Source organism: Pristis pectinata, chromosome 7 (genome assembly GCF_009764475.1).
Source record: "Pristis pectinata isolate sPriPec2 chromosome 7, sPriPec2.1.pri, whole genome shotgun sequence".
Classification (NCBI taxonomy): domain Eukaryota; kingdom Metazoa; phylum Chordata; class Chondrichthyes; order Rhinopristiformes; family Pristidae; genus Pristis; species Pristis pectinata.
The window spans coordinates 63,945,101-64,017,189 of NC_067411.1; the positions used below are offsets into that span (position 1 = coordinate 63,945,101).

General features: G+C 39.4%; 1 protein-coding gene across 1 annotated transcript; it reads right to left on the reverse strand.

Annotated features, from left to right (window-relative positions):
* Positions 1–4,126: 4,126 nt before the first annotated feature.
* Positions 4,127–52,251, reverse strand: slc1a1 (solute carrier family 1 member 1). The gene is given in 13 exon segments (XM_052019151.1): positions 4,127–4,676; positions 12,888–13,000; positions 13,002–13,023; positions 13,866–14,060; positions 17,024–17,146; positions 19,672–19,779; positions 20,746–20,930; positions 21,646–21,741; positions 23,181–23,223; positions 25,106–25,220; positions 26,897–26,989; positions 29,567–29,707; positions 52,020–52,251. Coding segments are annotated over 13 exon segments (1,572 nt in total). The 5' UTR covers positions 52,111–52,251; the 3' UTR covers positions 4,127–4,429.
* Positions 52,252–72,089: the final 19,838 nt, after the last annotated feature.

The window sequence follows — 72,089 nt, forward strand, 5'->3', positions numbered from 1 at the left end:
AAAGACTTAGGTGGATGGGACCCAGCGTTTGTACTTACTGCTCATATTCCTCACAGTCTGAACCTACTAGCTCATCTTACCAGTTGAGAAGGTTCAGAAACCAAGTGGCAAGGATCTGTGTGACACATGGTCCTCAAGCAAATTAAGTGGGTCACGGGGGCATGCCAGAACAAGCCACACATACACGTGGAAATCTTACACTGCTGGCAAAGCCCCATTCCCATTTCTGCTCTCTCTCCAAACTATCAAGGTTTTAATACTTCTGAATATCCCTGACATTCAGAAACATTTTTTTAAATGAAGTGAAACAGTTTAATGGGAAAAAATAAAGAATCTCCTCAAAACATTTAACAAACACCTAAATAACTGAAAACATGAATGCAAACACAAAACAATAATAACATATTACACAACATTCTTTCAATGCTATTCAAATGAATGGATTGCCAAGACATGCACCAGATCTATGTTGATGCAGGATCTGACAGCAGATCCCCCAGTGTCAATGATGGAGAATCCCAGCAAGCTCCTGTTCCACTGTTGGAGACCATGTGAAATCCAATGGCGCAGTGCAGCCAGGAACTTGTTGGTTGAGATCAGACTTTCCACCATTCACGAGGGTCCACTGAACAGGTCAAATGCTGGCAATGTGTGAAATTGTAAAGTCTGGGCTAATGTTTCAAATGAAAATGTGTCACCTGCTCTTTTTAACTTTTCCATTCCCACCTTTGAAGACCTAAAACATTCTTTCCAGGTGAAGCAGTACTTCTTTCAGTTTAGCTAACTGCATTCTCTGCATAAGATGCAGTTTCCCCTGTAGCAAGGTGACTAAATTCAGACTGAATGAATGCTTTGCTAAATATCCCCATTCAATCAAGAAGCTTTGATTTCCCAGGGAATTTAATTCTTCATACCAATTTACTGCAACCAATCTCTGTGTCTCTCCATGTCCTCCCAGACTTAGGCTCAATAGAAGTTTGAGGAACAGTGTCTCATTTTTGAATTAGCCAATATAGGGACACATTACCAAGCTCTACAATTTCAGATCATATCCACCACCATCTGCAGAATTTCTTGTGCCTCTACTTGTTTTTAGACAGCATTGTTGGTAATGATCCTTCTATTGTCACTTACAGCTCCTTTGCACCTTTATTTTGTTTCTATACTAGTCTTGTCACTAGCCATTTTTGCCAAGTATCATGAATTTTTTGTCATATAATCTTTCCTGCTTTGCAGGACATCAAAGGCACTGAAAAAAAACTGCAGATGCTGGATATCTGAAATAGTAACATAATGTATTGGAAACACTCAACAGTTCAGACAGCATCTGTGGAAAGAGAAACAGTTAATGTTTCAGGTCTAAGACCTGAACAATAACTGTTTCTCTTTCTACAGATGCTGTCTGACCTGCTGAGTGTTTTCAGCATTTTCTGATTTTCTATCACAGACATGCCCTTTTTGATTGCTGCCCACCATCTCACCCCATTCATTTTCCTCCTCTCTCCCTGCATCAGTTTTCAGCCACATGGCTAGCAGCTAAACCTCTACAAAGCAAGATGCGAAAAGAAGCTGACACTTTATGAGCAATGGGACATTCTGAGAAGAGAAATAGAACAATACAAAGGTGGCTGGCAAAGGGTTAATAACAACCATCCCAGAAAAGAAGAGTGTGTTCAGTTTGAACAAACTACATACGAGGATAGTTAATAGCCTGTGAACTTCTCTGAGAATGCTGAGGGAGTTGATAACAGCTTAATTGGAAGAGTGTTTTCCGACTTTGATTGAATGATCACAGGATTATGAATCAGGAACTTTTTGCGAAGTCATCTGTGGCAATTAAACTACAAGTACTGACTGAAACAAAACTTTCATAGGAGAGCAATGAAGTTGTAAAGCAACAGTCTCTCAGTTTCATTATTCTCAGTGGGGGATATTTGGCTTTTCTGTGACTGAAGGTTTCAGAGGTCTAATAAATTGAAAACAGTAAGACACTGAGCATTTGGTTGTAGAAAGATAAGAAACTCTGAATCATCTCCTATAGCGTGCAAGGTCTCAAAAAGAGGGCAAAAGAGCAAATTGCTACTATGGTAACAAGAGATAACTAGAGGTCTAGGTTAAAGCAGTGAAATACCTATGTGGGAAGACTGGGTTATGAGAACAATGTATGGAAACTTTCAGGAGCAATTAATTCCATACTCTTCTATGTTTGATTGGCTTAGCTGAAGTTTGAGGAGGCCCAACTTCTGAAAGATTGGTGTAAAGACATATAAAGAAGTAAAACTGAGTAAACTGTCAGCAACAATCCAAGAACAATTATCAGAGAAACAGGAACCTGAATTCAGAACTCAGAGCAGACTATGACCTAGTGGAGTTGAGTCTGGCCAATTCATCTCCCTTAGAATCCAAGTCGTGAGTTTTGTGATTTAATGTAAAGAGTGGCTAGCTATGACAGTGAGTGAAATGCAAGGTCATTGCGAGCTATAAGAGTTAATTGAATGCCTGTATAGTTTAAGTGATGAGTATTAATAAAGATTGAGTTATACAAAACTTTAGTTTGAGTGTTTACACTGTCTGCCATGTGACTTTATCCCCAATAGAAGCAGAAGGCCAACAAGTATTTGCTGAAACATCTATAATTTTTGCTGAAAAGCCATTGACTTGAAATCTTAACTCCGTTTTTCTGTTAACGCTGTCTGTATATGTTCCGCATTTTCGGTTTTTTACAATAGATGAAGTTGAAGTAATGCATACTTCATTGCTTCTCCTGTCAATTATATACAGTGAAGTCAAGACCAATTTCTTGAAATACTGGAGATCGAAATCAAAATAACATTTGTTTATCAAAGTCTGGTTGAAACTGTCTTTGAGCAGTTGAATCCTAATACAGGATCCAGAATAAATAATAGGCAAACAGTGTTACTCAGAGTAATCTCAATAGGAGATTGTACATCGGGTAATGTTGGCTAAACTACATTAGAAAGATTATGCTGGGAAGGAAATTTATCTTTGGTTACTGGAGCTAATAGTTCCAAGAGTAACAACTGCTGCTAGTATTGATTAGAAAGATTATGCTGGGAAGGAAATTTATCTTTGGTTACTGGAGCTAACTAGTTCCAAGAGTAACAACTGCTGCTAGTATTGGAGATTCAATCCCAATGAAGTCAATGATAACAAATGTTAGAAGATGAGTGTAATCTACAGCCAATACATTCACACGTTTAGAGTTAGCAATGATAGAATAAATTTCTTCTCCCCAACTTTTAACCAACTCAAAGCAGCAGCATGCTGTGGCATTAGTATTTGCCCTGCACTTTATGCTACATGTTCAGCAGTATTCTAAGTTTTGAAAGTTGACAGTACGATCATTGAGTGTAGCCAATATAATCAGGTCACATACAGTAGATATTTTAATTATATGTTGGTACGTCATCTGCCAATGTACAGTTAGAATGTCTGCAAGGTCTAATTCAGAATGGCATTGACATCTGAGCATAATTAGTGTTCTATAAGTGATGTTCTTGCAAATCTACGAAGTGAACTGAATAACACTGAGCTCCTTATTTTACAATGGAGCCAAATACAGTGGGGGTGTATTTCATCAGGCCATCTCCCATTCCGCTGTCATAACATCAGCAGTAGTTCAGTTTATGTATGTATGTAGTTTAAACACACAGAGTTCCCACTAAACTTCCAATACCATACAGTTACATAGCAAGAAATTCTGTGTGGAAGTTCATCACAAGCTAGTGTCATATCATTTTGCAGAACCAATGCAGACAGAGACATTTCGAATTTACCAGCCTCATCCTGGAATTTTCATCCTGGCTCGCACTAACGTCAAGAATTGCATGCTTATATGCCTATATACCCAAGGCTGATTTCAGACAGATTTCACTGCACATGTAATACTGCAATCATTGTTTTCTTAAGCATTGAATGTTGATCTTGTACTCTTCGAGACATCATTTAAAACATAAAAACTACCTGGAACGGTTAATGCAGCTAATTGAGGGTTGAGACAATTATCATTAGCTAATGCACATAGTCATGAATTCTTACCTGAACCAAGAATTACAATCACTCCCCAATATTGATTTTTGAAATCTAATATTTATTTTTATAGAACAAAATTTTTATTTCATGAAATAGTTATTACCCATTCTTAGCTCTATTGGTTCCAACAACAACTGACTTGCAACAGTTACCCTTTGGTATCCCACTCCATGCACTTAGACTGGAGCATTAACATATCTTGATTGCAAGCTGATGGAGAAATAATTTGCAATTGATTATCAGGGTGTTCAATGATCAGTATATATTATATTTTCAAAAGCTTATCTTAATGTATTTGTTGTTGGTGGGATTCAGATTCATTCAGATTCATTCAGATTCACAGCTTTGCCAGTCACAAATTGTCATTCTTATTCAGTCAAAACTGTGACGTTTCTGTGACAGCTACAGAGTCTGATTTATCTATATCAAATGCCCCATTGACATACGCTTCTTTTATCTTCATTTCTTCTTTCTCCGAGGCAGCTGTTTCCAAAGCAAATGGATTCACTATGTCAATGCCACTTGAGAGATCCATCTGTTGCAATTCCTTTCTAGACAGCTTCTCCACAATTCCAGCCCCAAAAGAATCTCCAAGTACATTTACCATTGTTCGAAATCGATCCCTGAGGGCGTGAATGTAAACAGTTATGGATTAAGAGCAGAGTGTCGGCAAGTGTCAGTACACAGCAAGGTAGACTTATTTTCTGGCTATTTCATCTGTAGCAAACTGTAAGCATGAGGTAGTCTGTAGGTGCAAGCTTTTTGAAACACTTTTGCAATAGTCTATGGGAATGTGTTTAAAATATAACTTTTTCTATTTACTTCTTCATCTGTCTCTCACTTTCCAAAGTACTATTTGGCATCCACTGACTGTGAGAAACATTTGACGTTTCTCTACTATATACCCTATGTGCTTACACTTCACCAATTCAGCATCACTAGTTACATTTGTGAGTGGACTTTGTAGCCTAGCAATTCTTCAATACATAAAATGATGTGTTGAAGGGACATGACATTGAGGTCTTATGACAATTTTTATTGAAGCCTCAATGTACTCTGAGGAAGAATGACGTTGTAAATACAAACACACAGGGATTGCTCGTTCTACACAAGGTGTTGTGTGCAAAAGAACTGGCAATCCTTGGTTTTGTGCAAGAACTCGCATACAGATTCTATGATTGGCCCGAAGTTACACACAAAGCAGAACCATCTCTGCAATCTCCTGAAATGGCAGGAGGTGGAAAGTGAAGCCTCTTTGGGGTAGATTTTCCCTTGATTGACTCACAATGGGGTGGAGACAGAGACATGTTTCTAAGTCAATGAAGTCTTTCTGGTTTACATACAGTTGATTATTATTATGAATACAATTACTGTATTATTGTTATGAATACAATTTTCATAACAAGATCCATTAATTTTCTCTTTATTCCATGAAAATAATAAAGGCATAAATTTTACTAACATTCTGGTCAAAAGGCAATTTTGAGCCTACTGATTCAAAATAACTAAGTTCTGTATTTGTACTAATAAAATGTTTGTGTTTTCAGAGGTAGATTGTGAGAAACATACTTGTATTAGTTCATCTCTAGTTGTGGCGCTAAATACACTAAATGGTAGAGGCACACTTCCAAATTTGGTTGCATTGACTGAATTGGGAGAGAGGTGATGGAATTAGCCCACTGAGCTATCAATCACCAGAAGCTCTGCTCAAAATACTTATTGCTTATCACGACACTGGAGACCATTCAGCTCATCAGGTCCATGTCAACTCCCAGCAGAACAATTGTATACAAGCTGTATGAATCTATACCCAACAATTGCATCAGTCCTAATCACACTGTCTTTCTATCCCTGTGCCTGCAACTTATCTTTCACATGCTTATCAACTCCCCTTTGATTATTTTACTATTTAGCTATACTAAGGAGGTAAGTTACAGTAGTCAATTAAACTACCAATTCATCTTGGGGATGTGGAAGGAAACCAGAGCACCCAGCAGAAATCCACACAGTCACATAGAGAATGTGCATACTCCGTGCACACAGCAACCAAGGTCAGGGTCAAACCTAAGTCACTGGAGCTGTGAGGCAGCAGCACCAACTGCTGTGTGACTGCACCTCTCCTTTCATGAGGCTCTCCCATTACTATAACTAAATCCCCAGCTAATTGCAGTGAAGAAGCCAGAGCCTGACTTTCATTCAATTTCCATAACTTGAAGGGCTTGCAATTTTACATGCTGATCCCAGTCATTAAATAATTAAACACTTCAAGATCACCAACTTAGTTTTGCATCTGATAGTTGGTGCAAGTCAAAATTGCCATGTTTCCTGAAAATAACTTCCTTGGAAGTTCTGTTAACCACAATGCCAATGCATGATATATGTCACATGCATATAGGTAAAAACTTAAAATTTTGCATTGTTTTGACACATAGTGATTGGAATTTTTACCTGGTAAGGAGGACCTTTCTTTTATGCATGTCATAGAGTCATAGAGCAATACAGCAGGTATACAGGCCATTTGGCCCAATGTGTCCATGCTGACCATGGTGCCCACCCATCTGGTCCCAATTTCCTGTGTTCAGCCCATATCCCTCTAAGCCCCGCCCCTGCATGTACCTATCCAAGTGCTTCTTAAATGATACCATTATATCTGCCTCAACTACTTCCTCTAGCAGCTCGTTCCATACACTCATCACCCTCTGTGTGAAAAAATTGCCCCTCAGGTCCTTTTTAAATCTTTCCCCTCTCACCTTAAATCTATTCCCCCTAGTTTTAGACTCCCCTCCCCTGGAAAAAGGCTGTTCTCATCAACTTTCTCTATGCCTCTCATAATTTTAAACATTTCTATAAGGTCACCCCTCATTCTCCTCCATTCCAAGGAATAAAAACCTAGCCTGGCCAACCTCTCCCTGTAACTCAGGCCCTCTAGTCCTGGCAACATATTTGTAAATCTTTTCTGCACTCTTTCCAGTTTAACCACATCTTTCCTATAACAGGGTGACGAAACTGTACACAGTACTCCCAGTGTGGCCTCACCAATTGCAACATAATGTCCCAATTCCTATACTCAATGCCCTGACTGATGAAGGCCAGGGTGCTAAATGCCTTTTTCACCACCCTTGTCTACCTGCGATGCCACTTTCAACGAACTATGCAGTTGTACTCCTAGGTCCCTCTGTTCCATTACACTCCCTAGTGCCCTACCATAAGTTCTATGCTGGTTTGACCCTTATTTGTATTGAAATCCATTTGCCACTCCTCAGCCCACTTCCCTAGCTGATCAAGATCCCCCTGTAATCTACGATAACCTTCTTCACTATCAACAACACCTCCTAATTTCATGTCCATCTGTACACTTACTGATCAAGCCTTGTGCATTCACATCCAAATCATTTATATAAATAACAAATAACAAGGATCCCAACACCAACCTTGTGGCACACCACAAGTCATCAGCCTCCATACCAAGAAACAACATTCAACCACCACCCCCTGCTTCCTACCTCCGAGCTGATTTTGAATCCAGCTAATCAGCACTCCCTGGATTCCAAGGGATCTGACCTTGCAGACCAGGCTACCATGTGGTACCCAGTCCAAGGTCTTGCTAAAGTCCAAATAGAGAACATCTATTGAACATTAGGTAGCCCTACCTAAATGCTGGTAGTTCCTGTCCCTCAGAATTCTCTCAAGTAATTTCCCCACTACTGATGTTATGCTGACCAGCCTGTAGTTCTCTGGCTTGTCCTTGTTACTCTTCTTAAACAACGGAACAACATTAGCCACCTTCCAGTCTTCAGGAACTTCACCAGTGGCAAACGATGAAGCAAATGTCTCTGCAATGGCCTCGGCAATTTCTTCCCTAGCCTACCACAAAGTCCAAGGATGCACTTAGTCAGGCCCTGAGGATTTATCCACCTTAATGTGCTGTAAGGCTGCAAATACCTCCTCCCTGGTAATACAAATGTCCTCCAAAAACATCTCCACTTGTTTCCCTTATCTCTTGAGCAACCACAATTTTCTCCTCAGTAAACACCGAGGAGAAATACTCATTAAAAAATCCCACCCACCTCTTGCAGCTCAAGACACAGGCAGCCCTGCTGATCTCTAAGGGGACCTACTCTCTCCTCTAGCCACCCTTATACTGTTAATATATTTATAGAACCTCTTGAGATTTTCCTTAAACTTATCTGCCAGATCGACCTCATACCCTCTCTTTGCCCTCCAGATTTCCCACTTAAGATAATTCTTAATCTTTTCATAGTCTTCAAGGGATTCACTCGTCCCCAATCTCTTAAACTCAATGTATGCTTCCTTCTTTTTCTTGACCAGAGCCTCGATGTTTCTTGTCAACCAAGGTTCCCTAAACTTGCCAGGTTTACCCTTCACCCTAACAGGAACATGCTGCCCCTGGACTCTTGATATCTCACTCTGTGGCACACCACAAAAAAGCCTCTCACTTGCTATTCATTCCTTTCCCTTCAAACAGACTCACCCAATCAACTTCTGCTGGATCCTATCTAATTCCACCACAATTAGCCCTGCTCCAGTTTTGGGACCCCAACCTGTGGACCTGTTCTTTCCTTTTCCATCACTCTCTTAAAACTAATAGAATTATGGTCACTAGAGCCATGTGGTAAAAGAGTGTTGCTGGGCTTTCCAGGTGTGTACAAACCATGCACATACATTTGGAGTAGTGATTAATGCATATGTCACTGTGTGACCTTGGGAAAGGCATTTCTGGATGAAGAAGGTGACAGCAAATCAGCAGAGGAAGAGTTTACTGAAGAATAGCACCCATCTGATTCGGGTGACTGTGAGATTAACTGGCTGTGCTATTATTGTTTTGTCATGCATCAACAATGTTTAACAAAGGATCAGCTGACACAAAGAGCCAAAGTGGAGATCAGAGCACAGTCCCAGGGCAGAGAAGGAAATGCCACAATCTTGAGTCACTGCCCACCTCCCTCAGTGAAGGTCAGCTGAGGAAATGTAGTGCTGGATGCTGAAAGGAGAAAGCCTGTCAAATATAATCCTCATGTCAATGCTGGAGGGGGCTGGGGAGGGGGGGTGGGGGGGGGGGAGGTGGAATCATCACTAAATCTTATTCTTTTGCAGCCAGAAACTCAAACCAATGCTGCAAAAAAAATTACAATGACCTGCTCAGACCAGACAAGGACTGATCTTATTCCCTTTTATTCCTTGTACCATAAGTACCATTTGTTTTTTTTTACACTATACCAGCAACTGATATTAATATTTTCACTCTATGCTCTGATTAAAACATAATCTCTTGGAATCTTATGAAAAGGTGGTTTTCCCTAACAGTATCAAGGGGCTTTTTCCTCCACTTTAACAAGCAGATATCATCATATTCCTTACTTCAACCATTATCCTCCCTGTTGCTTGCACACATTCCACAGGACCAAACCTTCATCGTGTTCTGATTGCAAGAGAAGTATGCATAAATGTGAAATGACTGCAGAGCGCAAGCTGTCCAGGAGTAACTCAGAGTGCTTAAGGGGAAGACCACTGGCTCCAGGGGAGGCTTAATATTTTTGATATGGGGAGTGATTGGGTTGGCTGTCGTCTTTTTTTTTTGTTAGGCAGTCCCTCAGGATCAAGGATGACTGGCTTCCACTCCAGAGGGTTCTGAGGTGGCTAATGAGACCAAGATTGGAAATGCAGGACTGTTCCATAGAAGGAGCAGAAAGATGCTGATGAGGCTACGGGTGGGTAGTTTGTGAGCTGGTGCATGCAGTGTACATATGCCTTCTGTCTGGTCCTGATACATGGCCTTAAGGCTCTCCATTCCATTCTCCCCTTTGAGCGGTCATGGACTAGAGGTTCGCAGGTGTTGTTGGGAGTGATGCATTTCTTCAAGGAAGCTATAAGCACTTTCTTTAATCTTTTTCTCTGCTTGTAATTTCCTTTCATGCCAGACTCAGAATATAATGTCTGTTTTAGGAATCTGGTGTTGGCCTGCCCAATGAGGCAAGTGGGAGTAACTAGGACCTTGATATAGGGGCATTAGCCTGGGGGCGCACAATGACTGTTTACTTGTCCTTCCATTGAGTATGTCGGATTTAGCAGAGACAGCATTGGTGGTACTTTTCCAGCGCCTTGAATGATAGAACATCTATATTAGTGAAGAATTACACTGCGATATGCTTCCTTGTGCTTTTGTTTCCTTTTTTCCAAGAAGTAATGTTTATCAAGTCTTACTTTCATATCAACCAAAGTAACTCGTGAAACAGGAGAAGGATAAGACAAAAGATAACGCTTATGCCAAGGAACAATCAGATATTCTTGTTTCTTTATCATTGACTGTGATAATGATGAGGAGGAGAGACAGGATGATGGGGAGTAGCTACGCAAGAGCTTCTTCCTGTTTTGCTCTTTCAAACCCTTCAACATCACCAAAGCCTCAAGGGTATCTAGTTCAAATGCCTCCACCCAGTTGCAATAAGATACTGTAGATAATAGCAAGAATGTGGCACAAGGTGACCACTGGGTATGAGTCAGCCATGGGAGTTCAAATTGAATGAAAATATGCGATTTTCTCAATGGAGACTGAGAAGATGCCTGTTTCTAGCTTTGGAATGGTAGAACCCAAAACCCTTGAGTACTTGACTGAAAAGCTGAATGTTCTTCGAGCATCACAGCTTTGTGAGGGGGTTGTACATAGTCTCCAAGGGTCTGCTGTGACTGACCAGGTTGATCCTTAAGTCCACAGTTCTTATTTGAGGCAAAACTGGTGAAATATTTTGTGGATGTCAGTAGTCTACTGACACATAGATCTTAACTGGTGTTATTAGGGACAAGCTCAGTATTCGCAGTCAGGAGGAAAGATGGTCATCTCCTTCCCAGGAACTACTCGTAAAATATGAGCAGCCAACATCCCCTCCAATGCCCCCCCCCACACCACCACCGTCCCTTCAATTGACTCCCAGAATATACTTAGAAGTACCAGACTAGAGAAAAGATTGACACATGCAACCATTCATTGAATGCATAGTGTAAAGAAAGAGGAGGCTGGTTTATATTCATTTGTAAAGTACAATGAACACTGGCTTTGAGCTTTATTATTCATAGCAACTGGAGCCACAATATGAAAAAGAATAGTTCTTTGATATCTATGTATTCCTGTAAGTCAAGTTGTAGTTGTTGGCACCATCATGTAGAAGGATATTATAGAAACAAAGGACTGCAGATGCTGGAATCTGGTTGAAAAACACAACGATGCTGGAGGAACTCAGCAGGCCAGGCAGCATCCGTGGAGAAAAGCAGGCAGTCAACGTTTTGGGTCAGGACCCTTCTTCAGGACTGAAGACCGGAAAGGGGAAGCCCAGTATATAGAAGGGAAAAGCAGAGAAGTGATAGGTGGACAAAAGAGGGGAGGCAGGGTGGGCACAAGGTGGTGACAGGTAGATGCAGGTAAGAGATAGTGATAGGCAGGTGCAGGGGTGCTGGGGAGAGCAGATCACTGGGGATGGTTCAAAAGGTAAGGAGAGAAAGGAAAAAAGGGGGGTAGAGAAAAGAGAGAGAGGCTAGGAAAGGGAAGAAGAGAAGAAGGATGGTGGGGGGGTGTTGTGGGGAAGGCGGGTAGAGATTACTTAAAATGGGAGAATTCAATGTTCAATGTAGAAGGATATTGTGTTGGCATATTGTTAAATGGATGATTCCTAAGGAAATTTTCCTCTATTAGGAAGTGGGGAGAAGAAAATAAGGTTCTGGTGTCAAAGCTAGACTATATCATACAGAAAAAAAATGACTTCATTAATGAGATGTGCTCTAATATCCCCTGGATCAGACTTGGCAGATTCTGAATGTAGGCCACTGACATTTTTTTCCACTAATTCCAGGTCCAATTAAGCTAGAGACCTCTTCTTCACCGATGACAAAGTCCAGACTTTTGTAAATAGTGCAACTGTGAAGGACACAGCAATCTCCAAATATGTACCCCATTGTCCGTCCTGGCTCAGAACAATAGCATTCTTTTAAAAACTTGATGGCACTCAATAACCAGTTAAGTTGGGACACTGACCTTGCCACAACACTCTTCCGGTGCTGTTTGAACAACAGCTAATCATTTACCAAGGGGGTAGTTATTGAGTAGTTAATTAACTGTTAATCATTAACCAAGGGAGTAGTTATAATTTTTATAAATGTTCCTGGAGCAATCAGGTACAGGCAAGTTTTGAAGGAATGATACATTCTGACAGCTTCCAGCTTATTTCACATTGACAATCTGGTACTTGCAAGATATTCACTGAGGAACAGGAAGTACTTGATTGTGACTGAGGGACTGTGGTGTGGGATTTACAGAGCAATATCGGCATTGTTTAATGATCCTGGACCCTGGAGGAACCTCGTAAAACTGGATGGTCTTAACTTGCTGCTGCCTTTCTGTGACATCAAAGGTGATGGATTCCCCAGCACTCTGCAAAGTGTGCTGGTCACCAAGGGTGCATGGGGCATAGAATTTGGGCAAAAACCTTTATAATCTGGAATTCAATGTCCCTAGGCATGGTGGAAGCAGAATCAATCAATGCCTTCAAAAGGGAATTGATTAGACACTTGAGAGAATGATTTTGCAGGGAAGGAGTTAGGAGCAGGGGAGATTGCCTACAAGGAGTGGGTATGAACATGATAGGCCTGAATGGCCTGCTTCTGGGCTGTAACAATTTCATTATTCTGACAGTAACAATGATGCTAAAAAACAACATGCATCCAGCTTGTCCAGCACAATTCCCAGCTCTCCTTCCAGAATTATAAATAAAACTGTAACAGTTTTCCTGTGAGAAGAATTTTGTTTTTTGCACACGGACACTTACAGAAGCCAATCCACGGCAATGATCAGCGTGACATCATTAGCAGGTAATCCGACAGCAGTGAGAACAATCACCATGGTAACCATTCCAGCCTGAGGAACTCCAGCTGCTCCTATTGCTAGCTGCTGTTGCTGTAATGCTAGAAATGAGCAGGCACATATATTGAAAGTACAGTTGAAAACACATTGTAAACATGCTTACGGTATTTAATCAACAAAAAAAAACTTCTAAAATCCCTGTACAGGATTTACACACATCTTCAAAGTGGGTAATTATATAGGACTGATGAAGTGTTGAGCCAACTAGACCAGAAGATTCCCAGTTTCAATCAGGTAGGAGAAATATTGTAGCATCACAATTGATTAATTAGGACAAACAAGTTGTCCAATATTCTGGCTTTCCAGTTCTATCCAGAATTTCCCACTACAGAAGTGTGAGTATCAGATTAAGAGAGTGTAGTTTTGTTTTACGTTTGGTAATCTCTTGGTCTGGTGGGTTCATCGACACTCCCATTCAGTCCCATGCAAAGAACGGCCACAACTTTTATTCAATGTGGGTTTGCACTCAAAAATGAATGGCCACTTCATAAGGATGATGGGAGGGGACAAAAATCAGAGGGAAAACCAGAGGAGGAACAAAAATGTCTTTGTTGCTATAATTCCAGAGTACTTTAAATTGCTTGGATTAGTGAAAGGTTTCTTTCATTGAGTAGCCCCAATAAATAAATTGATATGTCTTGGATTCATTAATGTACTCTATTTAAAAATAAACAGCATATCACACATGGGCTTTGAGGAAAGCAGCAAGCTACTTTTGCCTAGTGAACCACTATGTGCAGATCCCAAGACTGAGCTAATTTCTGTGATACACAATAACCCTGTATCTGATCTGGTGACTTTGAGCCATCTCCCAATGTCACCTTAAAAAATTGCAAGAAAAAATCCTTTCCACTTTGATTGAAGCATGAAATAAAGATCACACCTGATGGTAACGATCTGTCCTGCATCCAATGGGTAGTCATTCAGCTGAGCAATAAATATAGCGGCAACTGCTTCATATAGAGCTGTCCCATCCATGTTTATGGTGGCTCCCACTGGCAACACAAATCTGGTGATCCTTTTGTCCACTTTATTCTTTTCCTCAGCACATCGGAAAGTCACTGGCAAAGTTGCCGAGCTAGGTATAAGAATAAATATTATTGAAACAGCAAAATAAAATAAGCATTTTCACCTCTTTACGTGACTCTGGATCTGTGATAATTATATACTTCATAAATTAAATGGATCAAATAAATCCAGTATCTATCAACACTTCTTCCTACCCATCTTTCTTACAACCTTGGAAGGACAAGCGGAAAGTGACACCTACCAACTAAGCATCAGGTACTGATTAGCTCCAGAAACAGACTGTCTAGTAACCTCATCTTATCATTCAGTTGATACTCCAAAGCCTTTCCGCTGGCAACAAGATATAAATCAACTCTTCACTTGTCTGGACGACTGCTGATCCAATGAACTTCAAGAAGATTGACATTATCCAGGAAAAAGTAACCCAAATAATAGGCATTTTTCTTCACTACCTTAAGAAGTTAGTTCCTCCCTCATCAGTAGCAGGGACATTTTACAGGTACTTAAGATTGCTGGTTTACAGAGCAGCACATGCATGTATCCATTAAAGTTGTGGGTAAAATATGTGCACATTCATTGTAACTTCACAAGGTACATATCATAGAACTATTATTGAAGTAGGATGGGAAGTGGATGGGGGAGGGGGGCATATGTTTGGTAACCCTGATGGGTTTACAGTGGTTGTAGAGAAAATCATCTGTGAAATCCTTTACAGCAATTTGCCAAGGCTTTTTCTACAAATCTCTAAAATGTACATAGTAGCATAAGGGGGGAGGATGCTTATGGAAAACACCAATTCCAGGCTCGGTCCAAGTTGCACACTATTCTGACTTAGAAGTACATTGATATTCATTCATTGTCAATGGCTCTGAGTCACCAGATCAGGTACAAAGTTATTGTGTACTGCAGAGGTTAGTTCAGCCTGGGATCTTGACATGGAGGTTCACTAGGCAAATGTAGCTTGCAGCCTTCCCAATGTCTAAAGTTGCACTAGAGTTACATTGGTGAGAACTCAGAAGAGAATCATCCAAAAGACAAGGCTAATGTGTGTAAAGGGAGAATTGGCAGACCTGTGAATATGTATTTACAGTATCAAGGAGTACAGACGTGCACAGGTCTTTGTACAGAGCTTGGAGTCTATCCTTTCCAACATGGAAATAGTAGGCAACTCCAATAGCACAATTGCAGACCTAACTATTATACAGTGTCCAACTGCAAAATACCCTGAAAATGTTAGGCATTGTTACAATGATTTGTAATGTGTTCTTGACACTGACTCAGCTATAATGACTGTTTTGGAAGCTCTCTGGGCCCAAAAGCATAATTTCATCCACGTGGATAGTAAATCCATTTTATAAATATTGTTATTGATTTTAATACTTCTTTTATTTTTAAATGCTTATGGCAGTTCAGTTTCTGCACGTCTTATTGTATGTATTCTAACTGATATTTGGGGGCTTGGATGTTCTTTGTAATATTAGTTAAATATTTTGCTTTTTACTTCCTGTTTTGCTGTCCATGAGAATTCTTCAACATGATTTGTTGATTCTCCATTTTGTTATTAATGTTGTTGGATTTTGGGCAATTCTTCGAACTGATGTCTGAGGATATCCAGTGTTAGAAAAAGGGAAATCTACATCACATTGTGCTATGTTGTTAACAGCAGCCTGTTCTTTTTAATTTTATGCTGAGGGTTCTTAGGGAGTCATGGTATGAGATATTTCTGTGCTATTCACAAGTCTACAGTGCAATTGTCCTCTATCTTAGCAAAGCATTTTGACATCTAACAAAACAATATTTGATGCTCACAGTTGTTATATTACCATAAGCTGAGATGAAATGGCATTACATTTTTTACACACCACAAGAATCACTAAATTTTCAGAAGTGGCTTTCCTCCAGCAAATCTGCTGCTTAATGCTGATCTCAACATGCAGGTTGTAATGGGTGCAGTTGTTTTAGAGAGATTGTGATCTGTCTTGTGGAACAATGTGTGGCAAATGATAATATACTGGAGGTATTTTCAGCTCTAGTGCAAGTGGAACCTGATGTACAGATGCAAATGGACATCATGATCTTAACTACCACAAATTAGTTTGTTATTGAGTCTGGCAGAGCACCTGGCGCCAAGATGTTCTCAATAAATCAGTGAGGAGAATTTCTCACTGAGTGAACGTGGCCCTCTTCCAGTGGGCTGTTGTGCTCTGTGCACTCATTTTGTCCAACATACAGTATATGACAGACAAAGCCACGAAAGCACCCATTAGAGGGAACAACGAATTTTACAGGTTTCAAGTTAACACAAAACCCTTTAGTTTGTTGCACAGCACTCATACAGACCGTAGCATCTCTAAAGAAGCCTAAGAACATCAATGACCAATTGACTAGAAAGTAGGAAACAATCAGCATGTTACTACAAATATTTAATGATCCCTTTAAATAATAGGACGTGGGAGTGCTGTAGTCCTGTTGAATATTTGATATCTCAGTGCTTCAAGCATGGTAACCCTTTTGAATTCCAATTTGACATCGTGACCAGCCCATTCTTCTTATTTCCAACAATCCATTAGCTACACAAGCTCAAATGCTCTTCCCATTATATTGGCTAATACCCTTCCCATTATATGGCTGGCACAATATATACTACAACTGAGAGTATCCTATACAAATTTAGAAGTTAATCAACTGTCACGCCCAAACAATGTCAACATGCAACTGAAGCTTTAAGGCTAACATGTCATCAAGCTCTCTGTGTTTTGAATTTCAATTAGATTGAATGGGAAGACCTAACATTACATTTAGGTTAGTGAGGGAAAATATATTACTTCTGTCCAGTCACTATTAATTTCTAGTCAAGTGTTTTGAATTGGTTGCAATGGATAGACCTCAAATTACATTTAGGTTTTTGAAAAATAGATATATTACTTCTGTCCAGGCATTATAAATTGCTATTCATGAAGTATTCATACTGCTTAGATTATTGCAATCAGTTATCAAAATCTGCCCAGTTACCTGGATGAAATCATCACCGAAGTCAGTAACGCCTCAGCCATCCCACCAATGAATGTGAAGGGGTTTTTCCGTACCACAATAAAGTAGATCATAGGCAGGATGATAATACCATGGATGGCTAATCTATAAAATAACAATGTATATTTATGGACATATACCTTTCATAGCCATCTTTTTAATAGATTAAATACTCAACAAAAAAAATATTGGAATTTAGAAGAATTATGCATGTTGAATAGGTAGCGAAATGATACATCCTTCCAAAGGGATGGAGGGGAAAAAACAAGAGTGACCTAGACTACCGGCACTTGTTTCACAATAAGAGCAGCACAAGCTATTAGAATGTTTCCCATCTGTTGGAGCTGTCAGGACAGTTTGACTGAAGCAAGAAAGAGAAAGAGAACCCCAGGAAATATTATGATTTCTTCAAGATATACGGCTTAGAGATCATCTTGGCTATCACACTATTTTTGGTCACTACATAATTGACTTTTATCAACAACCTGATTTCTAAATGTATTTGGATATTTGGTGCACAAGTTGCAGACTTACAGAATTGGTTTTGGACATCAGCATGGACACTGCAGGCCTGGGCAATGATGGCAGAAAACATGCAAAGTCTGTTTTATTGCCTAAAGTTTCTATGTCAAAACAGATATTAACTAGTGTTAGTTAGAGGGAGAGCTGACCTTACCTGGTCTGCTGCCATGCACAGTGTTTGTTTCTCTCACACACCCGCCCCGCTAACAAACAAACATATGAACTAACGTTTTAGGAACAGGAGTAGCCAGTCAATCTCACAAGTCTGCTCCATCATTTAATAAGATCATGTCCTGACTGCAACCTCAACTCAACATTTGTGCCTACCTGTGGTAACTTTTCACCCATTTGCTAATCAAGTTTCTATCTACCTCAAAAATACTTAAGCGTTCTATTGTTGATACCCTGAGATCTGTTCTATTGTGCCACCTACCTTGTGCCTTGTGCATCTTAGGGACATCAATGCAGCAGCTCTTTAAGACATTTTTTAGGCTCCTTGAAATCTATAGCCCTTTCTATTGATGACTAAGCCCTCTGATCTAATATTCCCAATAAACAAGCACATTGTCCATTGTGAATTTTACAGAAATATATATTTATCAGAACAACCATTCCAATTTTTTTTCATTATGATATTGCTATAATTTTCTTAAAATCCATTGCTATGGTTACTATCCCAAACCTTGCAAATCTAAATGACTTAAATATTGTATTTGGATTACTATTTTTCAAATTAGCTTATATCAAGCAAGCAGCAATAATGTTTATTTACATTGCCGCTCTATTGTAATGAAAGGTGCTAAACAGGGGAATTATCAAAGCAGAAGTTAACAAAATTTGATATTTAGCTACAGAAAGAGATGGAACAGATGACCAAGGCTTGGTCAAAGAAATACATCTAAAGAGCATTTTAGGGAAATAGTGAGAGGTGAAGAGGTGTTGTGGACTGAATTTGGAATGTCAGAGATTAGGGCCAGGGTAGCTAAATCCCTGGTACACAGAGGTGAACTACTTAAAATCAAGAATAAAAATAGAAGATACTGGAGATATTCAGTAACTCAGGCAGCAGCTGTAGAGAGATGAGCAGAATTGACTTGTCATCAGAACTGAAAAAGAGAGAAAAGTTTTTTTTAAGTTGCAGAGAGGAGAGAATGGAGAGAAAAAATGGAATGTCTGTAATAGGATGGAGATCAAGAATGTCCAGGTGACATGAATACTGTTGGTGGCACCTAAGAGAGGATGACGAATTCATGTTAATCATAGCTCATCCTCCTGGAGTTGTGTAAATGCAAAGAATGAAGCGAGGGCAGTAGAGGGAAGAACTGCTGAAGTTGGAAGATGCAAAGCACAGCTGTTGCTGGAACCTGAAATTAAAGAGAATTGTGCAAATATTCATCAGATTCCCCAGCTCACATTAATAGCATAAATGGATTAAGATGAGACATACAACTGAGAAGGACTTTGGGACATTTTTCTGTATTAGATGTACCTTATAAATTGAGTTTGTTGTTGCAGTCATTATTTAACTCCTTTTGACTGTAAGTTATTTCAATGGATTCTCTCAACAAGGCAAAGAATACTATAGCTAGAGGATAAAACTCCTTACAATTTTATACCTTTATGCCTACAGCTAGAACACATACAGAAATACACACTATTTATTTTGCATTATGTCTCAATTCCTGTCCCTGAAGAGGACCCCCAGTTGCTTGAGAAATACCACAAAGACCTATTCTCAATCCTCATATCATGGTTTTGTACAATGGAATACTCAAACTGATAAATATGTTATGTATCTGAAAGTTGTATTATTCTAGGAATACTACACCAGTGCATTTAGCATTAAGACAGCTTCAGCCTACTTAACATAAGAACCTCAGCAACAACCAACCTATACAGTTGCTTTAGGTTTAATATAGAAGTTGACAGAGCAGCTTATTACTCCGCTTGTCGAACTGTTAAGGTTCAGGATATCAATCCAGTCTACTATTTAACTCTATCACCAGCCTTAGTCCACTTTTTCTCTGGAATAATTCAATAAATTGAACTCTTTCTTTAAACTTGATTCAATAATTTCAAAATACCTTTTAAATAACCATGATACATACCCACTCAATACTGTAGCCATATATAGCCCAAGTCTCCGGAAAATTTCCCAGTCATCCACTTCCATTACTTTTGCAGCAATCAGGAATAATATGCCAATTGGCATATACCTGAAAAAAGTCATTGACAAATGGTTATATTGGAAAAGTAAATTTTGTTATATTTACATATCTGGCAATATATTATTTCAGAAATAATTATTTTCATTTTATTTGCTCTCAAATAAATAACCCTACTGAAGCAGGGGAGTTTCACATTGAAGAATAAGGCCACATAGCAGATGTAAAAGCCAAATGGTTCATTATTAGAAATTACATGAATTCCTCTTAAGGTGGACTTACGATATACACCATAGTAGCCAATTTGCTGGAGTATGGGTAGTTGGTAATTGATTTATTATTGTCACATGTACCGAGATACAGTGAACAACTTTTTTACATGCCAACCACACAGATCATTCCATACAAAAGTACATTAAGGTAGTGAAAAAGGGAAAAAAAAGCAGAATGCAGAATATGGTGCTACAGTTACAGGGAAAGTGCATTGCAGGCAGACAAAGTGCAAGGGCCATGACGAGATAGACTGAGAGATCAAGAACTCATCTTTAGCGAGAAGAGGTCCGTTCAAGAGTTTTATAACAGCAGGAAAGAAGCTGTCCTTGCATCTTAATTCAGAGGTTAATTAGCTTTACTTTTCATTTTAATTCTTTACTTAACTTTCTTAGACAATAATTGATAGGAATTTTCAGCTGCTCAAATGTAGAAAGTTAACCAGGAATTTGATCCAGGGGACCATGGAGGCTCTCGAACAGTGGAGCGTCTTTTAACTACTTGCATTTCCAAGAGTGGGCATAGCCACCACAGGAAGCAGCAATGAGGGTTTTTGTTCCATGATGCTGGAGCCCAGTTCACCACTTGATCAGCAGAGATGACTCTCACAAAAAATAGCCAGAAGGATTTAATTGCTTGGTAGAAAAAGCCAATCTACCAATGGTGCTGATGCCTCTTTTACTTAGTACAAAAAAGAATAACGTGAAAGTAGTGCTGAACCTGATTTTAGCGCAACATCTTACTCACCACATGATGATCTGCACTATTTTCATGGTGGCTTCATTCAATGCATCAAAGAAGTCCAGTAGAATTTTGCCTTTTTCTCCCATTTGTCCTATGACAATCCCAAACACTAGGCAGAAGACAATAAGACCCAGCACATTGATTCCGTCAGAGTATATGCCGATCACTTTGTAGTCCTTGGTTATACTCTGTGAAGATTTTTAATGGGGTTTAAATTAAAAATCATAGTCTAATTTCTATTTCTTACCTGAATATGATGCACATTTAGATAAACAATATACTGATGGTGCAAACAACAAACTGTTGGAGGAATTCAGCAGGATGAGCAGCATCTGTAAGGGCAAAGGAATTGTCAACATTTTGGGTCAGGACCCTGCATCCCTCCACAGATGTTGCTCAACCCGCTGAGTTCCTTCAGCAGTTTGTTGTTTGCTCCAGATTCCACCCTCTGCAGTCTCTTGTATCTCCACTGATGGTGCATTGAGCAACTCATTGATGGACTTGCACGTCTCCAGCAGATCTCATAAATGTTAGATAACTATAAATTAAAGAGGATCAAATACACAGGACAATGCCAGAAAACACCCCCAAAACCGCAGACAATTTTTAGACATAAATATTCCCATCCGATTCAGGAAATTTACCTCTGCAACTTAATGCGAAGATTTGCAGTACTCTCTTCTATCAGCACCTGCCACCATCCCTATAGAATGTGGATGGGCTATCATTGGAGAAATAATTAGGATCGGATGCATTTGACAGTCTAATTGATACCTATAAATTACTTTGCTAATTATTGATGTTCTGTGATCATTGCAGGCGAAGCACACTCAAAATTTGTGACCTGATAAAAGTATTTGGCAAGCATTATGATAGCAATGGTTAGTAAATAAATAACGTTACCTCATTCATTTGAGTGGTCATTATAACAGTAACTGTTACCCCAGTGGTAACACTGGCATTATTTACAGGTTCAATTTCTTGTCGTTTGCTTTTATACTGGAAATTAAAAGGAAAAAGGAATCACACATAACTTTCTTTTGACATATCTGGGCAGATCATGACTTTATACACACTGTAAATAACTACTAAAGCAGATCAGTTCAGCTTTTTTTATATCACCCAATGCCAATGGAGCAAATACAAAATAATTTGAAAAAAAATGACAGTTTATACATTTCAATTACAGAAATGAAAGTCCAAACTTTCACCTGCTGGGGTAATGCATCTCTGAGATGTTGGCTCAAGCAAACATGTGAAGTGACTTTGAATAGCCAAAACCCAGTTCCTAGCAACACTGAAACTACATAATAGCTGGCAAATTCATTCAGAGAAATCACAGGCTGGATGGTGCAGTGGAAGACCTACTTTGAGGTTAGTGCACCCAATTTACATTGTTATGGCAGAGTACAAGGAGCATAACTCCATATCTGGCAGTGTTGTATCTTTTCTGGGGAGAGTTGTATTCCAGCCACTTGCTTTGATGTTTTAAATGAGACTCACACTTGTATCAATGAGGATTAAATTGATTGAAAGGAGGATGTAATAATTTGTGGCTGACCTAAAATGGCAGAAGGTTCACCCAGAGGAACAGCTATTAGTTGACATTGGAGCACACTTATGGGACAACCATTAAAATGACAAGTTTCTGTGGGACTACTTTAATAATGTCAAGGAATACTTTTACAATTAATCTCAGGTAACTTTCCACTCTGCTTTCTTACATTAATGCAAAATGTTTGTGCTCACTGATTATTTTAGAGACACAAGCACAAAACGTTACAGGTTTATTATCACTTGGTTTTATTTATGTACTAATGATGCAATTTTATTAGGTTAGGACTTGACATCTAAGATGATTTTATACTGTCTCATCAAGCAAAAGGGATATTTAAATTAATGTAGCATCACTTGGATTATCTGACTGCTTTTATTTCTGAAATATTATTTATGACTTTATTTACAAAATCTAGTAAGATTTTGTCATTATGTGGTGACTCTCCGTGTGCGCAAGCGAACCGGTTTGGCGTTCGGGGCGCGCGTCGTCAGAGCGGCGAGGCCCAAGATGGCACTGGGCCTTCGTCTTCCCCGAGCAACGGGGGAGAACCCGCGCATGCGGAAAGTTTTGATGACGTAGCACGTACGTCATTTCCGTTTTCAGAGGGTGGGAACCGTGCTGCTTAAAAGGCCCACGCAAGGCGTGTAAATCAATCAGTCTTGTTCTACAGCTTGCAAACTCATGTCTTTATTCTCACATCGCGGTAGCAGCTGCAACAATTACTTATTTTTTATAATGTCTTCATGATGGTAAATTTTGATTTTTCAATCAATTAGTTGATTGCAATTTTAAAATGAAGGTTTAAAATTTAATCCAAGCTTGTGCAACTGTCTGATTCCAATGGCTTTCAAGTGCCGAGAGAAAATTGGAAAGCAGTTACCTGTTGAAAGCTGGCCTGGACCAGGTTTTCTGGGAATGCATTCCTGTGTAAAAAAATACACTACAGTTATAAGAGTACTTCAAAGGGATATATGCTTAAGAACAGAAATTGTAGGCATTCAATTTCCTGCTCCTGCAAAGGTTTTAAATATTCAGAATTCTCAAAATCATGAGGTGACAAATACTGTCCATAAATAAATTAGGAAAATAAATCCAGGGAGGAGAAAGTAGTCAGAAAACCAGGAAGGTTAACTTGGCTAAGTATGTGGCCTGAATTTACTGAGAGATTGTAACTCAACAGGAACTCAAGAAAGCTTGTGCATCAAAATAGTGAGTTATCTGTCTGAAAATAGGGCAGAACATTTTGAGAAGTTAAGAGATACTGAAAAAGAAAAGTTGAAGCTTAATGGTGATAAGTAAAAATTGCAGGGGGAATCAATAAGTTGGCTTTAAAATAACTAACATGAGAAATGTCACAAAATGCAAAGCAAGGGATGCAATGTAATGTCACACAATATAAAAGCATGGCCTGGGACATACTGTAAAAAGTTCCTTGGGCTTCCCATGTAACAGCTGATTCTTTCAGAAGCTATTACAAGGTTGCATTTGATCCAGTTGGTGAAAAATAAATGCTTGAAACTTTGGAAGCAAAGTAAAGCCTTCTGAGGCCAAATTAAATGCTTTTTGCAGTTTACTCTTACTTTCTGCAATTGCATATTGATTGATATAACCAGATACAGCAAAAGTCTATTAGAAAGAGGCTAAAGAGCAAATGTTGGATCTAGGAGGGTGTCTGAAAATCTTCTATTTAATCATTTCCTACCACTGTATTGATTCAATCATCAGATTCCAAAACTCAAAACTTTCTTTTAATATAAAAACAATGCATTTCAGAGTACTCAATAAAAGAAAATACCTGTATGCAGTTTTTGAATGCATGTTTCAAATAAATACATTTTTAAAACACACACTTGATTCAAAGCTAAATTGATTAAGTAATGCGGTATAATGGGGACTGCAGTGCATTTTCCTTTTAGTAATTCATTTTTCAGGATCTGGCAATCACTAGCAAAACTAATCCGAATTTCCCTAGAGAAGGAGGTGGTAAGCCAGCTTCTTCAACGATCCAGTCCTACTGGTGAAGGTAATCCCAAAGTGCTGTTGAAAAGGGACATCCAAAATTTAGATCCAGTGACGATGAAGGACTGGTGATATATTTCAAGTTAGGATGGTATGTGATTCAGAGAGTAGTGGAGTTCCAGGCATCCAATTCCTTTGTCTTTCTTAATAGTTAAGGTTGCAGATTTGGGAGATACTATTGGAGAAGCTTCAGCAAAGACCTTGTAGATAACATACTGTGGAACGACTGTGGGGCAGTGAATGAATATTCAGGGTGGTTGATGGGCTGCTGTTCCAATGGGCTGCTTTGTCCTGAATAGTGTTGACCTTCTTGTGTGTTTTTTGGAGCTGCACTTATCCAGGCAGGAAGATTATTCCTTTACACTCCTGACTTTTGATGGAAAGAAAGAGTCATCTACCACAGTATACCCAGTCCCTGATCTGCTCTTGTAGCTGCTGTACTAATTTAGCTGATCTAGTTGAGTGCCTGGTCAATGATGATCCAGGAAGTTGATGGTCGATGACTTGGCAAAAGTGATGCCATTGAGCATCAAGGTGGTTAGAATCTCTCTTAGAGTTGCCTGCGACTTTAATAATGCAAATATTATTTGGCACTGATCAACCCATGGCTGAATGTTGTCTTACTTCATGCAAGCTGGACTGCTTCATTTGCTGAGGGATTGCAATGAATATGAACTTAATGTAATCATTAGCCCTTAAGGTGCATGGAAACAAGATATGTTAATTATAGGCAATGCATCTAAGGACAAATGATTACAAATGGCATGTCCCAAGTGAATCACTAACCTAAGAAGATCTAGCAAGGCATCTACAGTGGTGACTTCTGGGGTACTTCCACTCCTGTCAATTTCTTCAGCTTTTTGAGAGACGCCAGGTTTGATGGTCATCACCAACACAATTCCTTGCACAAAACATAATAAATTATTTGCTTGGGAAAATGCCATTGAAAATACATTTAAACATTGTTCTACAGAGATGTTTTTAGCAAATGAATTTTCATGGAATGAGGTTCATTTGACATTTATGTTCATTCACTTAATTGTGTAGATAAAACGAAAATCCCTTGACCTAATGTTAGTGATGAACTCCGAAGTTTGCCAGATTTGCATAGGTTTCCTTTGGAAGCAAAACATAGAATGCTGTTTTAAAAGGCAATATAAATACAGGGCAACAAAATGAAGACACAGAAATTTAACCACATGGTCCATGTTTTTTATGTGCTAGATTTTGAATTTTTGAGTAAAAATAATAGATGAATGCAATCAGGACATTATAGCCGTTGCACATTGAAACTTCAGTGTGTATCATGCTCTGTTGCAGGATAAATGCTGGGCACAAAGCAACTGTGTTAATTGTCCACTAAGTATACAAAGTCATGCACAGAAATATAAGCCCTTGTAGAAGGAAGTAAGCCCATTTGTGCGCAACTTAAAAGGAATACACCTGACCTGCACCTTAGTGAGTACATTAGGGAAGACATCAATTGACTCTGCTCATAGGTAATAATGGAATGGCAAAAGTAAGACCTTCTGCATTTTTGCTGGAGAGGCCATCAATACACTGATCCATTTTCAATGTGTTCAGTCTGCCATACAATCTTCAATGCAAAGTTGGAGAACCATGTGCCCACTCCCATCATCAACCTGACACTCCTCATGACAGTTCGCACCAATTCCCTCCATTAATTTCAGCAGTAGCTCTGGTTGAGAACCTGCACTTTAAGAGTTCTAGCCATCTCAGGACATCATTCAGTTCATCGTGTCATAGTCATACAGCATGAAAACAGACTCTTTGGCCCAACTCATCCATACTGACCAAGATGCATACCTAAGCTAGTTCCATTTGGCCCACGTCACTCTGAACCTATACATGTTCCTGTCCAAATGTCTCGTCAATGTTGATATTGTATCTGCCTTAACCACTTCCCCAGCAGCTCTTTCCATATACCTACCACCCTTTGTGTGAAAAACTTGCTCATTGGACCCCCTTTAAATCTTTCCCATAGCACCTGCCCTCTAGTTTTAGACTCCTCCACCCTGGGAAAAGAACTGTGACTATTACCATATCTGTACCCTCATGATTTAAAAAAAAACTTCTATAAGGTCACCCCTCTGCATCCATCATGCTAGGGAAAATAGTCCCAGTCTATTCTAGTCTCTCCTTCTATCTGAACAGTCCATTATAACTCAAGCCCTCCAGTCCAGTTCAGTTTGTGGTTCAAATTACATGGTGTTCAAATATACAACCATACAAAACACAACAAATTCTATCACCTACAAACATAGTTCCTTACACCAGGTAGGTACATTATAATCACTCAGCCAGTGGGACAGGATACAACTAACACCGATCTTCCACATAGTTGCTTTTGCATGTGTTTTTAAGATAGGATGAATTTCAAGACTTAAATTTTTTGAGAAAATATTATTCTCTTCTGGACTCTTCTTGAGTCAATGCCCAAACATTGATGGTCTTTACTCAAAGTCACAGAACAGCATATTATTCTTCACAGACTTTTGAAGTGAAAATGGAAGAAATTTTACCAGAAACACAATATTATAGAGCACAGTTTATTACCTAAAATCACAGCAACAATAGTAGTTGAAAAATAATACACCACTGCCCGTACTCCAACTTTCCCTGAGACATCTGAATCCAAAGTAGCGACTCCTGTGGAGAATGATTTGGGAAACTGGTTACCACAACGTTTTTGTTAAAGCTACAGAGCAGATCATTTCATTTAGTTACTTGTTGAATTAAAATATGTAAAAACAAATCTACAATGTATTTCTGCACTGTTTTTTTCATCCTTTTAAAAATACTAATTTATTAGTTCTTCATTTAATATAACAGCCAGTGCACACATATATGACATCTTTTGTGATCTTAAGGCAACATGCTTTGTAGTCTGAAATATCGGGAAGCACTGCAACAAAGTTGTATACTACAAGGTTCCCCAACTTTGATGGAAGGATAAAAGTTTTGGAAACTGCCAGAAGAGCTCCTCTGCTTCTCTTTGATTAATGTCATTTCAAGACACCCACAATGGCTGAAAGGACTGTTATTTAATGTCTGGCAATGAAAGTACATCTGACGATGCAAAGCTCCCTTAATGTTGTCTGGAAGCATCATCTAGATAGTCCTCTGGAGTGAGCTTAACCTCACAAACTTCTGATTATCTACAGCTTTAAAATAATTATAAGATTAGCAACAAAATTAATTGAGGTGTTTTCATGTACCATTATGTCACTTGGATTCACTCTACCTTGCTAGTTCCTTGTCAGTCCGTAAACACAAGGTTGCAGGTTGACAAGCCAGTATAGTAGTGAGGACAGTTGAAGGATTGATGAGGAATTTTCCTGAGGTTCTGCCAAATGTTACTCTCTCAACAATGCCATCAAAAATAAATCAACTATTCATTCATCACATTGCTGATCATGGGGTCTTGTTGTATGCAAAGCATTTGCACTCCCTGCAGTCCAGATGAAAGGTCTCAACCCAAAATGTCGCCTGTCCATTTCCCTCCATAGATGCTGCCTGCTGAGTACCTCTAGAGTTTCTGTGTTGCTCCACATTCCAGCATCTGCAGTCTCCTGTGTCTCCATTGTATAAGGAAATGTTGTCTCCTTTCATTGTTATTACATGCAATCTATTTGTATTGAAAGAGTAATCTGCCATAAAGTATAATTTACAAAGCAACACACAAAAATGCTGGAGGAACTCAGCAGGTTAGGCGTCAACTATGGAGGGCAATGAACAGTCAACATTTCAGGCTGAGACCCTTCATCAGGACTGGAAAGAAAGAGGGCAGAAGCCAGAATAAAAGGGTGGGGGAAGGGGGAGGAGCATAAGCCTGCGGGTGATAGATGAATCCAGGTGAGAGGGGGAAGGTAGGTAGGTGGGGGAAGGGAGGAAGTGGGAACGATGGGGGGAGCTGACAGGTGACAGGTGGAAGAGGCAAAGGGCTGAAGAAGATGGAATCTGATAGGATAGGACAGTGAACTATGGAATAAAAGGAAGTAGATGGGGAACCAGAGTGAGGAAGGTGTGGGTGGTGGGCCAGTTGTGAGGGCAGAGGAGAGGAAAGAGAAGGGGTAAAGGGGCCAGAGGGATAAGGGAAAATAAAGGAGGGGGAGGGACAGAGGGGAAGGGTTACTGGAAGTTAGAGAAATCAATGTTGATGCCATATGGCTGGAGACTATCAAGAGAATATGAGGTGTTGTTCCTCTAATCTGCATCTAGCCTCAACTTGGCAGTAGAGGAGGCTGTGGACAGACATGTCAGCATGAGAATGGGAAGTGGAATTAAAATGGCTGGCCAGCGGGAGATCGCAGCTGGTACAGCAGGCAGAGTGAAGGTGCCTGACGAAGTGATCCCCCAATCTACGTCGGGTCACACCAATGTAGAGGATGCCACACCGGGAGCACCAGATGCAATAAATGACACCGGTGGATTCACATGTAAAGGACTGCCTCATCTGGAGGGACTGCTTAGGGCCCTGAATGGTGGTGAGGGAGGAGGTGTTGGGACAGGTGTAACACTTAGCACACTTGCAGAGATAAGTGCCTGGAGGGGGCTTGTAGGGGAGGGACGAGTAGACAAGGGAGTCACGGAGAGAGCAATCCCTGCAAAAAGTGGAGAGGGGAGGGGAAGGGAAGATGTGCCTAGTGGTGGGATCCTGAATTGTATAATTTATTAATATAGTTCTCATGTCAGTCATTCACAGTAAAACATCACAAAAATTGTATGATTATTACTAAAATAGTTCTTAATTCCTTGCACTGTTACAACTCCAGAGGATAATCTGAATAATAATAGTTGGGCAGGATAAATTAAGAACAACACTTGTATGCAGTTTCCATGTACTCTATTTCACTTTATATAAACTAGCAAATGTGTAATATGATATGGAGGTGGATTTTACGTAAACAACGTGGATATCTTTACTGGTGTAAAACCTGCATGGTAGATTGATTGCCCTTTGTAGAAACAGCCACTTATGTCAATAAAAAAATTGGACTGTAATGGAAGGCAAATTGTAACACTAGTTTCAGACCCAGGTGTGGTGGGGATAGGGGCAGAGGTTGTGGGTTGTGAAGATGAAATTGGAAAATTTCAAAAAGTACTCCATTAAGTGCATTTGTTCCCATTATCAAATTCACATGTATTGAAATATAAATGTTTTAGTGTCAATATTCCTGACCCCAATGACTCCTTTCAAAAAAGAGGCTGATAAAGACTACTTACCTGTAATCATACTGGAAACAATTAAAGGTAAAATAATCAGCTTCAGCATTCTCATCAGAATCTCTCCAGGAAACCCAAAGTAGAATTTGTCGAGGTTTGATAAAATGGCAAGTTCTCGCACCAGAACTCCTGTCACGATACCTGGCATGTAGAATATTATTAAGCCAAGAGAACTACATCAGAAAATTTGCATCATTACTGTAAATATTTGAGGCCTTTCAGATTTTGGGATTTTTGATTATTTTTAGTGCACTGCATTGATTTTGAATTTGATTGCTGTTGAAGTACTGTGATATAAAACAAAGTAAGTTTGCTAATCAGAAACCAAAGAAGTGCAGATGCTAGAAATCTGAAAGCTAAAACAGAAGATGCTTGAGTCAGTAGATCAGGCAGCTTCTGTGGAGAGAGAGAGAGAAAGACAAAATTAACGTTTTAAGTCTGACATTTCATCAGACCAGGAAGTTTATGGCAAGAACTCAAAATTTGTATTAAACCCAGGGAAATATACTTTGTGCTCACAATCTATTTCCAATAAGGGCACATTATCGCTTCCCAAACTCTTTAGCTTGAATCAGTGAAAGTTAAAGTTATTCATCTTACAAAGATGATAACCAAATAAAAGTGCATAAACACAGTACAGAGGCCAATTCTGTTCATGCAAAAACCCTGGGGGTAATTTAAAACAGACTGCTAGAATATGAAACCTGTACTGGAGTTTGGGCATCCACTATGGAAAGCTCCCTTCCAATAGTTTGCTGATACAAATTATTAACCCCAGCACTATGTATCCTTGGATAAAAAGTAACAAAAACAAGCTTGAGTGATTCTGACTGCCTTCAAACAGATTGGACACACAAAAGTCGCAGTATTCTGTCGAAATCACGAGGAAGGTTTATTATTCGGCCCCTAGATTTTTTTATCGTATAATTAGACATTGAACTGCAGAGGCAGACTTTATAACACAAGAGGGTCAGAGGAAGAAAGTTCTCCTCTATTGTATATCCTAAGTGTATCAATGGAGCAAAATTTCAGAAGCCGAGTTCATTTTGCTTGCGTTACTCCCTCATGCATTTAATGCATAGAACAGAGGATGAATTTCTACCTCTTGGACTGCTCAAAGGACTGACAGCACCAATGTTTTTTCACAGTCTATTTAAGACAGTCCTGAAAGTTGCAGAGTGGAGACATTTTAATGGCAGTTAATGGCATATACTAATAAAGCAGCTATAAAACCAATGCTACATTTATTTATGCCCAAACAACCTCATTTGTATCTGAAATCAACTTGATGCAGGTGGATTCAGAAGATAAATCAGTGATTTAATGCATATTGCTGGCTTTAAAGTGACACATTAAAATAAATGAATTATTAATAAGCAAAGAGGGCAGAACCCTTCCAAACAAATCACTGACATTGGAAACATGAAAACTGCCAAACCACTTATGACTGAACTAAAACCACTGGCTGAACTTTAGGGTTCCTTGCCATTCAGAAGGGATAACACTCCAAAAATAATGAAGAAAAACTGACAAACCCCTATCTTTTCTACACCATAAATATGGCTTTTGCAGTCCCGTCCACAGGCCTGCTGAAATAACCACTAAGTCGGGAGGTAGCTCAGTTCAAATGCAAATTGGATCCCCTGGCTTTGTCCCACAAGTAAGGTTATTTTTATTTTGAAGAGTCCAGAAATAACCCTTTTCACTTCCCCTATTCTCCATGGTTATCCCATACACTACTTCTTGTCCCATCCAGGTACTGATTCCATTTTGCCAGTATTTATAATTGGTAGGTTGTATTGGGAGGCACATTTGGCATCTACAGCTCCTCAGTCAGATTGAAGTAAGAGTTGTAAGCTGAAACAGTGGTAGTCATCTGACAGTCAGTCAGAACACTTCTTTAGTCAATCCTCAAAAATTCCACGCCTACCTCCCACTTCTACTGACATGATAAATGTTCAACATTCATGAGAAGACAGAAATATCATGGCATATCATTTGATTTATAACATGTTTGCCAATGAAACTTAATAATTCTTGTCAACCTCATGGCTAATCTACTTCATCCTTTATTGTACACTTGGGGTAAAACAGATACATTATCCCTCCCTCATGTGGTGTATGTTTGTGGTTTGTGTACAATCAAAAATCAATTACTGAAAATACCATTTCACCTCCTCAGCTTATGGTTGCACATCCTTGGAATTGTTCCAAGTCTCGGGAGATGAAAGTTGATATAAAATAGACAATGTAAGATATCTGGCAACAGAATTGATTATACATTGTTTCAATGCAAGAGGTCTGTTAACCAGTCCAAAATCTATACTCTAGACTCCACAGAATGCATTCATTTGATGGCATCCTTCACAGTTTAACTTGCAGACAGTGTCAGACAAACCCACACGTCCAGTATTTTTCTGATAAGGCATTTCAACTTCAACGTTGTTAAGCTATAATAATAAGTTCCACTTGTATGATGCCTTTAACAGAATAAAACATTCAGTGTCTGGTCATTTATTTGTTGTGACATTTGCTGAACACATTTTGGATAACAACAGCAGTTCAGTTTCAGATATGGTCACAAACTGTTCCCATTGACCAGAGGATACAGAATGCAATTTATTGGCACAAAAAACAAAAGTGACATGAGATGAGATACCTTTACATTTTTTAAAATATTTTTTGAATTTTCCACTTCTTTGTTCTCATGTAAGTGATTTTAAAGTGTTTAGGACCTGGAATGATTGGACAGGATTGAGGGTGGTGGAAATAAACTCAGTCGTGGTGTTCAAAAGGGAACAAGATGAGTACTGGATAGGGAAAACAATGTAGAAATATAGACAAAGGGCAGGTAGTGGGACTGGTTGGCTAGATGGGCCAAATGACCTCTTTTCGTAACCTTTTTATGATTCTACAAAGAAATGTAAATTGTTCAACTGAAGTTTATAACTTACATTGCTGATCACTTGTTGGCTTGTGACAAGAAGTATAAATTAATAATGTTCAACTAATGCCATCTTTGGTGTGGTTTTACTATATGTATTCACATTTAGGAATTTTATTGAGATAGTCGTACCCCATATCAGGTCGGGCCCTAAAGCCAGCACACCTTCATCTTCTGGTTGAGGCTGCATTCTCAGCTCCATTCTTTTTTATTCTAACACTGGCTTTTAACAACTTTAAATTCCATATTCCTACATTCAGAAAACATTCTGTATTTGGATTTTACTAAACTTTTATCTCAGCATATGATCCTCTCCAATTCATTATATTGCTAAGTACATCATAAATATTCAGTGGTGTATGTGAATGTTGCATTCTGTGCGGTCCAGTTAGTTTTTATTATTTACTGCTGTCCTTCGTATATCTGTTACTAAGCAACCTATGATGGGCACTTTATAATCAGGTACCTAATCACTCATAAATTTATCTTTTCTATTACCTTATTTTCTCCAGTTGACTGTGTCAAAAGTAAATTAATTTTTTTCCTTAACTATGGCATGGTTTCAATGTGGAACTTAAGAGCTGACTTTTTTCCCATTAAAGCAATAGAGCTGTTATCTTTCACACAAATTCACTGCAAAATTACATTATGCTGCCATGCATTTGAAATGTAATCAAGCTACATAATTAAATATGGGTACTTTGCACAGCAGATTACAATTGTATGCAGTGATGTATGGGGCTTGTGGAGATTGGAGGACAGTAGTTGCTGCATGCAATTAAAGAAGACTTCAAACTATTGTGGGCCCTGTGGAGTTCGAATAACATGCCTGTTAAATAAAATGTAGCTCTCAAAATCAAATTGTTTCTGGGAAGTTCCAAAAAGACAAATATAATCCCTGGATGTCAGTATTTGTACTTGTACTACTTTTTTTTTGATTTTTTGTTTTTTTGTTTGTGTTTATTGTATGTCTTCTGTTCTATGTATGTGCTCTGTTGTGTGAGTCTGAGGGAAACAACATTTTGTTCCGCCATGTGTTTTTATAGCATGGATGAATGACAATAAAGTAACTTGAACTTGAACAAAGCCCTGCAATTAGATAAATAAACAAGTTGGTCAGTAAGATGTTGAGCCACTAACAGAAATGTCTTTATTTTTATTCATTCTCGTGAAGTGGGCTTTGCAGGCTGAGGCAGCATTTAATTGCCCATCTCTAATTGCCCTTGAGAAGTGGTGGTGAGCTGCCTTCTTGAACCACCATAGTCCTTGAAGTGTGAGTGTGCCCATAATATTGTTGGGGAGAGAGTTCCAGAATTCTGACCCAGTGACAGTAAGGAACAGCGATGTATTTCCAAGTCAGGACAGTGAGTGGCTTGGAGGACAATTTCTAGATGGTGGTATTCCAATGCTTTTGCTGCCCTTGTCCTTCTAGCTGGTAGAAGACATGGGGTTGAAAGGTGTTGTCTAAAGAATCTTGGTGAATTGCTGCAGTTCATCCTATAGATGGTACAGATTGCTGCTACTGTGTGTCGGTGGTGGAGTGAATGAATGGTTATGGATGGGGTGTCTATCAAGTGGACTGCTATGTCCTGTATAGCGTCGAGTTTCTTGAGTGTTGTTGAAGCTGCACTAATCCCTACACAATATCACACAGATTTTACAACATAAGGCATCTATGGCTCAACTGTCCATGTTGGTGTTTTTGATCTTTATAACCCTACACTACTTTACTTTATCAAACCCCATTAGATGATCATTTTATTCTTTTTAGTAACATGTTTATCCAACCATCCTTCAAATGCATTAACACTACTTGCACCAAATACTTCATGTAATTTTGCAAGTGGAGAGTATTCCATCACACTCCTAACGTGAGCCTTGTTGACGGTGGACAGGTTTTAGGTAGTTAGGAGGTGAGTAAGTCACTGCAGGATTCCCAGTCTTTGACTTGCTCTTGCTGTTGAAGCCTCATTTTGTATATGGCCACCCCAGTTCAGTTTCTGGTCAGTGGTAACCTCCAAGATATTGATAGCGGGGGATTCAGTGATGGTGATGCCATTGACTATCAGGGGGTGACATTCTTGTTGGACATCCCTTGTTGTATATTGTTATTGCTTGGCATGTGTGGCACAAATGTTACTTGCCACCAATCATGATGGCAAGTAACGTGCAAGTCTGATTCCAATCAATGGAGGTTTTCCCACTGATTCCCATTGACTTCAGTTTAGCCAGGCTTCCTTGATGCCATATTCATCAAATGCTGCCTTGATGTTGTGCTCATTTCACTTCTGGTACTCAGTCCTTTTGTCCGTGTTTGGATCAAAGCTGCAATGAGGTCAGGAGCTGAGTGACTTTGGTGGAACCCAGACTTAGTCTCTGTGAGCAACTTGTTGCTAAGCAACTGGCTTGGCTGATGGTCAAGAGTGGACAAATGGGATGATAATTTGCCAGGTTGGATGTGTCCTGCTTCTTGTGGACAGGACGTACCTGGGCAATTTTCTACATCGGGTAGATGCCAGTGTTATAGCCAAAGGCACGGAAAGTTCTGGAGCACAAGTATTCAGTACTATTTCCGGAATGTTGTCTTGCTGTATCCAATGCCTTTAGCCATTTCTTGATATCATGTGGATTGAATCAAATTGGCTGAAGACTGGCATCTGTAATGCAGGGGACCACTGGAAGAAGCCGAAATAAATCGTCCACTTGACATTTCAGGCTGAAGCTTTTTGCAAATGCTTCAGCTTTCTCTTTTGCACTGATTTGTGGGGCTCCCTTATCATTAAGAATGGAGATATTTGTGGATTCTGCTCTTCCAGTGAGTTGTCCATCACCATTCACGACTGGATGTAACAGGACTGTAGAGCCTGGATCTGATCTGTTGGTTGTGGGATCACTTAGCTCTGTCTATTGCATGCCACTTATCTTGTTCAACATGCAAGTAGTCCTGTATTGTATCTTCACCAGGTTGATTCCTCATTCTGAGGTATGCCTGATGCTGCTCCCAGCATGCCATCCTGTACTCTTCATTGAACCAGGGTTGATCCAATTTTACATCAACACAGTGGGCAACACCAGTTCTTAATTTGAGCACCAATACTTTCTAGTCTTTGGGGACAAATTGATATGTGACTAAAAAAAAAATGGTGAGTATTCTCTGTGTTGTGGTGTGTGCAATGGAATTGGTGAGAAGCCTGGCTTAGTTTTATGGAGGTGCATAATTTCTAAAGCTCTGGAATGTTCTGAAGTTGTGAAAGACAAGTTATTTCTTTAAATGCAATCAGCAAATTAACAGCACCTTTGGGGCCCATATGGGTTCTTATCAACATAATTTGTACATTATTATGGTGCAAAGATTCACAGCAAATAATAAAAAAAAAATCCTGAGCCATAATTCAGAATGTAATTGCATACACCATCCATTCATTGGTAAGGGTAGTCAGAGTTATGAAACTAAAGCGGATAGATGGGAGTTAAGATATAAATCAGCAATGTGTTAATTGAATGGGAAAGCAGGCACAGGGTCTGAAGGGCCGCATATGCTTTGACTTTCCTAGATGATTGTTTAGAATGGTGACACTTTGCAGAATAGTGGGTCCGTTTAATATAGGTAACAATGATAATCATACAATAATGAGTGATCAGAGATTCTGCATGAATGGAAATATGGATTCTGCTTACCTTTTATAGGGGTTGTAATTCATTTATAAATTAGAGTGAGCTTTTTTAACACAGTTAGTTGATAAGCATTATGGACATTTTGACCATCAACAACAATTTGCTGCAATATCATTACATTGTAAAATGTATGCTTTTGTAATTTTAGAAAATATTATATGAAGGTTTTACCCAGAGGATGGCTAGAAAATTACCATATGAAGTAGTTGGTGCAAGTAGCATTAATGCATTTGAAGGTTGGTTGGATAAACATGTTACTGAAAAAAATAAAATGATCATCTAATGGGGCTTGATAAAGTAAATTAGTGTAGGGTTATAAAGATCAAAAACACCAACATAGACAGTTGAGCCATAGATGCCTTATGTTGTAAAATCTGTGTGATATTGTGTAGGGCTGACATTCCAGTACAAAACTGAAAGGATAATGTACTCTAGGATCTATTGTCTTTCAGAAGAGAAGTAAAATTGAGACCCCATCTTCCTCTTTATCTTATGGAACAATTTGAGAAAGAGTAGATGAGTTCTCCCAGTGCAGTGGACGTTATGAATCCTAAACCAATACGACTAAAACAGATGATCATGATCTGTTTTGGTTCTTGTTATGTACACTGGCATACTATTTGCAATTGCATCGCATTTACACAAAGAAATACACTTCATTGGATGCAAAACCTTCCATATATTCGTTGGCCATGAAAAGATGTCATTTAATAATTTTCTACAAAAAAATTATTTTTTTCACAACTCTTAACTGTCCATTCATTTATTTTGCAAAACAACCTGTTGGGGCATTTTTGCAGTGCTCATTTATTTCTGCTTATGTTTATGCCTGTTACTTCATTCTAGTTCTTGTTGGTCCACCCTTTTCCTTGATGCATTAAGCATCTTGTTCTTTAAGTCACATAGACTGAGAGAATAAACCTGCAAAAGGTGGACCATTCCCCTCTCTTGCCCATCCAAGCAGTGAAATGTAGGACATAGATAATGAGATAGAGGAGACTGCACTGGATAATACACTAAATGACTAGGTGCAGAGGGAAGTACAGCCTTGGATGGTTAGCTTATATCCTAGCTCTGCTGAGTAAACAGAATTGTGTGATTTTGGGCCCATCATTTTCAAGCAATTTCTCAATGTCTTGGGCTGTCTTCCAGAAAGCCATAGATCACATCAACACTGCAAACAACCAGAGAGCATATGGTGCATCAACAGACATTATATGTGGAGCTTCTGTTTGGGAGTCTATGACATGATTACAAACAACCCATGGATCATGGAAACATCCCTTCTGATCTGGAAGGGGTGAGCGTGTGGTCCTGCTTATTAGTAGTTGAGCTACAAACCAATAATGGGATGAATCGTTTACCCAAAATGGAACCCATACCAAGATAATAATTGGTGTGAGCACTTGTGATTCACTCAACCAGTGCTCATCCTGATGCCAGAAAACAAGGCAGGACTGACTGCCATAGCACCTACAGAGCTTGCAACATGCAGATGAGCCCTTTTGGCTCAAACGCTCACTGCTTATTGATCATCACCTTCTCAGGAGCAGCTTACAGCACTAGAATGGGAAAGTGAGGATTTCCAACAAGTATCACAACTCATATGAGGAGGGTGATCCAATTTTATACAGAAAGATAAAATTTTGAGAAGATATTGAACATATTTGTTCATAAAAAGGGTAGGATTGTTCATCCAAAGTTGTCCTCAATGACTTGCCTCCTGTATTTCATGAAGTCATACAGCACGGAAACAGGCCCTTCGCCCCTACTCATCCATGCCAATTAAGATGCCCATCTAGAAGATGCCCTCCATTTCAGGCAATATCTGGTGAATCTCTTCTGTACTGTTCTTGCACTGCCACATCCTTTCCATTCTATGGTGACCAGAACTGCACACAATATTCCAAGTGTGGCCTAACCAATGTCATGTATAGCTGCAAATTGATGTCCCAATTCTTATATTCAATACACCAGACTATGAAGGCAAGCAAGCTAAATGCTTTCTTCACTACTCCAACCACATGTGTCACCATTTTCAGGGAGCTATGAAATCACACTCCAAGGTCCCCCTGTACATCACGCTTCTGAGATCCCTGCCATTTACCATATATTCCCAGCCGGTATTAAATGATCCAAAATGGATTACCTCGTACTTGTCTGGACTAACTTCCATTTTGTTGTTAAGCTAGAACATATACTGTGTATTTTGCAGTAATTCAGCTGAAGACACTCTAAGTGTGTAGGACAATAGTCTCGTTAGAAGGGCTAGCCCCATTTGAGGAGTGATGTAATTTGCATCAGGCAAACAAACTTCACCCAGAAACTGATTACCCCTGATGTTTGATGGCTTCAGCTAACCTGTCCATCCTCAGGGCTGGAGGGGGGCATGTTCCTGGAAATGGGGTGGGAACTGTGGCTTCATTATGTGGAAGGGTGGATCTTGAACTGCCCAACCTGGTGTTTTGGGCCTGCAAGTCCTTCTTCTGCTCAGCCATCCAATGAAGAAAAACTCCCTGCTTCAGCTGTCCACCCACTTGATGTTGGCCAGAGCACAAGATGCACATTCTGCCAGCTTAATCCAAAAATGACTTCTGGAATTCATGATCATCAAGGAAACTTATTAGCACATTAAATGAGCCAATTGCCTGATTAAGGGCTCACTTTAGCAATGCTACATTAGGCTAGAGAAATATTACTATGGCCACAATAATAATGGAGATGGCAATGGGTTGCCGGGTCATTACCTACCATTTCTGGGTGCTGCTGTCCCATTTCCACTGAACACTGGGCTAGACACTCAACCCAATGAAGCTAATTACTATTATATACTTTTTGTTGGTTGCATTGCTGGAAGTAAAATCATTCCTCAGATAATAAAAGAAACTCTTAAAACTGAATTTATCTCCTGTAATGAAAAGATTGAACGAATATGATCCTGTATTCTTGAAGTGCCGAGGTGCATAAAGGATGCAACTGTAATTGATTTGACTTAGACTGTGGAGCAGAATGGGTGGACAATGTTTGAAAAATAAATGCCTCATAGGAGACTAGAAAAAAATTGTATATTGAACTTTCTATCTTCTTCTCCGTAAAATGAATCATGTCTAATGGAAAAAAGGATTCCCAATAGATAGAGGTGTTTATGCGCAATATTCAATGTGGTTTATGCCCTACAGATCTGGATAGAGGTGTGCTATCAATGGAAGCCAATGAGTCAGCATCAGGTCGAAAGATGGTTAACTGCTCAATTTTGCGATGTTGGGGTTGCCTTCCAGTGATGTACTACTTCATTATTTATTTTTCATCATTTCTGTTACAATTTAAATTGAATTTCCCACATCTCCTCTGAAGCCTAGTCAATGAAGGTTACACAAAAATAAAGTTCAATTGTAACAAAAAATAATACAAATTTATTTGTGCTTCATGTTTCTGAGAAGTAGATCCAGTGATCTGATTGTGAATAAAATTGGCTGCAGAGGGGTTGCATTATCAATTCTGACACACCCAGCAGTAGCATTTCTCTGAGAGATCACACTTTCATGGACAGCACAGTGGCACAGCTGGTAGAGCTGCTGCCTCACAACTCCAGTGGTTGGGTTCATTTGTGACCTCTGTGTAGAGGTAGCACATTCTCTCTGTTTCTTGCGGATGCTCTGTTTTTCTTGCACATTCCAAAGATGTTTAGGTTGGTAGACTAATTGGTCATGTCAAATTGCCCCAAGTATATAGGTAGATAATAGAATCTGGGGTAATTGATGGGAGTGTAGGGAGAGTAGATTACAGGAAAAATTATTTTGGGAAAGGGATTGCTCTGTGAACTGGCATTGATTCGATGGGCAGAATTGCCTCCCTCAATGTTGTAAGGAAAGGGAATGTAGCAGATTATTTCCTGTCAGTAATGAACCAATATTCAAGGGCTATGCACCTGTGATTCCCCAGAATGAACTGCATATGTTTATTGCTGGGTGCTAGATTATGGGATTGCATTAAATCAGCTGGAGAAAAACAAAGGGAGATCAAAACCCTTAATTCATGCAAAAGCGAGTCAGGATATTGTATAGGCAGGATCATGTGCAGTGGATAATGTAGGAGGGGCATGGGGCCCTGCAACAATCATTAACACATTAAGGATGCATTCAAATATATATAATACAAGTCTCTCTGAAATACTGCTTCAAAACCAGGTAAATTTGAACATTTCGAATAGAGAAGCACAGATTTAATGAAAGGGAGATCTAAATGGACCAACATGGAGACATAAGATTCTACCTGACCTGCTGAGTTCCTCCAGCACTTTTTGTGACCACTTCATCGAGCACCTTCACTGTGTCGGCTGTAACAGCCAGGATCTCCCGGTGGCCAACTATTTTAATTCCACTTCCCATTCCCACACTGACATGTCTGTCCACGGCCTCCTCTACTGCCAAGTTGAGGCTGTACTCAGGTTAGAGGAACAGCACCTCATATTCTGTCTTGGTAGTCTCCAACCTGACAGCATCAACATCAATTTCTCTAACTTCCGGTAACTACTCTCTTCTGTTTCCCCCCCCCCCCACCCCATGCTTTGTTTTCCCTTATCTTCCTGGCCCCACTACCCCTTCTCTTTCCCTTCCCCCATCCACACCTTTCTCCCTCTGGTTCCCCATCTCCTTCCCTTTATTGCATGGTCCACTGTCCTCTCCTATCAGATTCCATCTTCTTCAGCCCTTTGCCTCTTCCACCTATCACTTTCCAGCTTCTCACATCAATCACACATGTTCCCCCCCCCACAACTATCTATCTTCCCCCCCTTATCTGGATTCACCTATCACCCACCAGCTCGTGCTCTTCCCAATTCCCCCCTCCCCCAATTTTATTCTGGCTTCTGTCCTCTTTTTTTCCAGTCCTGATGAAGGGTCTTGGCCCAAATCGTCGACTGTTCATTTTCCTCCATAGATTCTGCCTAACCTGCTGAGTTCCTCCAGCAATTTTTCTGTGTTGCTCTAAATGGACCAAATCACCGCTATCATTTGCACTTATCTTTATAGACAACCTCAGAGTTTTTTTGCAAAATTGGCAAACATTGACAAACAGATATAAACTTAACTTCTAAGAAATTAATTGAGATAAGAGGTTTTATTGAATAACCAACTTTATTTGGAAGATGACTTTACCCTCCAGCTATATAAATGCAACTTTCATGAAATGAAGTTTGATACAATCATATATGAATTGCAACAAAGCACCAATACTTTATTAGGAAGCTGAAATGAGTCTGTCTAAAAATGTTCACCCATTTTTCTCTTTCAGGCCCTAACTTACTTGTTTTGCATTTTTATTGCCTTCTATCCAATTTTATTTTTTATTTTTCTTGAGCTATACAGAGAAACATTTAAATCTGCTATATCTTATTGGATTTCTGTGTGACTTAAACTTAGAATCTGTTAGTTATTTAAAAATTATCTAAAATGTAAACAGTCTTATCTGTGGCGGTACAGTCGATTTTTGTTTAATTGATTTTCATGTTAAAATTGATGTATAGTCACATCAGCTTGGCAAGAATTATTAAGGATGCATTGATATATAAGTGACTTACCAATGCTCAGAGGAGTTAAATCATCAGAATTCACCATATCACCTCTAATATTGGTAGGAAAACATTCAGTTATATGAGGAAGTCTGTGATCCATTAGAGGATTCGACACTCTCAGCACTGAAGGACACAGGAATTGTAATAGCAATGCAATCCATTACTTATGCTTTGATTCATGGGTGCAAAGGAACATGGATTTATAGCAGATAAATCCTGTCCTGTTTCCTTTTGAAAGGTCATGTTTAGAGTAATATAAAATTTAATATAAGGAGAGTGAAATTTTGCGTTAGTCAATGGAACAATTGATAGGTCCTCAAAGCAGCCATAAAGATCATCTAGCATCTACTACCTTTGATTCAGACTACATGCTAATACGATACTGACTACTAATTACAAATGATTGTAGCCTTGGCTAACGTGCTGCTGAGTGGCTGCATACTACAGCAAAGACCAATATCAAACCTGGCTATCACCAGTCAAATCTGGCTGACACCATTTAAAGTCAACCAACATCTCCAAAAGGAGGGTGCATTATGACTGCAGCAAGTGACATGTTTAAATTAGGTTGCCTTTACTCAAGCTCAAACTTTACACACACTAATTCTTACTAAGGTTCGGGTAGAAGAACAGGTAGGCTCCCATCGATGAGCAAACATAACCCATTATGAGAGTCCTTCTGCCTCTTGTCCTTCTCCTTTAAGCAGCCTGCCCTGTGTTGCATGACTCTTGAAAATTCTCCTAAACATGTTATATCACAAAGGAAACAGCAACTAATACATCTATTTGTGGGAACAGTTGCTTATTGCAAAGCTTAGATGTCAGAGCAAATTCTTCAGCACTTGTTTATTCATATCCTGGAGTCTTTAGTAGTTTAACAACTCTACTGCAAAAAGCATTAAACTCTTGTGCAATCTATAGCAAACTGCAGCAACTCTGAAGCTAGCTGATAATCGATCTAAAGAGTGTAGGGAAGTGTTTTTCTTGCTGCTGAGCACATGATCAGTTGTGCAAGATTAAGGCAGAGTAGCACTCGAGCATTAAGCTCCACTATGGCAGCCCTGTGTCAAATCAGCAAAGCACACCCACTGATGTCAACCCTTACCCACTCCAAATGCTTCTGCACACATGCTAATGCCCTTACCAATATAGTCTGTGCCACAAATACCACAAGACCATTGAATGATATTCTAGGACCAAAATGGCCTGAGCTTTGTCTAAAATAATGTACGAGTCACAGAATAAATTCTGCACCCACCACAGTCTGTAAATGCCTCTGTTAGAAACATTTAAAAACTTTACACATATATTAAAATCATTAAAAGAAATAAACATTTTAAAAAACAAATACATTTAATTAAAATGCAAATAATTAAAAGCATTAACATAAAATAAGTAAAGCATTTACCTGTACTTACCTTTTCCCACAATGTGGACAACCACATTCAAGTAAATGGGATTGCCAGCCTTCCCTGACATAAATGCCAGGCCAGATGGGAAGTGCATCTGCTGGTCTCAATGGGAAATCCATCTACAGAGTGAGCATCTAACCTTCTAACATATGAGTCAGCATCTAACCTTCAGGGTGTCTTGGATTCCTGCAGTTGACTGCGCTTGCTTAGAAATCTGACTCTGCTAGCTAGTGGTTTCCTTCACAACCTCTGGCTGTCAGTCAGCATAATTCAGCCCAATTAGACCAGCATGGATGTTCCAAGCAAGTAGTTCACAACATTATTTATGCCAGCCCACAATTTCTTTTTACTCTATTCTACTATAATTTCTCACCACCTGGACTGTAATTAACAGATCTAACCAATTAAACTAAATAATTGTTGCAAATCAGCTGCACTTAAAGACATTTTCCCACCTCTACTATTTAACACAATGCTTTGGATATGATTTATATAGATAGATGTGGAAGGGACATCTTTTCTGATTTTGATGCCTTATTCACACCTTTTGTGGCCAAGGTCTTTGCACAGACAATCCCCAGATCCGTTCTCATAAATAGAATTACAGTTACCATATGTATCTGAAGGAGCATAGATCATAAATTTCAACTTAACAGGCAATAAATCACCTACCAAAGAAATTTCGTTGAGATAGATACATCATTTGTTATCATAATTATTCATAATGCAGTACTACTGAATATTCAAGGTACTTGACAGTTGTTTGGTTCAGGACTTCTGAGTTACCAGCATGGCAAAGAAATTGCAACATTATGTTTTCTCCTATACACATTCTAAATTCTAATGATTTTCACTTTGAATTTTCAATAAGGATTCATGTTGTTCACTTTCTTTGACAGATAAACAGATAGCAACTTTGCTCATATTGTGCAGAATGTCATGCAGTATCTTCTTCAGGTAACTAATTACAGGCTGTCCCCGGGTAATGAACAGGTTCTGTTTTTACAGATACCTATCTATAAATTGACAAATTTTGACCACAAGTTGGAAAATACACTAAATCATTCAATATGATAATGAATGACAGCAAAAGCATGTAAGACTGAAAAGAAAGAAAGATGACTAAAAATGCAGAGAGAGAGGAAACTAGTTCTGCTGTTTATAGGATTGAATATATGTATGTACATTGGACTCTTAAATTTATTAATATTAAGGGAGCTTGCTCGTATGTAGGGGGTGTCTATAAGACAGGTGTTCGTAACCCAGGGATGACATGTATGACAATAAAATATAATAAAATAAATAGGAGCAGAAAAATGGTAGATGCATATATAATTCCTAAATCTACTCCTTCCTATGTATAGTGAAATCTAACTATAAAATTCTTATGATGCTTTAATGCAAATGAAGGAGTGAATTAATTGATGAAGAATCATGTTACTGCTTCTCGACATATTTTGTTTCAGGTGGTCCTTGAAATGAGATTTACCTCAAAAAAATTCTGAAAACCACTAAAATATTTATAGTAATTTTTGTTGCCATGTTTACAATATGCCACTAGTCAGTATCTTTACAACCGTAACCTATTGGTAATTTAATAAATCAGGATTAAGGATATTTAATCGCATTCATAATTATGAACAAATTTTATAATTATGTTCAATGTATTGGCTATTTATGATTTGCCATGATATTTGTTGTGGCATTTCTAATAATTTCTGAAGCAATATCTGGGATAAATTTCCCATTAGAGGACTGATCTTACACGTGGCATTCAAATGTATCATTATCTAGGGCTTTATTTCAAAATAGTATTTTAGTTGTTGCAATGTTTAATATTATCCAGAGTTTATAGTTGCAATGGCTTTAATTGTTGCAGTGAGTTATCAGTAACTCCAGAAGCTGCAATGTGTTAAATTTATCCAAAGACAGATTGCTTTGAAACAATTTATTTCACTTAATACTCTAAGATATATAAATGAATAGCATTTCTATGGTGTCATTTTTTATGACTTCAAGTTGTCCCAAAGCTCTCTACACCCAATGACACACCTTTGAAATGTAGTCACTGCCACAATGAATGGCACAGCCAGTAATCCAAGACGTCAAGCCCTTGATTAAATAGCAGAATGGGATATTTCAGTGTTACCAGAATGGACAGAGAAGACTTTTGTTTAACACCTGATCAATTACTCAATCCATGGCAAAACATGAGTCCACGATCTACTGAGATAGAGGTGCTAGTGTTATGAGCTAAGCTAGGATGACATTTCTCAGCTGGAATTTAATAGATTAATCAACAGATAGTTTTCCAGTTACTATAAAGTTTACATTACAAAATCTGAAACAAAGCATCTCTTCAGCTGCTCTGGCATTCAAAATCCTGTGTGTCATTGAATTCCTTTGATCCCTTCCACCTCATATAACAGACTTTATTTTCTACTAAACAAGGACATTTTTCATCTAAATGCCAGTAGTAAGAACTTATATAATGTAGGGGATCTATTGAATTGCTGTGAAATAATGATATAGACTTAACTTGTAAAAGGCTCATTGAACAAAGCTCAACATACAAAATTGCTTCATATTTTTCTGGTCATCTTTTTCTGCTTGTGTAGATTTCACAGCACAACAAGAGGATCTTAGACCCAACAGATCAATTAGAGGGTGTGAACATCACTGGCAATGCCAGAATTTATCGTCCATCCTTAATTGCCCCAAACTAAGGAGGCAATTGAGGGTCAACCTCATTGGTCACATATAAACCAAATGAGGTAAAGGCAGTAGGTTCTCGTCCCTGAATGACAGCAGTGGATTTTTACAACATCTTAATGATTTTATGGTTACCGTGACTGAGCTGAACATCTCTCTCAAATTTCAGAGGTATTTAGTTATTTAAACATAAATTCTCCAGCTGCGCTCATGGGATTTGAACTCAAGGTCCTGGGCACTGGTCTAGTAATAGAACCATTGTGTTGCTATACTGCTGTAGGCATAAATTAGTGGGTAAATATTTCAAAGCTTAATACCAGGCTATTTCAGTAGACAAGTCTTTGCAGCACGCAAATAATAAGTTAAACATTAGTGCTGATTTTTATTCTTCACCTTGCATTTGATTTTGATTTCATTTATTAAGGGCAGTTTGGGTCTACATCCTTTATTTTTGCTTCCATTAACTCCAAATGTATCCATCAGGCAGAGGAGACTTTTTCTGGGAGTGCCATTATATCAAATTACCTGAATAGTTTACAGAAGTTTGGCCCCATTTTAAATATTGTCTTTTGTTTGCAAATTTAAGTTTGACATACTTAGAGAAAAAATAGAGCAGATTTTATCACTTGGGCAGCCAACCAGTGGAAGGTGCATTTCTCTACTCTTTTTGCAGGTAGAATGGTATACTTACGAAGAACAGATGAGATGAGAAGTATTGAGATATTTTGTATCACAAATAGCATAGGCACTCAAAAAAAGAGCAGTCCAAGCAAGTTCCATTGGACTTTATGATTATTTGTTTTGTGGAATGGAATTGACAAATATAAGAAGCCAATGTGCTCCTACCTCTTTTGCAGGCTGTCTAGTGTTTTGTTCCTATTACCCCTGTGTGTTTTGTAACTTTCCTTTAGATGCATTTTCCTTACTCTCAGAATAAAATCACTTCTCCTAAAGCATTTTTTCATTTATTGCTATTCTTACAACCCTTCATCATAGACTCCTCCTACTGAGTATAGAATCGTAAAAGCATGCAGCACAGAAACAGGCCCTTCAGCCTACCAAATCCATGCTAACCATTAACCACTCATTTACACTAATCCCATTTTTTATTCTCCCCACATTCCCTTCAGCTCCTCCAATATTCTACCACTCCCTGCACACTAAGGGGCAATTTGCAGTGGCCAATTAACCTGCCTTTGTGATGCAAGAGGAAACCAGAGCACCCGGACGAAACCCACACATTCACAGGGGGACATGCACATTGCACACAGATAGCACTGGAGGTCACATTTGAACCCAGTTCTCTGGCACTGTGGGCAGCAGTTCTACCAGCTGTGCCACAGAACAACTCCAAGGGGCATACAAATGGTCCCCCTTCCCCCACTCCCCACCCAAAACTCATCTAGAATATTATTTTGGATGTGCAATTATATTTTCCTCCAGAATGTTGAGGATGCAAGACCACGCCCCTTCAAAGTGGTCAGATATAAATTCTTGAGCATTTGTAATTTCCTTCCTCTATCTCCTCTACCAATTTCCTATGAAGTCATATTTAAATGTTCAATTTTCTAGTGAAGAGAGTTACTTCAGCCTTTTCCAATGGTTGTTTTCAGTTTTTGGCATGCCTTTCTCTCTAGACAACTTCCAATTACTGGACCTAGCTCCCCGTGCCTTTGGCTTCTAGCTCTTAGTCAACATAAAAAAAAATCACAGCCTAACTCTTTTATTTCTGACCCCAGCAGGGAAAAAATGTTTGTCTTAAATGGCTTTCTACAAGAGATTTGATTGCATGTGTTAATAGCCCTCTTCTAAATACTTAGGGAAATATAGAAAACAAATCCTTGCACCATTATGAATAAGAATATTAGTTGGTCACTTGCAAAAAAGGATAATCATAATTTTCTTGATGTTCCTGGCCATGTTCAGTCATGGGCATGGGATAAACCAATAGCTCTTCATCATATCGGTTTACGATATAATGAGCGGTGACATCTCCCCAAACTTGCTTACTTTATTTCAGCACAGATCTTCAAAAACAATGCTTAGTATTCAGGATAACACTTGGTTAAAGTGTACCAAATGACATCATTACATTTGCATTATTTTACACATCAGCAAAATGAAATGGCCAAAGATCTCATGGTTTACTAAAGTCAATTCTTGAGTTACAGACTGAGAACACATTTCAGTGTTTGCAATATGTACTTATAAAGGGTATTATACTAAGTATTGTGTTTACCATTTTCTGTTTTACGTTCTGCCTTGGGAGATACTGATATGGATGTATTACATAATTCATTGATAGCGTTAACTGATGGAAATGAAGAGAATTAGTTTTATGGCTGATATACTAAATCTGGAACTGTGTATCAATATGTGGTCCAATGGAAATTGCTGAATTGCTATGAGTTATAATAACACAATGCAAAATCCATGCTAATCGAAAAACACACACACCATCTACTCTCCATCTTATCATTTTGCCAACATGAAATGTGCAAAAGGATTAAAGTATATAAGCATTTATATTAGGATCAGATGCTCAATGATGATGTCTACTCCTCAATTTTATTTACTGATCAGGAATGCAATTGGTTAATTTTGGAGACACAAGAAACTGCAAATGCTGAAATCTGGAGCAACAAGCAATCTGCTGGATGAACTCAGCAGGTTGAGTAGAATCTGTGGGAGGAAAGGAATTGTTGACGTTTCAGGTCGAAACCCTGCATCAGGACTGGTGCAGGATTTCGACCCGAAACGTCAACAATTCCTTTCCTCCCACAGATGCTGCTCGACCCACTGAGTTCTTCCAGCAGATTGTTTGTTAGTTAATTTTGGATTCCCAATTACTTAGTTGTTTATCTAATGGACATCAAAATCCTAAATCCATGCACAACATATTTGTTGTGGCTACTAAGATATATTGTACAAGCAATCATTGCCTTGGCCATCACATTCCCTCACATTGTTTCTTAGTAACCGGCTGGGGGTGGAGTGGCAGTCTGCTTTTTCTATATGTATATTACATTGCAATAAAGAAAGAGGAACAAAAGTGATCTTGGCTGGCATGTGCAGATTACAGATAAAGCCTTAGCTGAAACAAAGAGAGGAGTTACAGTGATCTACTTAAGTTTTATGCAGCTGTTTCTAGAATGTCTTTGGTAAAGCGGATGGAATAAATCTTGCAGAAATAACAACTATGTTCAGGAAAACAGAAGTACAACACTGCAGATGTTGAAAATCTGAAATAAAAATAAAAATCTTGGAAATGGTCAGTTGGTCAGGGAATGTTTTGGGAAAACTGAAATACTGAATTGGATCTCGCTGCAGTCAGCTTGCTCCTTCTGTTTGCTCCACTGCCAATCCTCCCCCACCCCACCCCCATGCACCTCAACATCCCACTCCACCTTCATCCCTAGCTACACAATGCTTTGTAACCATGCAGTTCTCAATGACCTTGTGGTCTTGCTATTAAGGTCATTCTGCAAAGTGGAATAGCAACTATGCTTCAGACTGCATAAATTTGTGACTCACAAATGGACTCCCCTGATGCCTTGTAATAGCTTGTGCTGTTGAACAGCCTTTTCAATTGTTTCAAGTATCTCTACTGTTTTACATTCAATTATGACATTTAGAAGCAATTGGGAAATAAAATGAAAAAAATTAAAAAATGATTAAAAGTAATAAGTTAGTTTAAAACACAATTAACTGATCTAAATTAATTAAAACACTGATGTTAATTAACAAATGAAAATTAAATAAAAACATACATTCACTCATCTTCCTAATGACATTCAGTTACTGCATTCCATGTTAGATACACTATGTGGCTGGCTTAGAGCTGAGGAACCAGATATGAAGTGCATCCAGGACCTGAGCTCAGGATCATACAGGAACATCACAGGACTCAGTGGTGAATCCAGGGGCAGATCAGAGTTCGAATAAAGTGACATGTGCACTGCCACTAGCTGGCAGTTCTGGCAATCTCCCCAGCTAGCTGCCAGTGCATTCTATCAATAGCTGCCTGGCATGCTGAAACGTTTCCAGACATATCTGCTTATGTTTAACAGTTTTTAATGATTTGCCTAACTGATTTTCTTTCATCTTTGCTTTAGGAACTTGCAAAGTCTTACAAGCCATTGATTCCTTTTGTCCCAAAGTTCATTGCTGCAAATTCATCATAGGTGGGCAACCATATTCCATTGTTAAGGTTGAAACAACAGAGAAAATTCTTGTTTGTTTATTCATGCAAAATTGTACTTCAACTTTCTTCTAAGTATCACAATGAAACGCACAGGATGAATGTGCAATGTCAACCATATACTTTTACATAGAGACTAAAAAATACTAGTCATAGTTCATTTTTGCTGAGGTGAACTATGGGCCACATCCATATGAGCAAACATGAAATTTAAATCCCTGTTACGATATAGATAATCTCAAGTGGTGATTTCAAAAGGGCAGATCATTGTAATACATTAGCATTAGAATGTTGGTACCATATGACTTTGGTACCAAATCAATTCTCTGCAAACAATACTGAGAGTGGAGTTGGACTGGGATAAGCGCAACCGAATAAATCTATTTTCCTCTGGTCGGACAGACTTATTGGTAATGGTATTGGTTTATTATTGTCACTTGTACCGAGGTACAGTGAAAAACTTGTCTTGCATACCGATCGTACAGATCAATTCATTATGCAGTGCAGATACATTGAGTTAGTACAGAGTGCATTGAGGTAGTAACTGGTTGTTTTGCATACATAGTGTGTTGATGCAGCCACCAGTTGCAGATGTACAGTGATAACTAACACTTAGCAATCAGAAGACATGGAGCGAAGGTTATCAACAGATAATAGGAAATATGTTATCGAAAGGAGATGGATAGTTAGCAAGTAAAGGGGTGATGATTAGATACTTCTGGAGAATATTATTGGTTTTGCAGGAATCCTTCCAAGTTGATCTTATAGAATCACATTGTGAGAAAAATCTTGATGCACATAAATTATATCCATAATTTGGGAAATGCAGAAAAAGAGTTGTAATGTTTATGAGATATGAAGATTAAAACATTTTAATCTTACTTTAATTATAGATGAAATTATAATTTAGTTAAATAACAAAGACCAGCAGCTTTTACCTAAATCTAGTAGGGAATTATTTACTCTCTCAGTTAATACATAGTCATTTGTTAACTATGTTCTTTGTCCATGCCCCTAGATAGAGGGGATAGGGGAAGGAAATTGCCCCTAGGGAATAAGTTGAAAAGCTTTTAAAGTCAATTAAGTCTCTGTCGTTCTCTGTCTGTCTGTCTCTCTCTCTCTCTCCCTCCCTCTCCCTCTCCCTCCCTCTCCCTCTCCCTCTCTCTCTCTTTGCAGAGGGACTCACCAATGGTAGTGTTGCTTTCCCCAAAAGGCTGAAAGTAATTATTTTCAAAACATGAGATATCATAAAGAAGGGCATCTAGCACCTCTTAGTTCATTCATCCAAAACTGTACTCCTCTCTTACAATGATATTTTAAATTATTTTTTAAGCTCTCTGTCTTCTTGTTTGCAAATCGATTCCATATATTTGAGACCATTTCAATTCAAGCCACTCCTGAATATCTCCCAGCAGTTAAGTACAGAGTGCCACGGCATCAGCCTTGGAATAGGTTGTTTGCTCACCTTCTGTCAATATTAATTGAGTAATAGATGACCTAAAGAATTGACTGGACAGAAAAAATAAATAGAGAGAAAAAAATTGCAAAACACCAACTCATATGACGGGCCTATTGACTCTTATATTTTCTGGCTGGAGCTGGATATTTCATTCCAGTGATACATATTCAACTCAAAGATATTGCTATCAGGCATTCGTTATTATACAGGTTTAAAAAGGATTGGGACAGTGAGATAATGGAATCTTGCATAATTTGTCAAACCAATCAATTTAACCGTGCAAAAGCAATCAGCCATGCTGGAAGGTGTTAATATTATCACATAGATATTAACACTAATAAGATCTAGAATATGGCTACATTTTATACAGGACTCTATGTTGTAATACTACTGATATTAATCCATTTTGACCTCTTTGCAAAGAAATAACAATTGTACAAAAACAAAATATTCAGGAGGTTACACATGCAATGCTTACCTAACACTACAGCGAGAATTGTGCTCATGAGCAACCAGTTCTTCCTCAAAACAGCTTTAAAATCGCATCCTTTTTTGGATTTCTTCCCCATGTTTGTTGATGGTTAGAATTCAAAGAAACAAATTAAAAATACACACATGCACACATACTCTCAAAGACACTGTGCTGAATTCAGTGTGAAATCCTGCTGTCTTTACTCCTCTGCACTGTATTCCGTCACTGCAGACACAGTTGTAACTAAGCACCACCCCTTTTGAATGCAGTGAGAGGAACCTAACAATGGCTACCACTGAACATAAAACCACATTTTTAAAAGACCCTCTCCATCATATGACCATGGATTCTGCAAGTCCCACCAATAGATGGTAAAGTCAACCCTACCAGTTTCTGACACATAATTCCAGAAGTATTTTACATGATAAATGGTGAAATAAAAATCCTCTACATTGTGTCTAAAATCAGCCTTCTAAAAGGAGTAAGTATTTTTCCTGAATGTTTATTTCAAAAACGGGCAATTTATCGGATCCTGCAGAAGCATTTACAAATGATTAACATGAGATAAATTGTAGGTGATGTTCATGATCAGAAAGAGTGACATTGATCACAAGGGCACTTAAATACATCCAGCAGTGCACGTTATGTTTAAACTAAAATAAATGAATCTCATTCTGTTAATGTATGTTTAAAAATTTGCGTTTGTTTAAAAACTATTTTGTTCTGTCCTGTCCACGAGAAAAAAATCCTGATTAAATCCAACAGTCCTGAATTGCATGTGTAGATAGGTTATATGAACATATAGCCAATATTAACAAAAGCTTTCATACAAAGCTAGTATTTAAAAAATTTTACTTGCCATTAGCTATCAGATACTTTGAACCAGGGATCCACCACTCTTAAAGTGGTCTCCTAACAAAATACAAGTCAGAAAGCAATCCAATGTCGAGATGTACTTCAAAAGCAGTAAAACTAAAATGGTCCCTGCTTGCTCCAATTGAAAATATATAAATAATTTGAAGACTGGGTGGTGAGATTATCAGCCAAAACTTGCTAAAAGAACTAACACCATGATACTGACACATACTCGACTACGCCATGAGTTACAAATCACCAGGGCTTGCTGGTCAATTTAATCATTCCTACTAATGCCTTCACACTAACAACTTGTTGGCTGATGATGAATGTTTGCTGGATTTTCAAATTAATGTCACGGGAACATCATACAAAGTTATCATTGTCAATCAACAGTATTAGTCTCCTTATTAATAATGTTAATAAAGAGTTGAAAGCAATAGATACAGCAAAGACTATGGGACCAGACAAGATCCCATCTGTAGTACTGAAGATCTGCACTCTAGAACTAGCTACACCCCTACCCAAGTGGTTCCAATGCAGTTATAATTCTGGCATCTACTGGGCAATGGAGATACAGTATGTCCTATTTTAAAAAGCATGACAAATGTAAGCTGGCTTATTACTGCACAATCAGTCTGCTGTCAATGATCAGCAAAGTAATGGAAGTTGTCATCAGGTGGCACTTACTCACCAGTAATCTATTCACTGATGCCCAGTTTCCAGGACCACCCTGATCCAGACCTTATCTCAGCCTTGGTCCAAACCTGAACCAAAGAGCTGAATCCCCAAGTCGAAGTGAGAATGACTGTCCTTGACACTCAGTCCTAAAGCAGGGTCATCAATTCTTTTCCTCCCACAAATTCTGTTTGACCCCCTGAGTTCCTCCAGCAGTTTGTTTTTTGGTCCAGATTCCAGCATCTGCAGTCTCTTGTGTCAGCGTTTGAACAAGTATATCATCTGGGCACTCTGGTAAAACTGATGTGTTTGGAGTCATACCTTGCACTTGTGGTTGGTGGAGATTAATCATCCCAGCCCCAGGACATCGTTGCAGAGGTCCCTCAGGTCAGTGTTCTCGGCCCAACCACCTTCACCTGCTTCATCAATGACTTTCTTTTCTTCATAAGATCAGAAGTGGGGACATTTGATGATGATTGCACAATGTTCAATTCCATTTGCAGTTCCTCAGCAAATAAAGCAGCCCTTCCCTGCATGCAGCAAGATCTGGACAACATAGAGGCATGGGCTGAGAAGTAGCAAATAAAATTTATGCCATGTACTGACCATCTCCAACAACAGAGACTAACCACTCAACCATGCCATTCAACAGCATAACCATTGCTGAAACACCATCATCATAACCCTGGGGTCACCATTGATTAGAAACTCAACTGGCCACATAAATGTCCTGGCTACAAGAACAGGTCAGAGACTAAGTAAGCATCCTGCAACTAATGAGTCACCTCCTGACACCCCAAAGCCTTTCCAAATTAAGAGTGTGGAGGAATATTCTCTACTTGTCTGGATGAATGCTGCACAAACAGCTTTCAAAAAGGTCAACTCCATCCAGGACAAAGCAGTCTGCTTGATTGGTACCCTATCATTCACTTCACCACCTACACAGAGTGGCTGCTGTGCTTACCATCAAGAAAATGCACTGCAATTACTTGCCCAGGCTACCCTAACAGCACTTCACAAAATAACATCTACCACTACCAAGGACAAGGGCAGCAAGTGCAAGAATACCACCAAGTGCAGGCTCCTCTCTAAGTTGCACACCATCCTGTCTTGTAAATATATCGCTGGTTCTTTATCGTCACTGGGTCTCAGTCCTGGAATTCCCCATGCAATTGCACTGTGGAAGTACCTTCACCAGAAGGACTGCCGTGGTTGAAGAAGGCAGTTCACCAGTACTTTCTCAAGGGCGATTAGAGAAGGGCATTAAATGCTGATCTTGGTGGCAACACCCAGATCTTGAAAATGAACATTTTTAAAAAATAGATCATTCCTAATCAAAATTTCTAGCTCAAAAGGAAAGATTTAACTCTGCAACTTCATTCGTGCATGTACAAGCCCTCCCCGAGTTACGAACATTCAACTTATGGACACCCCGTACATACGAGCAAATATTTGGGAGAACAGTGGGATGCATGGGGGTGGATTTACTGGCTGCTGTGGGGTTGCAGGCATCTTCTGCTGCAAGTGAACAGGGCATTTCCATGTGCCTTATCTCCCGACCTCCCTGCCTACAAGCTGCAACAACTGGGGGCTGCGTCGAGCTGAGCAGAGCTGAGAGCACTGAGCAGACTCACTCACTCACTCACTCACTCACTCACTCACTGACTCAGTGAAGTTGGCTGGCAGCCATTATTCCCACTCCTGCTCGCCCATCACAGCTGCTTCTGAGATCCACTCCCACATAGTGTTTTTTTTCATTTCTGACTTATGAACAGTGTAGGTTACAAACAGTTCTCAGGAACAGAACCCTGTCATAACCTCCCTGTAATAAATTCTTGCCAGAAATTTTAAAATTTCAAAAGCAATATTTTGATTTTTCTTATTTTTTTGTGTGGCTCTTACTTAATACACTCCCTTTTCCATTCATCATTGCTCAATAAATCTTAATATTTCATTTCCTATGTGCCATGCAATACCAATGTAAAATCTCAGTTATATTCTCTGTTCTTTACTGAGCTCAATTGAGAAAATTGACTGATCTTACTGATGGTGAGCGCAGGCAGGAAAACGCAGCCCAAGATTTTCATTCCTTTTGATGGTAGATAAGGGCCAAATCTAATTGTTATCTTCCAGGGATGAATACTGTATGATTGAATAGCTTACTAAAACTAAGTAGTATATTTTTTTGGTTCCAGTGCTAAGATGGAAAGACTGGATCACAGTTGACATAAAGCAGTGAAATCTCTTGCCAGATGGAATTCCAGACTTTTCCAGCAATGCTTTTGAATTTGTGATAGCGAGCTCTCGTCTCTTAATGGTTTTATCACCGGATGATCGTCAAAATATAAATTGGCCGCAAGTGTCCTTCTTGCACATTGTACTGATCTACAACTGGCTATGTGCTGACCTGGAGCATGCAGAGCGAGTTTTTATGTTCTCTGGTAGATGGATATGTCAGGTGCTGTCGTCATAGTTCATGGCTTACTTTTGAGCGTGGCCAAGTGGCAAATACACTCCTTTGTTTCTGAAGAAAGAAAGCAAATGTCTGCAAGTAATAGATATCTAAATGTCTGCCTAATTTTGTCATGTATCACTTTAACCACAGTTTTGGAATTTTTGTACCATATGACTCAATAACCAAGACAAGACTTGGCATTTAGTATCAAAAAGGATTTTCTAACACAGCTGTGCTTAGTTTCTATCTTTTCCCTTTATTTCTCTCCCCCTTGTCAAATGTTTGGTTTGTTTGTCTTCTTAGACCTAATTTTTAACCCAATTTTTCTTCCAGCAAATTGGGAGAGGGTCAGAATTTCTTTTGTTATAGCTGCCATTTGTTAATTCCTATCTTGCAAACAATTTCAGAGTTTAATAAACACAGAAAATATGCAGAACATACTTTGTGACATTTAATACTGCTAGAACATACATCCTAATTTGCCTGGCAGTTCAAAGAATGTCTTTGTTTTGTCGTATTAGTGAAAGAACTTTCCTTCAATATAGACAAAAGGCCTTTAATTCTTCAGGATTAAGGAGCTGGTCTGTGTAAAATATCTTATGCTGCCAGCAAGGACTTCTCATTGTAAGAGACCTAGTACTCTGAAGCATATATCAGAACAATGACTGTGAAAGTAAAGAATTTTAATGGCATGAGGCAATGCTAGGGCTGTCTTAATCAGTGAGGATGTGTTAACAATATGCTTGTGATCACATCAAAAAAATATGGTAACATATTGCCTAAGACGAAAACAGAAATTGCTGGAAATATCTTAAAACTTGCTTGATACTTAACTTCAGATGGAAGGTCATAATCAGAAACACTAACTCTGTTTTTCTCTCTCTATAGATGCTGCCTGACCTTTTCTAGCATTTTCTGTTTTATTTTCCAGATTGCATTTAACCTCAGCCAAACATTATGGTAAATTCTCCGGTATTCTCACCATCTTCACTCCAACAATTCTTCTAGGATGGACAGCCTCGCTACTTCTGGTGTGCAGCTGAATATGTCATCTTTCACTGTTTCTGACAGAACCACATTATGTTCCATTGAATGCAAAGCAGCTGCTACTCTTTGATCATCCTGGAGATCAGCCTCCTAGTCCCAGTTCCAACTATCTTCATTTCATTTTCTTCTGTTACTGAAAACACCTCCATTAATTACATTTACCATTACAATAAACTCATAGATTCCTTTGTTACAAAAACAGAGACCATTACTGAGTTGTTTCTGATCCATCATCCATTTTCTTTGCCCCAAAACTCCCATCCTAAGAATTTAACTAATTATTGATAGCTGTTCCTCTTACCACCCAAAATCTTACAACAATCACAATCTACCTCATTATATCTACCACCTTATTTTCTACCTGACCTGCACTTTCTCTGTAGCTGTGAGAGCGTATGTGCTCCACACAAATCTCCTGCTTATTGACTCAGCTTCTTTTCTGCCTCAGGCACTAAAATATACCCCTCTTAAATGTTTCCCTGCAATGTCCAATATGGTTTCGTACAAACTGTGAGTGGGAAATACATCATGCATTTTTTCCATTTTTAAAGTATTGCTTACAAGTTGGCAAACTTTTTTTGTATGCCAACTCATTTGCATGCCAAATCATTTTCACAAATAGGTGAAGGAAGAGGAGGGTGAAACTTAGTTTGTAAAACAGCTCTGCAGGATGAGTTTTGCTGATATTAACCATGACTAGACTACTCCTTTAGGACAAAGTGGTCTGTTCCTGTGATTCTCTGGCTCTAATAAGCTTATAATGTGCCCATTTATAAGCTTGCGAAGATTGCCTCTGATTGCTCTCTGACACCTAAGGAACGATGTGGTCACCCAGGCTCCTGATTCCACCACAAAGTCCCCAATTTCAGGTGACACCCAGTCAGGTTAAAATTGAAATTTATCTCTACAGTATTTCATTCAAGCATTGGGTGCCATTTTGGAGTTTAAAGAGCATTTGCAAGGCTTTGAAATTTTATAAAGGAAAAAAGGATGCCTTCTGCTTTTGAGACAAGTTTTAGATACAAAGAAGTATTTATGCAGGGAGAAATGTGTGACATTACTGATGTCAATCCATAATAACATTGATGACTAGTGAAATTAATGCAGTAGCTAATAATCCCTATTTTAATTGTGAATAATTAGGTTAGGAGGTTTAATGAAGTAGCTTTAGAGTATGCAAGTACAACTGTTTACTGAAAGTGACTCTAATCAGAAGAATAGGAAATATATATGTCAGGAGGTGTTTGCACCATGTAAGTTTGATGTGGGAAATACATCAAGGAATTGGACACATTTGTACACATTTTTATGTGTGATTTGTGCATTAAAACCATTTTTCACACATTTGATCATGCTGGAGAAAATTGCGAAATCCGTTACCAACTCTTGAGAAATTGAGTATAGCATTCATTAGTTCTATAGTGATGTCAAAACTAAAAGGCTATTCTTTCTCTGTGCAATTAGCCTGATTGCTGTGCTATACACTTAAGTAACTTAATTTATTCTAACTCAAATGTGTCATTTCAAACCAGAGAAAGGAGGAGGTCATGTGCTAACGTATTGGTCAGGCACGGGGTTGCAGTGCTGTGGTAACATTTCTCAAGCCATGTGGATAAAGTTTAGTCTTTCCTCTCTTGGCAGTAATTTAACAGAGTGGATCACTTCCCTGCTATAAAATATCATTCATGTTAGGTCGTTCATTTCAATAGAATGGAAATTAGATGAGCTCTCTACAAAGGATGTTGAATACAGTATGCCAGATTGATATTCTGGGCAGTGAAGAGAAAAACATTATTCCTATCCCTTATTGGCAGTGTGGCACACTTTGTGCGAGGTGCAGAGTCCAGAATTACGCTTGTCGTTTGTAATGAGAATGTTTATATACTTAATGATTACTTCTGTTACTGAGTCACATCAGTGAACATCACGCAACATTTTTATTCCCATTTGCATTGTAAATGTTCAGCTTGGTCAGTGAACTTTGCCACAATGTAGTAAGGTGCAAAGAAATTCTTTCCTCTCACAACCGAAAGTGGACATTAGAGCAACGCTGAACTGGCCTTAATGGTCACTCTAATTATTTTAAATATTTGGACTCTGGGAAATCGTCTGCAGATGAGAGACTAGTGGATAATCAATCCTGCCAAAGAATCACCACTATTGTCACTGTGGAATAACTGCCTTGTGTTTTTTTAGAAAGCTGTGGTAACCCTGGTTACATTGATACAGGGCTACAAGTTCACTTGTATGGAAAAGCATTTTTCAGCACTATTGAATTTCAATGTTTTAATGCTATAATCCCAAAACATAGTTGTTAAATACCTGAAATTTCCTGAAATTCACCCTGTCATTTCAGAGCACAGTACAAATGTTAATTGGGCAGGATACATATCAAATGATGTGTGTGTGTGTGTGTGTGTGTGTGTGTGTGTGTGTGTGTGTGTGTGTGTGTGTGTGTGTGTTCAAATGATGTGTGTGTGTGTCTCTTCTGCCACTTCCTGGACACTAATGGCACAACTGATGGCACATATATGCCTCCTCCTCTCCATCTTATCCACAGGATATCAGAGTTCAAATCAATGAAATGTATACTTGACTTCTTTACTGCATTTCACAATAATGCAACACAGTCACTTCCAGAAATTTCTCCAAATGTTGTCACTGTGAATGAGTCACACAGACACTGAAGCTGTAGCTGTAAAAGGTCTTTATTCACCACGTCCAACAGGTATTCTGGATAATCCATCTCTCACTCTTGGAGTCACTCTGGAGAAACTCTGCAGTATAGTGAAAGTTTATACTTTTTAAACACAAAGATAACAATAAGTGATTAAATACAGTTTCAAATGCCAGAAATATCTCCTTAACTTCAACATTTTAGGTGTAGACAGGTAACTTCGTAGATTTGCATATTTACAATGGAGCACATCTTAACTGACAGGACATCATTGAATATTCAAATACTGGTGAATGGTCTGAAGGGTTTTGAGCAGAAATCCTCAGTCATCCAAATGTAGTGTTCTTACAGTGTTGAGGGATGGCTCGCTGGATATATAATTCCCAGAATACCTTAATTGACAAAACAAATATGTCTTGTACTATGTGATAAGTGGCAGGGATATGACTTTAACTATACATAAATAAGGAGATGGCCACTTAATACCTTCCCTGATCTCATCCTGGAAATTTCAATGAGGACCGATTAACATAAATCTATTGTCTTCCCCTGTGCAGAATCAGAATGTCTGGTCTCAATGTCCTTAAAACATTGATGAATGCTACATTGTTTAAAAAAGTATCATTGTGGGAATGTCATTAAAAGAGATTGCCTTGTCAGTTTCCTAAGCCTATCTCTCAAGTGGCCTCCCTCTGTAAACCAGCTGCCTGCAATCTTTGCAGACAATGGTGTCAGTTTGATTACTAGCTGGTATGTCACATGTAAACAGTTCTTTTTGAAGTCTGTTTCTCATTTGTATTACCTCTATCATATAACTCCTGTAAGATGTCCCATGCCTAACAATCCCTAACATTACCACACACCCCCAAGTTGGCCTGTTTTATTGGGTGGCTCTCTCACCTTCCTCCCTTGTTAGGACACTGCATCCAAACATGGCCTGGGAGGCTGCAGCTGTAAGATACCATCTCTGTTACCCTTGTATGCCTAGAGTGGCAATCCGTCACTAAGTGCCCAGGTTGCTGGCACACAAAGCAAATTCTCTGTGCCTTCACTGCAGGTACATCCATCACAGCCACCTTGTGACCTCTCTTCCCTCTCTTCTGGTCTATCTCCCTGGCCTATGAAACTATTGCAGGATAGGTGGATCTCAATGCTATCCCCAAGTCCAAGACCTCCTGGTGGGCTGAACACAGCCCTTCCTTCAGTGTTTTAATGAAGATTGGATCATCCCTCCCTGGATTGTCCAGTCCTGAGTATTCTTCATAGGCACGATATTTCCTTTCTGCGCAGTCCATGGCAAGTTCATTGGCCTTATCATTATCATTCTCCTGTTACTCTCACCTTCCCCAGTGGCTGCCTCATTTCCCCTTAAAATTGTGATGCCTCTCCTCATTACTGGCAGTCCCACAAGTCATCCATGTATCGCCCTGCGTCTCCTGACCATACTGTTCCACATATTCCCTGCGCATTTGGCTTTAACCAACACTTGTATGTCTTTGGGGTGCATCTGGTGCATTTCAATCATTCCTTTTAACTTATGACAAAACTCTACATTCCCACATGCAACTGAGTGAGTACAGCTTAGACAGAATGCTCTGTTTCTCCCCAGGGGTGAAGGGTTTATGGATTGTGGTAATCAGAGGCAGAGGCTGGCTGGGGTTGTCAGGACTCTGACCTGCCATTGCCTCATGCAATAGGTGCCATCCCGACAGGTAGTGCTGGGTGTCATCTCTCCCTCAAGTACTTATTCCCATAATAAACAAATGATATGAGAAGGAGAAAAATAAAGGAGCACGTACCTAAAACCAGAGTGTAAGTACTCTGCAAGCTTCCCCGTTTGTTCCAATAAGCTCATGGTGCCTGTTGTATTCTCTTCTACACACAATGTTAAATATTCTTAATATTTCTACGCCATTGCCGCGCCAAGTCTTGTTTCAAAGATTTACTTACACACACACACACACACACACACACACACACACACACACACACACACACACACACACACACAAACGCACGCACACACGCAAGTGTATTGTTATATGGTCTCCTGAACATGAATACAAACACCCTTTTGGCATCCCAAACAGTACCTCCCACACTACTGAGCGTTCATAGTAGCCACACTGCATTAACACAGGTGCCTACCCTCAGCTGTGAGTGCCCAGAAACACACCCTGCCCGACATCCCAAACAGCGAGTAACCATGTACCACAACCGGTGACCCAGCCATACTAAACTACGCAGCACTGTCTGGTAGCTGGTCCCTCACAAATACATCCAGACACACTATGACACTTTTCAGCTCTCCGATGTGTTCTTTGATAATTTGTGGTCATTGGCTGAATAGATCTAATCATGGGGTACTAGACTTATCACCTTAGATTGCTGAGGTCACTGGCCACGTAATGGATCACCAATGTATCCTGGATGAGCTCCCAAATGTTGTGACTATGGATGAGCCACATCAAGACTGGTGCTGTAGATGTGAAAGATTGGTATTCAACACGACAGACAGACATTCTGGAGAATCCATCTCATCTAGGAGACACTCTGGAGAAATTCTGCAGTACAGTGAGGTTTTATACTTTTTAAACACAAAGATAACAATAAAATTAAATACAGTTCCAGTGGTTATAATTACCTACTTCAACATTTAGGGTGTAGACAAGTATCTTTGTAGATTTACATATTTACAGTGGGAGCACAACTTAACTGACAGGACACTGTTGAATATTCAAATACCAAAGGATAGTCCAAAGGGTTTTGAGCACAAACCCCCAGACATCCATATATAGTGTTCCGTATGGTTCCCTGGATGTATAAACACTCAGAATACCTTAATTGACAAAACAAATATGTCTTGTACTGTGTGATAAGTGGCAGGGATATGACTTTAACTGTACATAAACACAGGACATGGCCACTTAATACCTTCCCTGATCTCATCCTGGGATTTTCAATAGGTCTAATTAACATAAATGTTCATTTATTGTCTTCCCCTGTATAGTTACAATGGTGCAGAATCAGAATGTCCCATGCCCAATGACTGGTCTCAATATCCTTAAAGTATCAACCAATGTTACATTGTTTAAGAAAGTATTGTTGTAGGCGTGTCATTGGAAGAGGTTGCCTTATTAGTTTCCAAAGCATATCTCTTAAGTGGCTTCCCGTTGTGAACCAGCTATCTGTGATCTTTGTAGACAATGCCGTTTGCTTGATTACTGCTGGGAAATTACAGGTAAACAGGTTTTTTTTAGACTAGTTTGTATTAACTGGCTGTTACCACTATTCTATAACTCCTGAAAGATGTCTCATGCCTAACAATCCCTAAGAAGGGGTAAGGTCCCTCCACTGCTTTGCCCCCTTCACAACATTTCACAAGAATGCAATATAATCATTTCCAGAAATCCTGTGCTTTGTGGGAATGTGCCCAGTAAGTTCACACATGAAGAGGTTGGCAGGTGCACAAAATTGACCAACTAATCACAGTTAACTGTGCAGCCAACTAGAAAATAGAAAGTTGCAAATTCAAAATACGCCTATACATTTTCATGAGGATTGCAATTAAACACCACGTCCCAGCTACACCGACTGAATAGGAATGAGTTAACTGTACAGTGTGGGTTTAGTGCTTTCATTTAGATAAGAATTAATTTCCAGGACACTGCCCTTAAACGATAAGAAGCAAAGACAGTCCATTGACAGGAACAAAGAAAGATGTTTTGTCCAATGATTAATAAAGATCTGGAATAAGATTGAATACAGTTAATTAAAGTTAAAATGGAAATTGTAATTTATTGATAGTGAGGAAGCATTCTGATTCTATTGTAAATTAGGCAGAGAAGGTATTTCACATTATTGTATTTCAAAATGTTCTAATTCAGCTGTCTGTATCAGTTAGTACCTTCCAAGAGAGTGGCATTTTAATTTTAGCAGCACAGTAGAGGTTATTTTTTGACTTTGTACTTATGGTAGGGACACAAATCTGTTAGGAATGAATACTGGAAATCTGTTCCTTGAAACCTGGCTTGTAGATAAAAAAAATTATGTGTATCACTTAAGCTGATTAAAATGATACTGACAAGTCTCCGTTCACCACACAGACTCTCTTTTCCCCATTGGCTGTTAAGTGCTATGGAGGCTGGCTCTGCAGTGCAGTTATCATTGTCGACTTCAGAGATGCTCTTTCAAAATGCCAACCCCCAATCAAAAAAATGTCCATTATGAAATTCGAAAATTACTGACTTTTTCTTTAAGAACTCACCTCACATATCAGGCCTGGTTCCCCAGTTGGGAACCACTTTAAATCAGTCTACCATACTGCATCCAGGCTTGGAAGGAAGCACAGTCTGAGTCAACTTCCTTTCAACTATCTGATGTCAGGGGACCATTGCTGGAGCAGTTATGGATTCTGTTTCAAAGAGACAATGAGGAGACTGACTATGGAAGTTTGGACCCTACGTTAGAGCTCCATGCTGCAAAAAGATGTTGATATGGTATGACACATGAGGATTGCTGATCAAATTAATTACAATATTAAAAGACCACAAGTGTATTAATAGGAAATTGACTTAAGGACATTGAACAGAAGGTAAAGCACAATGAATATCTTTCATTCTGTTAGAAAGTAAGCAGTAACGTAACCCCAACATGGGGGTGGGGGGGGCGGTTGTTGGAGGGTGGGAGATGGTGTGAAGATCAGTGTCTGGGTCATTGCATCTAGCATACGTGTTACAATGTAGAAGGAGAACATTCGGCCTACCTAGTCTATGCCAGCTCCCAGCAGAGCAATCTCACAAGTCCAGTTCACCTTCATGTTGCTCCTTGATGGCCCTACAACATATTGTCTCTCACTTGCCTACCACCTGTCTCATTTGATTCTTTTGCCACTTACCTGCACAATGGGGCAATTTACAGTAGCTGATTAACCTACCAGCATGTCCCTGGCAGTGGGAGGTAAACAGAGCACCCAGAGGAAACCCACACTGATGGCAAGCTCCACACAGAAAGCAAGCTCCACACAGACAGCACCATCAGGCTTAAACCTAGGTTGCCAGAGGCATGAAGCAGGGGTGTTAACTGCTGTACCACTTTACCACTCAATCTTGTTTCTCTCTTTTGAGTTGGACTTAGATATGGTGCACTATATTGAAATGTATAAGTGAGACCAAAGTAGCAGCCTAGTTATCGTTGAGAGCTCTATAAATGACTTCATGATGACAGAACGGTTAATAGATTGAGCAGATTTCATCAGATTGAATATAATACAAGGACATGTTTGGGAGGGCATTGGTTGTACCTCTCCAGTTCTCTGAGAGGCCTGCTGTAAATAGAGCAATCTCAGAAGCCGCTTCTCAGTAGACTGTGAGCTTAGTGCTGAGCTGATGTCTTGACCTGACCTTTGAAGCATCTTGTCCTCAGATATTATTGAGATACCATGAAACAATTGGCTTCCTTGAAAACAAAGCAAGATCATGGCAAATTCAAACAACCAAGTAGTGTGAAACCTATAAGGAAGAATAGTAAAGGATATTGCACACATGAACCAGATGAAGAAGATGGTGACTAAAATGAATCATATGGACAGTCCAGGCTGAGTCAAAATAATAATGAACCATTTCAAACATCATTATATTTTGAAGGAAAGTGACTCTTAATGAAAGTTGACGCTGGTCTCGATGATATGTCAGGTGGTGTTTAACTGATATTAGCCACATAGAACAATGAAATTCAAGGAGTCATTGAGTTTATTTCATTCCTACGCATGGGAAAGTTTTAAAGCAATAGCAACATCTTAAGTTAGACTGAAAAACACTGAAAATGAACTGCAGCTCCCTCTGCTGATTGCTCCAGGTAAGGATCCAAGGATCTGTTGTGCAGAGACTTGAGCAATGTGTTCCTCACAGGGGCCATGAAGACTGCTGGACACACCAATGACATAGACACTCAGTGATGAACAGCTACCTGCTGCCAAGATCTGAGAGACCCAGAAGGTAGTCTGGCTCTGTCTAAATGCTGCATCCTTAAAAGATGCGGGACAGCAGGGGATGTTTTGGGCCCAGTTACACAATGAGGTTCCACCACTAATAACACCTCCATCTAAGCACACAGAGTACATCATTGCCCTGGTGACAGAGAGCAGTATAGACCAGGTAATGATTGAGGTCCACCAATGAAGTTTTGAATAGGTAGCTGGAAGACGCATGTGAGATCCAGGGCAGCACAGACCAGCACAACATGTATAACTGTTATCAAGCTACCAGGATGGCTAACAGATCCCACTCGATTGGATGAAACTTCCTCTGATCGAAGGACAATTCCCTGCTTTTCAGAGAAGACAATACCTCCCATCAGCACTGGAAAGAGCATTTCAGACACCTCGAACCAAGAGTCCACTGTATTGGAGGAGGCATTTCAAGACATCTTGTAACTTCCTCTAGAAGATTTCATTAGCGATCCACCAACTATTGGAGAACTAAAATGAACTATTCATCAGATGAAAAATAATAAAGCCTGCAGGCTGGATGATATACTTGTATTGGTCTATCAATCCAGTGGCTTCCAATTCATGGCACAACCCCTCCAATTCATCCTCCACCTCTGGGATAAAGAAGAAACTCTCGCTGATCTCAAGAATGTAGGTATCATGACAAAGCTGGACTGGGAAGAGAGCAAGAGCATTTGACGAGTACCCTGAGATTTTCCATGCAAATTCAATGCAATGCATCAACTAATAGTTAGTACACCAACACATGAGACACCAGTACCAGGATAGATAATGTTACTGTTGGAATACATGAACAGTACACCAGGCACCACAGGTTGCCACCATGATGAGATGTGTCCAAACCCCTGATGGGTACATGCACTCATCCAGCACAGATGGGATGGAGAATGTGAGGATGACACATTGTTGCCATTACACAGAAAAAGTTGTAAGGTAACCAGCCAAATTGGTATAGTTCTTTGGGGATCTAGACTTGCTTTCCACCACAAAGAGCCGATATTCTGAACAATTGTATGAAGGACACTGGGTAGATCTCAAATCAAGTAATTTGCCAGAGGGTTGACTAGTGGCTTGGAATGGACAAACAGTTGGAAGACAGTATGGAGGAATGTAAGCAATGTTCCCCTTTGACACTCACCAACTTTTATTGATGCATCATAGAAAGCATCCTATCTGGATGCATCATGGCTTGGTATGGCAACTGCTCTGCCCAGGACCGCAAGAAACTGCAGAGAGTTGTAGACCCAGCCCAGCGTGTCATGGACACCAGCCTCCCCTCCTTGGACTCTTGTCTTTACCTCTCGCTGCCTTGGTGAAGCAGACAGCATAATCAAAGACCCCACCCACCCGAGTCATTCTCTCTTCTCTCCTCTTCCATCAGGTAGAAGATACAGGAGCCTGAGGGCACGTACCACCAGACTTAAGACAGCTTTTCCCCACTGTGATAAGACTATTGAATGGTTCCCTTATACGATGAGATGGACTCTGACCTCACGATCTACCTTGTTGTGACCTTGCACCTTATTACGCTGCACTTTCTCTGTAGCTGTGACACTTTACTTTGTACTGTTATTGTTTTTACCTGTACTACATCAATGCACTCTGTACTAACTCAATGTAACTGCACTGTGTAATGAATTGACCTATACGATCAGTACGCAAGACAAGTTTTTCACTGTCCCTCGTTACAAGTGACAATAATAAACCAACATCAATACCAATACCAATTAAGAACACCAGCAGTTCCCCTCATCCATGGCCAGAGTCGGAACAACCTACATTCGTGGATACATATGGATTTTATAGTTCCATTTATAGGAAAATTGATCATGACTATGGGATAAGCACATTCCTGTAAATACTTCTACATCTCAAAAAATGAATTAAAAGTTGAGAATAAGCTTTGCTAGATATAGTCTTCCAGAGTTGCTTATGATGGAGAATGAAAGAAACTTCACGAGTGCTGAATTTGCTGAATTACTCAGAAGGAATGAAATCAAACATGTATGCACAGCTCTGTAGCAGCCAGCCTCAAACAGTTTGGTGGAAAGGGCAGTTTAGTCTCTGAAAAAGATAACAAATTGAGACAAAATGTTTACATTTCTTATTTCACCATCAAAAAATACCACTTTAGGATAGAGTGCAGGGTTACTGATGGGTGGACATGTCAGAGTGCACTTGGATTTGGTGAAACCAGAGCTCAGTGTTATCATGTGCTCCAAGCAGAAGAAAAAGGATGCCAAAACTCATGATCACCACAGATAGTCCTGCAATTGCAAAAGACCCCAACCTCCACCCCAAGCAATCTGGTTGTTGGGACCCATATTGATTGCACTGGACCAATTTCATTTGTAGTTCACGTAATGAAGTATTGCCAAGTTCACTCTAGATACTGTAATTCGCAGTCATCAGTTCAACCAAATGAGTTTGTATGAGATTCACAGTGTCCCACCTCTCACTAAAACTGATGTAGAAAGAAATATAACAAAATATAATAATAACAAAAAGTAATGATATAAAGTATGCAGTAAGTAAAAACTATGTAGTAAGGGGACACACCTTTGAATGAGATGCTGCCATCTAATGGTGGCATTTCAGTGCAAACTGAGCTGAATTATTTGCTTTGAGAAAGAAAACCACCAGATAAGTTGCATTTTTTTGAATGAGGGTATGTTAGTTTTACAGTTTTATTTGTAACATTGGGCTGAGCTTTATTTATATATTTTATGTATGTATTACATTTAAATTAAGAGAGAAGAGATGTGATAACTTGAAGGAAGACTGAATCACCATGGGAACTTTGCGTTGCAGCCCTATTGTCATCAATGCCCTCTAATGGTTGAGTACACAAACCAAAATGGCTTCTTGCACCTAGTTGCACATGTTACAACTGCTGAATGGAGTGTTGTTTTACTTAGTGTCTGAATACATAGAATACGATCCTTTTGATACATGAGGCAAAAGGAAAATGTTTTTGTTTTAAATGTGGAGGTTTGTTGAAATGTAAGATGTCTGAACCAGAGATAAGTAATAGCAAAATCTATAACAGCTCACGAAAGTAAGATGAGTAAATATTTGAAGAAGAAAAATACTAAAGTGCTTAGTGAAAGAACAAAGAAATGGATCTAAGTGGAAAGCTCTTTTAGAGAGCTGGTGTAGCAGTAATTGAGCAAAGGACACTGCAGTACTGCAGATAATCTATTGAGGAGAAATGCAACTCACCCAATACCTGTTTCCAGGGGTAAAGTCAGGATACGAAGATAAGAGTTCAAATACTTGAGCTCATTATGTGATGCCCAAGTTATGCTGGAACTGGATGAATAAATCCACATTGATTCTAATGAAATTTGGTTGTGTAGGGTGTCAGCTCGTCTACTGCTTAAATATGTGAATCACCGACATACACCTGTCTCTAGGACCCAATTGCCCTGTGTACATGACCTAGCTATTTGTACTACACATCAACCAGTCTAACCAGTATATTGGAAAGTGACCAGTGTAACTCTACTCCTCACATCTTACACACTACAATATAACCATTTGACTACACTGGGAGTGTTTGTTGAACTCTACCGGAATGTCACTAAAATGCTCTCACATCAGCACCAGGAGGTTGTCACTAGAGGAGGCTGAGTCATTTCTCTCCCCTGGATAAAACATTGCTGGTCAGAGGAGAATTGTGAAGGCAATTGGTGTAAGGCTTTTACATACTTTACTTTCTTTACTTTCTCCTTATTCTACCTCTACTTACAGTTTCTGCATCACAAACTGCAGATGCTTTTTCCTCAGCTCTGTCTCAAAATGCTGATTTGACGCCAGTGCTGCCAAATTGGGTCTTTATGCTCCAGCTGATGCCCTCACTTAACCTTGTACAGCTGAACACACATTCAGCAGTCTATTTAAAGGGATCATTTAAAGGGTGCAGTGGTTAGCACTGCTGCCTTTCGGTTCCAGAGACCTGGGTGCAATCTTGACCTCTGGTGCTGTCTGTATGGAGTTTGAACATTCTTCCTATGGCTGCATGGGTTTCCCCCAGGTGTTCCAGCTTCCACCCACATCCCAAAGATGTACTGGTAGGTTAATAGGTTACTGTATAATTATCACCAGTGTAGGTGGGTGGTAGGATAATCAGGGTGTAACTGATGGTATATATGAGAGAACAGGTTACAGTGAAATAAGAATGCGATTTCTCTCAGAGCCAACATTGACTTGATGGGCCAAATGGCCTTCTATGTTGTATGAATATGAAACTTGGTGTTCAGCGGTGGGATGATGGACGATAGTGGAGGAGAGTCAGGAGGCAGGGAAGAAGATAGCTGTTTTCTGGCTGGATTGTCTATGGACCATGTATCCAAATGCCTAAATAGTAAGTACAACTCCAATTCCACAGGCATTACCAGTCCCACACTTCACCTTTCTTCTGTTACCGAATATCACAAACACAATTTAAAAAAAACATAAGATAAACATTGCAGCCCTGTAAATCAAATTCTGGCAAAAGTTGGCTGAGTCAACTGAGCACTTTGTGCATTTATAGTGTGTGCATCCCATATGCCCTTGCTTATTCTTGGTGCTGCTCCGCAGTGCCACCACAAACGGCTGTAGCAGAGCTGGAGAAAGCTGCTGACTTCATGTAGAGGAGACTGCAAGTGGATGACCTCAAAGCACTTGGAAGACCCAGCTCTGGACTGTACCCTTGCAGCCACTATCCAGCCTGGCTAATTTTTACCCACAGCAGGGGCACCAGCACAATGACAGGATCACTAAAGGAATTATCCTGACAAAAATCCTCAGATTTGTACTTGAGGGAGCTACTGCCACCCCTGACAGGATGCCTCTGTGCTGGAGGGCAAATTGTTGGACTGTTATCAGCTCCTGCATGCTTCTTTGAAAGGTGATATCCATAATCTTGATGGAAGTTGAACGGAGAGCAAGCTGATTTTGCATGATAGAAGTCTAAGGTTCCATTACAACACCTGAGCATCAGTGGTTACTGCTTCTGCTGTGATGTAAGCTGAGAAGTTGATGAAAAGACATAGCATTATGGTTAGTTCCAGAACTGTGTAACTACTTCCATGTTGGAAAGAACAGACTACAATCTCTGTATAAAGCCCAGTGCGAGGTTGTACATTATCTCTCCATGATCCTGCAACATTTTTCCAAGGATTTCTGGTAGGCTTCCCAATGGATAAAACATGGTCTTGTGCATACTCATCAGCATTCTCTTGAGTTGTGTGAACAGGTGTGGGTGTTCACCCTTCAGGGAATCTAACTTTTCTCTGCCCTGGCTGTAGACAACTCATTCTCAGTGAGGCACTGCATGAAGATCCTCCCTATGGCCTTACCACTAAATTATGTGCAGGAGCAGCCTATTGGCCAGGAGTTGAGTGACATTACGCCTTCAGCATTTGTTTCTTCTTTCTTTCCCACCAACTACCTTACTGACTTGCAGTTCCTGGATAACTGGAAGAGAAACAGTGCAGGGGTAAGGTAGTAGTAAGGGAAGGGAGGTGGAAAGTACCAGTTCAATATTTACACCATCTGCAGCTTTAAAAAAGTCATAGAATATAGTTATAAGGCAGAGAAGCAGAACATTTGGTCCACTGTTTCGATGCTGGCCACCAAGTACTTATCTTTACTAATCCCATTTGCCAGCACTTGGCCTGTAACCTTCTATACCATGGTGTTTCATTTGCTCAACTAAATACTTCTTAGGTGTTGTGAGAGTACCTGGCTCCACCACACCTTCAGGAAGTACATTTCAGTTTCAATCACCCTCTGGGTGAAAAGATTCTTCCTTGTCCCCTCTAGATCTCCTACCCTTACCTCTGACCATTGACGACTCTGCCAAGGGGAAAGGTTTCTCTCTATCTGCCCCACTTATGCCCCTCATAATTCTCTATTACGCAATCAGTTCCCCTGTCAGCCTTCTCCACACCAAGGGAAACAGACCCAACCTATTCAATCTCTCCTCAAAGCTGAAACGATCCATCCCAGACAATATCCCGGTGAATCTTCTCTGCATCCTCTCCACTGCAATCACATCCTTCCCATAGTGTGGTAACCAGAACTGCACACAGTCCTCCAGCTGTAGCCAAACTAATGTTTTATACAACTGTACCATAACCTCCTTGCTCTTATATACTATGCCCAACTAATGAAGGCAAATGTCCCATATGCCTTTTAATCACCTTATCTACTTGCGCTGCTGCCTTCAGGGATCCTTGGATATGTATACCACAGTCCCTCTGTTGCTCAGTACTACTTAGGTTCCTGCCATTCATTGTGTATATCCTAACCTAGTAATACTCCCAAAATTCATGCCCTCTCATGTTTCAGGATGAAGTTTCATCT